The sequence below is a fragment of the Citrus clementina genome, unplaced genomic scaffold (genome assembly GCF_000493195.1).
Source record: "Citrus clementina cultivar Clemenules unplaced genomic scaffold, Citrus_clementina_v1.0 scaffold_5, whole genome shotgun sequence".
NCBI classification, from domain to species: Eukaryota; Viridiplantae; Streptophyta; class Magnoliopsida; order Sapindales; family Rutaceae; genus Citrus; species Citrus x clementina.
Window position 1 is genome coordinate 10,841,490 of NW_006262201.1, and position 72,089 is coordinate 10,913,578.

At 34.0% G+C, this 72,089-nt stretch overlaps 3 protein-coding genes, 1 long non-coding RNA gene and 1 pseudogene across 4 annotated transcripts; all 5 read left to right on the forward strand.

The window, feature by feature from the left end:
• The first annotated feature begins 1,135 nt into the window (after positions 1-1,135).
• LOC112097918 lies at positions 1,136-56,478 on the forward strand (annotated as a pseudogene).
• On the forward strand, positions 4,725-6,153 carry LOC18040630 (elongation of fatty acids protein 3-like). Its single transcript, XM_006431840.2, has one exon. The coding sequence runs from the start codon at positions 4,794-4,796 to the stop codon at positions 5,610-5,612; it is 819 nt and encodes a 272-aa protein (XP_006431903.2). The 5' UTR covers positions 4,725-4,793; the 3' UTR covers positions 5,613-6,153.
• LOC112098456 lies at positions 54,789-55,461 on the forward strand. The gene is made up of 3 exons (XR_002905560.1): positions 54,789-54,823; positions 55,156-55,254; positions 55,357-55,461. It is a non-coding gene; the product is annotated as an uncharacterized LOC112098456 (long non-coding RNA).
• An 852-nt stretch (positions 56,479-57,330) lies between the features above and the next one.
• Positions 57,331-58,569, forward strand: LOC112098453 (elongation of fatty acids protein 3-like). The gene has a single exon (XM_024184852.1). It carries the CDS (start codon positions 57,425-57,427, stop codon positions 58,241-58,243), a length of 819 nt encoding a protein of 272 aa, XP_024040620.1. The 5' UTR covers positions 57,331-57,424; the 3' UTR covers positions 58,244-58,569.
• A 6,481-nt stretch (positions 58,570-65,050) lies between these two features.
• On the forward strand, positions 65,051-67,952 carry LOC112097919 (putative disease resistance RPP13-like protein 1). Its single transcript, XM_024183508.1, has 4 exons — positions 65,051-65,575; positions 65,812-66,045; positions 66,199-67,598; positions 67,757-67,952. Exons 1-4 carry the CDS (start codon positions 65,051-65,053, stop codon positions 67,950-67,952), a joined length of 2,355 nt encoding a protein of 784 aa, XP_024039276.1.
• The last annotated feature ends 4,137 nt before the right edge of the window (positions 67,953-72,089 follow it).

Below are 72,089 nucleotides of genomic sequence, written 5' to 3' on the forward strand. Positions count from 1 at the left end.
AAAGAGCAGTAGAAGGAATGGTAATGGCCGGATCTGCTCTATTTTAATTGAAGATCTCAGTGATGTAGAGGAGCTTAAAGCAGTTGATGCTTTTTGAAAATTGTTATTACAGATGAATTGATTCCTGAAGACGAGTAATCTAATGATTGTTAAGGCTTATTTTCATAAAGTTCCTTTTTTAACAAATGTTTCAATGCTTGTTGTAGTAACGTTTTCATATCTTGCATCTCTCGGGTGCATCATGTTCGCGGGTTTGAAAAAGCATTTGTGGTAAAGCTTCAAAGTATAATGGCTGTGAAAAGGCACATTCAATTAGGTACGTTTTGGTGCGGTCTCCCAATGCTAATATCATATTTTGTATAGCAATTAAAATTTAGGTATACAATCTTAATATGCAATAAACCATTGTGTACAAAGCTTTCTATTAATTATATGGTGACTGAAATTTTAATTATCATAGCAATTTAAATTTTTTTGTAACTGTCTTTTACTCTGCTTGTACAGAGTACCTGTTTTGGCTGATATGTCTAATTCGGAGAAATTCATTTCCATCGGTTTCCATTGGCTTTAGCACAAACAGAAACAGAGATCGGGGAAAAGTTTTACTTCTTGTGGTATTATGCCTCTGTTTCTTCATTCATCATATTTTTCGAATTCATGCTCTCATTCAGAGGGTAAAGCCTTTTCCAGGCTGCTTTGTGGCCAAACTTTGACGCCATTGATGCATGAGTGTCATTTAGATTTTCCAAATAACTGTTAGATTGGAGAAGAATAAGAATATAGATGTATCACCTCAAAGTCTGATTTCAAATTTCCTTTACTTAATCAACTAGCATCCTTTCCAAGTCCAGATACTTACCAGTAGTGAGACTTTGCTACGGAAGTACAATTTCTCTTGTTTTACAGTTAAATATGTAAGAATAGTTTTAAATTTACAGAATTCTGATATAGTTCTAAGGAAATGCGAGTGGTGAATCTGGTTCCAACTTTTAATAGGCTTAAGAGGCCCATTTGTTCAGCCACAGTGATTGCCGTCTAAATTCTTCTTTACTGTCTATATGTGTTGGAGTTTGTCTATTGTCCAACTTCTCAAACGCCATGCAGGGTTTTGAATGTCTAATTAGGAGAAAGATCAATGGATGACCTTTTGAAGAAGGCTTACATAACAGGCCATCTCAGTATGTCACGGCTCAGCTCAAAAGTCCCCAGGTGGTTGATACTTGATACCAAAGAATGCCATTGTTTCTGGGCTTGGGCTCCTTGGCGTCAAGAAAAGTAGTGTTGACTCTATTGAAGGGGAAATAGGGGCAACTAAAGCTCGAAGAAAGAGGATAGTCCGGAGGAAGATGACGGCATAAATTTGTTGGAGTTAATGTAGTCAATTGCCCAATTTTGCTGCCTGTCGAAGAGACAGCGCATAGAAGTCCTCATGAAACTCTGAGACACAGATAGAGGGGTCTTTTCTTGATGTCTAAATACCGTATGTGATACAACATCGTGTATTCCAATTTTTCTCCTGTTAAATTTTAATAAGTTAGGAAAGTTAATTTTGTTTTAGCAATGAATTGTTTTCTTAATAATAATAATTGCCATGTTCCTCTGAAGTCTTATTAATGCCAGACCAACAACTACTAGGTTCATCTCTCGTTCACTTCCTCAGGGATTCTCGAGGGCATTCTTTGGCAGGTAGTCTTTCTTGTTGAGCTCCTGGAATTACTTTCAATTTATCATTTGTTGGGTTTTGCTTTTTGATTGCTTTGTGATTTGTGTATTTATGGCTTTGTCGCTAATTAATCTTGGCTGTTTTGAATCTGTGCTGGATTTAGAAGTTTGGAGTTGAAAACTGTTAAAGCTTAGACTAGTAGAAGAAATTTATACATTCATTTATCTTGGACAAAGTTTTTGGAAAAAAAAAAATTATAAGTATACACTTTCCAATGGTTTGGTGATGTTTGATTGGTTTTAAGATGTTGGATCTCTCATCAGATTTCTTTATGTTTTGACTGCTGTTGCCACAGGATGCTCGCAGATCCTGCTTTTTTGTATAAACTTATACTAGAGCAGGCTGCCACAATTGGTTGCACTGTTTTGTGGGAGTTGGAGAATCGTAAGGAGAGGTGTTTTTTTCTTTCATAACAAAGGGACTCTCCCCTTCCTTTTTATTTTCATTTTATATATTAAGCTAATAAATGTTTGTTTCTGTCATGATAGGATAAAGCAAGAATGGGAGCTTGCCCCAATAAATGTGCTCACAGTAACAGCATGTAATCCTTTTGTTGTTTGGTCACTTGCTCCTTGTCGTTCTTATGGAAACACCTTCCGGTTTGACTTGCAAAATACATTACAAAAGCTCCCAAACAATATATTTGAACGAAGTTACCCATTTCGAGAACTTGAATCCACTCCATTTTTTACAAGGCTGCAGAGTTGTGTGTGGTGGGATTAACTGCAGGAGCAGTGCAAGGTTCTTTGTCAAACTATCTGGCTGGTAAAAAGGACAGGTAAACATTGTTGCAAAACTTTCTTTTCATTCCTCTTTCACTTATTCGTTATAAATAAAGAAAACTTAGAAGATTGTTCTGTTTACTGTCTAAGCCAGTTTAACATTTGTTAAATTTGGGCCACCTTTAATGTCTGACAGGTTATCTGTGACAATCCCATCTTTGAGTACTAGTGCGCTTGGTTATGGTGCTTTCCTTGGACTATATGCAAACATGAGATATCAGCTATTGTGTGGATTTGATAGAGCGGTCATCAACCATTTTGATGTTATTGGAGTAGCACTGTTCTTAAGCACTGCTTTGAGGTATCTCCCTCTCTCTCTTTTACGTATTTGTTTATTGATCTACATCTCTATATACATTGATAGACTATTCTGGTCGTACCAAATTACCCTTGTTTTAATGTTTTGTTTGTTAAACTTTGACTGGGGAATCTGTTTATTTGTCTGATATGATGTTAGTGTGGTTTCTATTGGAGTGTGTAGATCTATCACCGAGTATTATTTCAATTTTTCTTTACTTAATCAACTTGCATCCTTTCCAAGTCCAGATCCTTAACAATAGTGAGACTTCGCTACGGAAGTACAATTTCTCTAGTTTTACAGTTAAATACGTAAGGATGATTTTAAATTAACTGAACTCTGAGGTAGTTTTCTAAGGAAATGCAAGTGGTGATTATGGTTCCAAGTTTTAAGTGCCTTAATTAACCCATTTGTTCAGCCCTGTGCGTAAACAATCAGTAATTGCTGTCCAAATTCTTCTTTACTGCCTATATGTGTTGGACTTTGTCTATTGTTCAACTTCTCAAATGGATTCCATGCAGGGTTTTGAATGTCCAATTAGGAGAAAGATCAAGGCTTGCTTGGCTAGGAGTGGAAGCGGATCCGCTACTTCAGTCAGATGACCTTTTGAAGAAGGCTTACAACAGGCCGTCTCAGGATGTCAATGGCTCAACTCAAAAGTCCCCAAGGTGGTTGATATCAAAGAATGCCATTGTCTCTGGGCTTGGGCTCCTTGGCATCAAACAAGGGAATGTCGACTCTGTTGAAGAGGAAGCAAGGGCTCCTAAAGTGCGAAGAAAGAGGATAGTCCGGAAGAAGGTGACCGCATAAATTTCTTGGGAGTTAATCCTAGTCAATAGCCCAATTTTGCTGCCTGCCGAAGAGATACAACTCGGAAGTCCTCATCAAACTCTTTGAGACATCTAAGAACTAGTAGGGAGGTGTTTCCTGACAAGTATAGTTCACTGCTGGAGGGATTCTTTTCTTGATGTCTAAATACTATATGTGATACAACGACGTATATTCCAATTTTTCTCTAGTTAAATTCTAGTAAGTTAGAAAAGTTAATTTTGTTCTAGGGATGAATTGTTTTCTTAATAATAATAATGGCCTGTTGCTTTGGAATCTTATTCACTCTCTGTAACCCAGTTAAATTGTGCAAATTGTACTGCAGATTTATCAAACAGAGTGTCTTTGTGATTGTTTTGATACACTTTTGATGGCAAGTTCAAGTTTGAATCATCTTGTAACGCCAAAAAACCATAGCTTTTAATTACGAGATCAGCTTTTAGTATTAGCGGTAATTATAGTATAAGCGTTGATATTATGTAATAAATATGATTGTCAAAACAATAATTTTGATAAAATTATTAAAGATATTTTAAATTTTTTATATTAGAGTATGAGGTTAGATCAATTCAAGTAATATTGTAAGTGTTTACTAAATACTCTTAACGTTGTATCTTAAAAATTATGCCGTACGAAACTCTTACCAAATTTTATGCCTAAATTTTTGTCAACAAATTGGTCCCAGTTCCATGCTTCTTCGGCTTGGGTGATCCCACCAAAACCATTACGTCCATTCAAAAGGGTTCCACGTTGAGTGCACGAAATCCACAAGTTCGATTGAGCAGAAATAGCCAAAAGGAAACTGATGAAACCCACGTCCAAAGATGCCGTTGTCGCGGAGGCCTAGACACTACACCCCGTCCCCTTTTGCCATATTTTATAATTGAAGAGGCCATGCTTGAATTGAAAAAAGAATATGATTCAAAATCCCAAAATAGAAAAAGAAAAGCAATTGTTGGAGACACACTCGGAGTTTTAAATTGACATGAGAAAAGAATTTACTATTATTATTATTATTATTATTATTTCTTTTTAACAAAAATTTAAGCTCAGACAACATTATATGCCCAAAATACCCCTCACATTATCCCGAACTTTCTAAACTCCCCCATTCCTCTCAACATCATCTCTTTCTAATCTTTCCTCCCCCTAAAAACCAGCCATGGCTTCAAATTCAATCACCTCAACACTCCAATATTGGCTTGTAAACCACCCCCAAATCCTCAACTTCACATGGACTCAAAGCCAAACCCCAGCTTCCTCCCCAGACTTCCTCATTCTCTCCATCCTCACTTACCTCTCCCTCACATTCATCCTCTACCACAAATTAACGCCAACATCACCATCATCATCACCTCTCATTGGACCCCACATCCTCAAGCCCATCACAGCCGTCCATAACCTTACCCTCCTCCTCCTCCCCCTCGTCATGGCCGTTGGTTGCACTCTCTCCATCGTCCTCCATTCACCCGACCTCCGTCACACCCTCTGTTTCCCCCCCTCCATTTCTCCCTCCGGTCCCCTCTTCTTCTACGCTTACATCTTCTACCTCTCCAAAATACTCGAATTCCTAGACACCCTTTTGATCATTTTGACAAACTCCGTTCAACGGCTCACGTTCCTCCACGTCTACCACCATGCAACCGTCGTCGTAATGTGCTACCTTTGGTTACAGACGAAGCAGTCTTTGTTTCCTATCGCACTTGTCACCAATGCAAGTGTGCACGTGATCATGTACGGGTACTATCTATTGTGTGTGATGGGGTTGCGGCCAAAGTGGAAGAGATTGGTCACTGACTGTCAGATTGTTCAGTTCGTGTTTAGTTTTTTTGTTTCAGTTTTGATGCTGTATTATCATTTTGCGGGATTTGGATGCTCTGGGATCTTGGGTTGGTGCTTCAATGCTGTGTTTAATGCTTCCCTTTTGACACTTTTTATTAATTTTCATTCCAAGAGCTATGCTAAGAAAAAGCAGGGATGATCAAAACAAATCGTCGTTGTGATTGTTCTCTGTGTGTGTTTTTTTTTTGTGGTTAATTATGAATGGTTGTGATCGGTTCATTGCATTTGACAGAGATGTTGAAGGGTTATGTACTGGAAAATAGAAATTAAACCAAAATTATCACTATAACTGGTACATTATTACCATCACAGATCAAGATCTGAATGGACGCATAGCAGCCATCCTCAAAACCAAAGGAGGAGAAAATTGAAATAGAACAACCACCTTAAGGTGAAGAAGGCCAGAACAAGACACACATCCTCAAATCATAAGGAAGAGGTGGGTGCAACCGAAAAAAAAAAAGAAAAAAAGAAATCAAGAATCCACTGGAGAAGGCAAGAAAGATTTTTGCCTCCGAAGATTTGGTGAGGAAGAGATGAGGAGTTAGAAGAGGAAAAGTTTTCGGAGAGATCTGCAGATTAGCTTTAAAAGTGTGTTTTAAAGAAAAAGTTGTTGAGAACTTGAGAGGATACATATGCAATCAATCCTTTACTCTTCATGTTTGTGGACTATGTGGAATGTTTATCCACTGAGTGTAATCGTGACGGTTGGATTGAGTGATTAAAATCACACGGCTGATATTAGTTGGTTCTATGTTGGAGTTGATCCAACATAGCCTGAGCCTTTAAATAAAAAACAATACAACCCATGCATCCAAGCACTTAAAGTTGGCTTGAGTGCATGGGTTATTGTCAATTTTCTTTCCAATTAAATTAGATAGGGATAAAATTATCTCTTTATTAATAAGAATAAAGTAGATATCTCTCTAACCACTCGGCTCAGCCCGAGTGGCCAGGGCTGCTGCCCTCCAATTTGGAGGGCAGCAGTTCGAACTCCCACAAAAGTATTGTAGGGGTATTTTCTTTTTCAATTAATTGAGTGAAGGTAGTCTTCTTCTTTACCCATGAGTGATGAGTAGACATCTCTCGAATATTTGTGAGGGTTAAAATCTGGGCAGAGCTTCATTAGCATTGATGTAAGTTGGTCCCAATAATAGTCTGATTTGTAAATATCAGTTATAGTCTCATGTAATATGAGTTGTAATCTGAGCAATAGTCTCATGTAATAAAAAAAAAAGTAGACATCTCTCTCGCTTTTCCTCTTAATTAAACTTAATAGGAGTAAAATTATCTTCTGATTAATAAGGATATAATATATACCTCTCTAATATTATGTGATGGTAGAAATTTGAGTTGTACCGTAATAAAATTATCAAGGTTAGTGTTGATAGAATTAATGCAAAGAATTAAGATAAAGCCTCAAAGATGGAACAAAGGTTAAAAAAAAAAAAAGAGTACAAGACAAAGAAATAAGGAAACAAAAGAAGACCAAAAATAAAAGAAAAAATAATTTGGAAAACAAAAAAATGGATTGCAATTTTAAACTTTAATGAAGGATAAATTGTAGTGGATGCCATTGTTGGTAATTTATTATATTTCAAAGCTCAAATAAGGAATAAAATTATTATTATTATTTTTTTGCAATAACTCGTTTCAAATTTTAAAAGATTATAACTTTTTGTTTTTTAACATTTTAATCATAAATTAAAAAGGAGTTACTATTCAAGATTCCTAAGAATACTGAAAAAAATGATAAATATTATTCTAAGAAAATGATATATATTGGATATACTGAAATATTATAAATTATTAATTATTTTACTATTTTACCCCTTAGTTTTATGTTTGGGGGAAAAAAATACTAAAATGGCTTTCAATAAAAAGAATTATTATTAAAAAAATAAGATTAAAATTATAACAAATGATATTAATAAGAAAGAAACTGATAAAAATTTGGGATTAGAAATAGGGGTTAAGGCTTTAGTCCTTGAATTTCTCTAAATTTTATATATTTTTTAATTTTTAACCCGTCAAATTACATTATTAATGGAATGTCAATAAATTTTGCGCGTTAATTTGTCTTTTAGATACTTTGAAAGGTAAAATGGTATTTTGAATGTAAAAGTCAACTAATTAATTAAATATTTATATTCCTAAGATATTTAAATTCAAGAGAAGGGTAAAAATTATTTTTTAAATTTTCATTGTGGTGATATCATAAAATAAATTTGTGATTATCATACTTGTTTTATAGATTAAGATATAAGTAAAAGTTAAATTAATCTTTTAATGGTTTTTTTACTTTTTTTTTCTATAGGGAGTTATTATTAATAATTTCTTTTGTCGTCTAACTTGAAATATAATAGACCTTAAGGGGCGAAATAAAATTATTTTTGTTAACTCCACAAAACTGTTAATTAGTTAGGGTTAGGGGCATTCTCATATTTTTTAAGTCAACATCAGTTAACTATTAAAAATAACAGTATTTGGCAGGTAAATTGAAGTTTTCGTATTTTTGGAGGGTAAATTGAAGTATTTCAATCTAATAAGGGTGTGGGATGAAATTTAACTATAAGTAAATTATTCGTGAGGCATGCTTTTTACAACTTTTGTTTTCTTCCTTTTTTTTTCTTTTGAGTTTTTGTTTTTGTTTTACATGGCACTGACCCGACCAGTACAAATTAATTTTAGAATATTTACAATTATGTACCATAGTTGTGGAGTAGAATCATAGAAATTAAAGATGGTAAAATTATTGATGTGTGGGGTGGGGGAGGATAACTATTAACTTTTTTCATGCAATGTAAGAAGAATGCAACTGCTCCTTTGATTTGGTATTTTCGTAACAAAAGCACACTTAACATCTTATCAAATTATATCTCCTTTTCCTTGTCAGAATGGCGGATGCGATCGCTTCCCCTCTTCTTGGGCAACTGAACTCCTTTGCTGCTTATGAAAAAGTGAAACAACAGGTGAGGTTTGTGACTATTCTCCAACAAGTGAAAAAGCTTACCACAAATCTTCAAGCCATTCAAGCTGCTCGAAGATACGTAGCAAAGGCAAGTTGATGTAGGATGGTTGCATAGAATGAGTAGGTATCTTCCGAAGGTCATAACTTGAGACACAGATATCCGTTCCATTTTGAATGTATAGTATATCGTTTCAAAGCTTGCAATAAGTTGAATCAAATGCAGAACAATCTACGCTATCCTGCCCTGTGGTTGAGCAAAAAAATTCACTTCTTTTTTGGTTGTTTTTTAGTTTTAAGATATTTTTCTAATTTGTCGTGATTCTTTTGGGATTTTTATCCTTTGTTTCTAGATATTGGATTTGAGTTCCATTTGTTTTCCTTTTCTTATTTAGATTAGAAGGATTTTATTATCATATAATATTTTGGATTTGCCTATTTTGGTAAATTCCTAATATTTGTGCTTCTATAAAAGTGGTTCAATACCCCAATTTTGTTTGTTCAAATTATTCGCAATAAAACTTTTTATTTAAAAACCTAGTTTCTATTATCTAATAGCCTTTTAATGTTTCCTCATTGTCAGCTGGTATTAGAGTAAGTTCGCTTGTTATCATGATGTGACCACACGAAGGGACAACCGTCCCGAAGACATTCAAGGGAAGTAGACAACGACTGTGGAGGCAGAGGCGAAGCTCAGGGAAGGCTAACACGGGCTGCAGCCTGGGTAAGCTTTTTGAAAAAAAAATTATTTATAATTTATAAATTTACTTTTATTAATATTTATAAAAAAATAAAAACAAAGCCAATATTTATAGGAATCTTTATTTTACCCAAATCACAATTCATAAAACTCACCAGTATCTAACTAAATCTGAATTTGAAATTCACCAAAATACAATTGCTCAAGTCTCTTACCGCTGCTGAATACCCAGTCTCCTGCGCTTGAATTGACGCCCAGCCACTGCCTCATGAGTGACGCCGAGCCACTGCCACAAGGCCCGCACCCGCAGGTTGAATCTCTCACCGCCGAGCCGACGCCGAATGCCTAGTCTCTTGATGCAGCCCCTGGTACAAAGCACTTTGCCTTTTAAACTTTAGTTTACAGAATATAATATGATTTTATGATAATGATGGTTGGCACACGAAGTGGAATTGTGGAAGACTGGAAGTTGTTGATTTTGTGAACTGTGATTCATCTTTTTAAAATTATAAAATAATAGAATGTGACAAACGGTGATGATAGCATATAAAGTGGAACTGTGAAAGGTGCTGATTCATCTTCTTGGAATTATAAAATAATGATGGCATGAAAGAATGAGTGAATAAAATAGTAAAACAATTAATTTAAATGCTGACTTTTTTAATTAGCTTTTAACTTGCGATTTTTTCAAATTTTTTATAAAATAAATACTAAATTTTAATGTATTTTATTACAGATTCAATGTTAAATAAACCAAGAAAAACTCTACTTTCTTTTTTTAAGAGAGTAGGTGAAAATCAATCATCCACTAAGTCTTTATCTCCATGTCAAGTTAATGCTCAAGATTCCAATGAGCAACATACTTCCAAGTTTCAAAGGGTTGAAGTTGAAGAAACTAGAAATACTTATCTAGAGCGTGATCCTGGATTACGTCATCAAATAGGGACATATTAAGTAAATCAACGTGATGATATTAGAAGGGAGTACATCAAAATGGGACCTTATTAGCCTAAACTACGAGATTATCCACTAACTAATGATGGCATGCAAGAACGTAGGTTTCACTATCACTGGTTTAAAAAATTTCCATGGCTTGAGTACTCTGAGGTAAAAGGTGCATTTTGTTTTCCATGCTTTCTTTTTTATGAAATTCCATCAAACAACCCAAAATTTGTTATTGAAGGATTTTCTAGTTGGAAGAGAGTCAACAATGGAAAAAAATGTCCCTTTTTACAGCATGAAGGGGGTCCATCTTCTCATCATAATAAGAATATGCAGAGTTAGGGTTGTTTGAGGAACCAAATTCAACACATTGATAGATTAATTAATGCCCAAACTTCACAACAACTTTTGGAGAATAGGCTACGATTGAAGACCGCAATTATTGCTGTTAAATGGTTAGCAAAGCAAGCATGTGCTTTTAGAGGTCATGATGAATCAGTTAATTCAAGAAATCGGGGAAATTTCATAGAGTTGATAAAGCATTCAATGGAGTGTAGTAAAGAAATTGCTCAAGTTGTCTTGGAAAATGCTCCATCATATGCTAAGTATACATCGTCTGACATTCAAAAAGAGCTTTTAAATATTCTTGCAAACAAAGTGCGAAACAAGATACGCAAGGAACTTGGAGATGGTAAGTTTTGTATTTTAGTAGACAAAGCACTTGATGAATCTGATAAAGAGCAAATGACTATTATTTTAAGGTATGTTGATTGTGATGGGTATATTCGAGAACGTTTTTTTGAAGTTGTCAATATCATGGAAACTACAGTAGTAACATTGAAAAAAGAAATATGTAATGTTCTTGCACGATATGATATTTTAGTTGAAAATATCTGAGGGCAAGGGTATGATGGTGCTAGTAACATGTGGGGTGCATGGAATGGATTACAAGCATTATTTTTGAAAGATTGCCCATATGCATAGTAGTTACACTGTTTTTCACATCAACTACAAATTGCTTTAGTTGCAACATCTAATGATGTGCTAGATGTATGGCTTTTCTTTTCAGCATTGGGTTCAATTGTAAATGTTCTGACTTCATATGCTAAACGGCTTTCTGAGTTAAAATCTATTTGGGAAGCAGAAATAATAGATTTGATAGCTTCAGGAGAAGTTCAAACTGGTACAGGGGCCAATCAAATTCATACTTTGCAACGGCCTGGAGCTACTTGGTGGAGCTCTCATTTCCGTTCTGTCAGTAGGTTGCTTGATTTGTTTAGTGTTGTTCGTAAAGTTCTTGGGAAGTTGGTAGAGTGTGGACCTAACAATAGCATATGTGGAGAGGCTAAAGGTGCATGTGAATCAATGACATCTTTAAAATTTGTGTTCATTTTGCATTTATTAAATAAATTTTTGGGGGTGAGTGATTTACTTTCTCAAGCATTACAAGTTAAATCTCTAAATATTCTAAATGCTATGCACTTAGTCTCAACTACGAAAAAACTTCTTCAAAGGCTGCGCGACAATGGTTGGGAAACTTTCATTGAGAACATAGTTCTATTTTGTGAAAAGAATGAGATAGATATGCCCGATATGAAAGCTCGCCATATGAAAGGCAGAGGACGTTCTTGTCATCAGAATGATTATATTACAGTTGAGCATTATTATCATTATGATATATTTAATGTTGTGATAGATTTTCAATTGATGGAGTTGAATAATAGATTTACTGAACAGACTGTGGAACTCCTCACTCTTAGTTCAGCTTTAAATCCTATTGATGCATTTAAATCATTTAAAATTGAAGATATTTGCAGCCTTGCTGAAAGATTTTATCTTGAATATTTCACTAAGATTGAGTCACAGGCTTTGAGAAGACAATTAGAGTGCTTTGAAATAGATATACACTCTCTTCAAGAGTTTCAGAATATTACTTTCCTTTCTGAATTGTGTCGAAGATTGGTTGAGACTAGAAAGTCACAGATTTATTTCTTGTTGGATAGATTAATTCGTTTAGTGTTAACGCTTCCTGTTTCAACAGCAACAACAGAGAGAGCATTTTCTGCCATGAAACTGATTAAGACAACACATCGAAACAAGATGGAGAATGAGTTTCTTTCAAATTGTATGGTTATTTACATCGAAAGAGAAATTGCAGACAATATTGACTCAGATGCGATAGTAGATGAATTTTCTTTTTTGAAGAACCACAGGACACAACTTCGTCAATAGTGTTTTTCTTATTTACATTGTATTTTTATAGTTTTATGGTTAAATTTTTGCTTATGTAGTGTGCTTAATTTCATTTATATAAAACAAATTTTTTGAGAAGTAAATTTAATTTTTTTAAAATCTAGCCCACCCAAACAAATGATGCTAGCTTCGCCATTGGAGGTTATCAGATAGATGGTCAAAGAAGCAATCTTTTAAGTCATGGAGTACGCATATAATGCAAGAATGGCAACAGACAAATATTAGGTTATCTCTTGTAAACCATATTGATAAATCTAATGAGGGAAAGATATTTTTTTTCTTGTCCTAGATGACGTGTGGGATGGAAGTTACAATCAATGGGAACCATTCTTCTATTGTTTAAAGAATGGTCTCAACAGTAGTCAATTTTTGATTACTACACATTATTAGATAGTAGCAAGCATGATGAGATTAACAAATATTGTTTTTATTAAGGAATTAACTGAAGAAGAATGTTGGTCATTGTTTAAGCAAGTAGCATTTTTTGGTCAATTTTTTTAAGGATAGTGACCAAATGATAAAAAAATTGCATGCAGGGCCTGCCTCTTATTGCAAAGGCAATAGGGAAATTCTTACAATATAAATGACCAACAGAAGAATGGAAAAGAATTTTAGATAGTGATATGTAGAAGGTAGAAGAGATTGGGAACAATATTAATAGGGAAATTCTTACAATATAAATGACCAATAAAAAAAATGAAAACTACACTATAGATGGCTCAAAGTTACCTTATTGTATAAGAAGGCCAAGAGATGAGGATCCAATCCAATCTAATAGTAGTAGTTCATTTCAATTTTTATTCATTTGATTTTGTAGTAGTAGTTTTCATTTTTTTTGGTTGAAAATTGGTAAAAACAAATTCAAATGAGTTAAGAATTTCATTTCATCTTCAAGAACTAAAATAATTTTAAAAAAACTCAAAATAAACAAAATAGGCTCAAAAACACCCCTAATCCCAACATTATCTTAATCCATCCTAGCTGACCGAATTTTATTTTAATCAAACCCCAACTTGATCCCCATATAATTATAACCTGATGCAATCCAAACTAAACTTGAATTTTTGATTTGATACAATCCAATCTGAATATTCTAACCCAATCAACCTAAAACCCGATTAAGTTAATCTGAACACAAATTTGCCCACTCCTAGCGAGGATCATGACCCTACAAGCTTGGAAAAATTTTGAGGTTTCGAAGTGAAATATTAAAAATTAGGTATAAAAAGATTGATTTGACCCCTAAGAACTTGATATATAAAATTTATACATATAATAGAAATTTGATTTATATATTATTAAAATAAAATCAAGTAACTCGATTTTTTATTGTATTAATTATTTTTCCATTATGACGATATGACAAATAGAATTTACCCCATATGGTACAAAGTCGCCAAATAAAATCGCTGCAGCCTGTAGCTAAAAGCAAAATTCTAAAATTTCGAAATTCCTAACAACTATATAATAACTATAAATAGAAAAACAGTCTAAAATTAAATCCTCAGCTAACATTTTAAGTTTGAAGTTGGGGCCTCCTGAAGATTTACCCCATATGTATGTACTTTCCCTCAACACTCTTGGCCGAATATCTTGCAAACATATGATACTAAAGTGTCATTTTTTTGTTTAAAACAAAAAATGACACTTTAAAGCAATAGGAGAGTTTTATGTATTAAAATGGTTAACGGGTGGATAAAACTCAAAATAATTTTTTAACGTTTTATCTGTTTTGACATTCGAATTTTAAACTTGAGAAGTCAAGCAATCAATAAACCTTTTTGAGAGGCTAATTAAATTCTTAGTAATTTCACATAATTTCATTTCATCAGAACAGTTTTATCAAAAGCAATTTTATAAATCGTTGTTGAAAGCTTTATTCCTTAATTATATTTATTAAATATCAAAAGATTACTCTTCTATATTAATTAGATATGTCTTTATAATGAGACATCATTTATTTTAAAATTGTTCCAACACTAAGATTATTCTATTTTATATAACTTCAGAAGGTTCATCAGTAGATTGCTCCAAGCTTTTTGTAGTAGTTAATTACTTATAATATAAGAAATTTTACAAGTGCGGATGCTGAGTAGACTGCATAATTATTATGAATCAGAGAAACAGGGCAGATGTTGCACAATTATTGGTGCGGTTGAGCGGAATGCAAAAATGTTTGAATGAGTACTCTGCCTACAATCACAACAACTACTTTTCTTTGAGCATTTTCGCAACAAAAGCAATCGGAACATTTAGCAATTTAATCCAACATCAATTGGCTGATGACATCGTTTCCCATCTCTTGGGGAAACTGATCGAATTCCTCTACCTGATATTTCAGTAAGATAGAAAACGTGACATAGACAAAACACGTGCTCATACGTTAAAGATGCGGCAAATTTGAGAATATTTATTATTACGTTAAAGATGCTACAAATGTGTTCATCGGAGGAGTGGAATCTGGGAAATTAAAGATGCTACTACAATTACGAACGTGTGGGTGGGGAAAAGCATAACTTTTTGCTTATAAGAGTGGGGACTTCTTTGCATAAATGTCGATAAAAGTTTGACTAAGATCTTATATATTGGAAATTAAGATATTCTCTCTCTGCATATTTCTGTAGGAAATAACATGCAGATATATAATTTTAGGTTATTGTTAATGGTTTTACAATAATAAAAATAATTTTGTTAGACCATAAAATGCCGTACTCACACTCTATTTTGTGCAGAAGTCTGCGAGAAAGGATTTCCATATATATATATATATATATAGAGTCGTGTACTACAGATTGTTAGGAAATTGGTGGGTGAAGCAGGACCGCAGCTAAAATAAAATTGGAAGAAAAATAAAGAACAAGCACAAAAGAGAATACCAGAAATTACGTGGTTCTGCTTTTAGCCTACGTCCACGAGCGAAGACAGAAGGAAATATTTTACTAGTAAAAAGGAGTTACAAGTATTGTAATATTTTAGCTCACTTCCCAAAACCCCAATACACCCAAACTCTCAAATTACTATAACAAGAGCTTATAATTTCAAGCTCTCTAAACTTTCTCTCAAAAATGCTAAATTGTTCTCTCTTAATGGAATACTACAGCTCTTCATTTGCACTTCTATTTATAGCAAAATGATGGCCAAGAAACTCAAAACCGTGTTCCTCTTTTTCAAAACTGTGTTCCTCCTTTTCTTCTTCAAACTGCTTCTTTCCATTTTCCTTTTCAAGCATTTCGGCCGGCCCATTTTTTTCTTCTTTCTTTCTTCTTTTTATTCTTTCTCTTTTGTTTCTTTCTTTGGGCGGCACCTCCCAACCAAGACAACCAAGACTTTAACATTCTCCCACTTGGAGATTTGATTGAGAATCAATCAATCTCCACACCATCCTTTCTGCTTCGCCATAATCATGTTGCCTACGTTTCTGCTAGGCCACAAGAGGATCTACTCCAGATAAACTTGTCAACATTTATCGGCTTGGTCAAAACATTTGCTAGGTTCTCCTTCGTATAGATTTTCTGTAAATCCACATTTCCGTCTTCTACTACTTCTCGAACGAAGTGATACTGAACTCCTATGTGCTTTGTCCTGGAATGAAAAGCTGGATTCCTTGCAATGTGCAAGGCACTCTGACTGTCACAAAACACAGAAATTTTCTCTTGTTTGTGCCTGAGCTCCTCCAATAACCTTTGTATCCAAATAGCTTCCTTGCAAGCTTGTGTAGCTGCCATGTACTCTGCTTCTGTTGTAGATAAAGCCATAAAGGTCTGCAGTTTTGAAACCCAGCTTACAGCTGCTCCTGCAAGTGCAAACACATAACCAGTAGTGGATTTCCTTTTATCAAGGTCTCCTGCAAAATCTGAATCCACATAGCCCTTGACAGTAAACTCTGATCCTTCATAACATAATGCAACATCTGAGGTTCATTTGATGTATCTCAGAATTCTCTTCACAGCTATCCAATGCTCTCCACCAGGATTCGCCATGTATCGACTGATTGCTCCCACTGCTTGTGCAATGTCTGGTCTAGTACATATCATAGCGAACATCAAACTTCCCACTTCTGATCCATACGGTACTCGAGACATCTCCTTCCTCTCTGCTTCATTGCTAGGACACATACTTGAGGATAGTTTGAAATTAACAGGAAGTGAGGTAGAAATTGACTTCCAATCTTGCATGTTGAAGTGCCGCAAGATTTTCTTCTGTGAAAGCCAAATCTTCCTGTTATTTCTGTCTCGATGAATTTGCATCCCTAGAATCTTGTTTGCTGGTCCCAAGTCCTTCATTTCAAACTCCCTAGCCAACTGTGCCTTCAATTCTTAGACTCGATCTTTGTTGGAGCCTGCTACCAACATGTCATCCACACACAACAGCAAAATAATGAAATCATTATCTTCAAACCTCTTGTAATATGCACAATGGTATGAATTGAGTCTGTTGTATCCAAGGCTCATGATGAAGGAATCAAATCTCTTATACCAACATCTCGGCGCCTATTTGAGACCGTATAGAGATTTGTTCAACCTGCAAGCCAAGTTCTCCTTTCCTCTTTTTGCAAAACCTTCTGGTTGGAGCATATATATTTCTTCTTCAAGTTCTCCATGAAGAAATGCAGTTTTCACATCTAACTGCTCAAGATGTAAGTCAAATGTAGCACACATCGCCAAGACTACTTTGACTGTTGTAAGTCGAACCACCGAAGAAAATATCGCGTTGAAGTCAATACCTTCTTTTTGAGCATATCCTTTCACTACCATTCTTGCACGATACCGCTCCACTTGGTCATTGCCATCATGTTTGATCTTGTAGACCCATTTGTTTCCAATGACTTTTCTTCCTTGTGGTAGTGGTACAAGTTCCCATGTCTTGTTCTTGTGTAAAGCTTCAATTTCTTCCTGCATTGCTGTCATCCACAAAGCAACATCTGAGCTTTCTAAAGCTTCATGGAAAGTTGATGGCTCTCCATCCTCTGTTAGAAGATAGTACGCAACATTGATCTCTGTGACATACTCCGAGTGCCACACTGGCGGTTGTCTCTCACGAGTTGACTGACGAACTTCTGGAGCCTCGGACTCGTCTGATTCTTGTTCCTCGTGCTCTGGTGCTGCTTCAGAAGAATCTGAATCTTCTGGATTATTTTCGACATATACCGGCACAGTCTCTGACTTTTCTTTTGCAGTGCCATCATCCTCATCTCTCCTTTGCAGTTGATCTTCTACAAAGATAACATCTCTACTGATGACGATCTTGTGGGCAGTGGGGTCCCACAGACGATACCCCTTTACTCCATCAGCATACCCCAAGAAGATACATTTTCTAGATTTTGCATCCAGCTTTGTTCTTTCTTGGGCATTGTACATCACGTACACAGGACATCCAAATGCATGTAGGTAGGAATAATCAGCTGGCTTTCCAGTCCACATCTCCATCGCTGTCTTCAGCCCAATAGCTGTAGATGGCGATCGATTTACTATATAAAAGGCAGTTTTGGCTGCTTCTGCCCAGAATGAATTGGGTAGACCAGCAGTCCTCAACATAACTCTTATTCTTTTTGTAAGAGTTCTGTTCATCCGATCTGCCACTCCATTTTGTTGAGGAGTGTATGCCACCGTGAACTGCCTCTGAATACTTTCTTACTTACAGAAAGCAAGAAACTCGCCGTCTGTATATTCTCCACCATTATCTGTCCTCAAGCACTTGATCTTTTTACCAGATTTAAGTTCCACCTGTGCTTTGTATTCTTTAAACACTAGAAATACATTTGACTTTTTCTTAATTGGATACACCCAACATCTTCTGGAATAATCATCAATGAAAGTCACCATGTACTTTGCACCTCCCATTGATATATCCGGTGATTCCCAAATATCAGAATGAATCAAGTCTAAAATGCATTTACTTCTAACAACAGATCTACTGAATTTTAATATATGCTGCTTACTTGTAACACAATGCTCGCAAAATGGTAAACTTACCGATTTGAGCCCCGGAAGCAATTTTCGCTCAGAGAGAATCTTCAAAGCTTGTTCTGACATGTGGCCAAGTTTGAGATGCCACATCATCGTTGATTCTTCTCCATTTGACGCGATACACGCATCAGCCTCCTGTAGTGTTTCTCCTTTAAGCATGAATAAATTAGCACCGATCTTTTCTGCCTTCATCAATACAAGCGCGCCTTTAACAATCTTCATAATTCTATTCTTCACATGAGTTTTGCACCCATGACTGTCTATTTGTCCCAAAGACAATAGATTTTTCTTCAGGCCGTTGACATGTCGTACCTCTCCAATTGTGCGAATTGTAATATCAAATATTTTTATTTTGATAGTACCAATACCAGAGATCTCCAAGGCATGATCATCTCCCATATATACAGATCCTCTTGAGATAGGTTCATATGTGTGGAACCATTCTCTCCGAGAGGTCATGTGCCAGGTAACTCCTGAGTCTATAAGCCAGACATCAGATAGTCATTTTCTGCCTTCTGAAATAGTTATTGCCTCGCTGTAGAGAATTTCGCCATCATCCGAGGTACTTGCTACACACCCTTGAGCATTTGATGACTCAAGTTCTTTGCCCTCTTTTCTCTTCTGGTTACTCTAACACTCTTTCTTGACGTGTCATTTCTTGCCACAGTTGTAGCATTTAACATTCTTCTTATTTCTGGATTTTGATCTACCATGATTTTGACTCCCACTGGGGTCACGTTCCGTTGATCTCCCTCTCGTCACCGATAGTGCCTCCACTTGCTGCTAACTTGCTTGTTTGTTTCCTTATTTTTCTGCTTGCTCTCCTCATTTAATACGGAGGCTGCAACATCGTCGAAAACTAGACTATCCGCTGGATTATTGTTCGTCAGGTTGATGATGAGTTGATCATACGAATCTGGTAGACTTTGAAGTAGAAGCTCTGCACGTTCATTTTCTTCTATATTATGACCCAACGTTGTGAGTTGTGAAAATAGAGCCTTCAAGGTGTTAATGTGGTTACTCACCATTGTAGATTTCGTCATTCGAAGAGTATAGAGTTTCTTCTTCAAGAAGATTTTGTTGTGTAGTGACTTGGCCTCGTACAATTTTGTGAAAGTGTCCCATATTTCTTTCGCTGTATTTTTCTCTGCCACACTGGATAATACTCTGTCTGCAAGTGCCAAGTGTAGATCAGAAATGGCGTTGCCATCTACCTCGTTCCACTTGTCATCAGTTATCTCTATGGGCGTTTCTCCAATTGCTGCCAAGCAATTATTTTTCCTTAATACAGCTTTCATCTTCATTTTCCACAACGAAAAATTATTTCCGTTAAATTTCTCAATTTCATACTTTGTCGCCATTTTGTTGATAAATACCGCACACAAGCTAGTGTACCACCTTGAATAATTGTGAGTATGTGTGCGAATGTACACCAGGAAAGACTGGAGGGGTCACAATGGTCCCACTTAAACCCAGACTCCTTAAGCTCTTATCGCCTTTGTGACAGAACTTTCCTAGACATGTACAAAACCACACAAGTGCTTTACTCACACCACTATTCCCTACTTTGCACCGCAAAATTCTTGGATTGCTCCCATCGTTTCTTGTGAATAGTTTCGTATACGTGAACAGTACCGTATACGTGAATAGTACCATATACGTGAACAGTACCGTATACGTAAATAGTACCCCTTACGTGAACAGTACTCGACTCAAAAAATACAACCAATAGCTATGATACCACTATTAGGAAATTGGTGGGTGAAGCAGGACCGCAGTTAAAATAAAATTGGAAGAAAAATAAAGAACAAGCACAAAAGAGAATACCAGAAATTGCGTGGTTCGGTTTTTAACCTACGTCTACGGGCGAAGACAGAAGGAAATATTTTACTAGTAAAAAAGAGTTACAAGTATTGTAGTATTTTATCTCACTTCCCAAAACCCCAATACACCCAAACTCTCAAATTACTATAACAAGAGCTTATAATTTCAAGCTCTCTAAACTCTCTCTCAAAAATGCTAAATTTCTCTCTCTTAATGGAATACTACAGCTCTTCATTTGCACTTCTATTTATAGCAAAATGATGGCCAAGAAAGTCAAAACCGTGTTCCTCTTTTTCAAAACCGTGTTCCTCCTTTTCTTCTTCAAACTGCTTCTTTCCATTTTCCTTTTCAAGCATTTCTGCCGGCCCATTTTTTTCTTCTTTCTTTCTTCTTTTTCTTCTTTCTCTTTTGTTTCTTTCTTTGGGCGGCACCTCCCAACCAAGACAACCAAGACTTTAACACAGATTTAACTAGTGGAGAAGTTGGGAACTTTTTTTTTTTTTTTCTAACACATGCTAAAAATATTTCAATAAATTATGATCATGCAGACTAATAAGATTTTTTTAGTTATATATATTAATTTTTTAGGGACTAATATGAATATTACTAATTTTTTTGAGATTATTAAAAAACAATGTTTTGACTTACCAATATGATTTTTCCAATCTTTTTTCTTTTCGTTATTTATTCCTTTGTGAATTAGAGTTAATGCTTGATATTATTTTTGTGCTCATTTTTAAAATTAGTAATTAAATTTGAATCTTATAGTAGAAGTTTATGAAAAAGTAAAAATTCAAAAATCATAAAGTCATTACTAGATCCAAATTTGTGCTATTTTCATACATAACTTGACAATATTTATAATGATGCATCACAACTAGTGGAGTAGAATCGGGGAAATTAAACATTCTACAATCATTGACGTGTGGGGTGGGGATAAGCATAAACTTTTTCTATGCTGCATAAAAGAATGCAATAACTCCTTTTCTTTCAGTATTTTCGCAACAAAAGCACATCTAATAACTCTTTAGAATTCTCGTTTTCTTTGCCACAATGGTTGAAGCGATCGTTTCCTCTCTCCTGGAGCAGCTGATCTCTGTTGCGGCTGATGAAGTGAAACAGCAGGTAAGGCTTATGACTGGTGTCCGAGAAGAAGTGAAAAAGCTTACCACCAATCTTCAGGCCATTCGAGCTGTGCTGGAGGATGCAGAGCAAAGGCAAATGCAGCAAGACAAAGCTGTTACTTTTTGGCTGGATCAGCTTAAAGACGCATCTTACGACATGGAAGATGTGCTGGAGGAGTGGACCACTGCAAGGCTCAAATTGCAACTTGAGGGCGTTGATGATGACAATGCTCTTGCTCTTGCTCCTCACAAGAAGAAGGTACGTTCCTTCTTTCGTGCTGTATCAAACTGCTTTGGTAGTTTCAAACAACTCAGTCTTCGTCATAACATTGCTGTCAAGATTAGGGAAATCAATGAAAGGCTAGATGATATTGCATCTCAAAAAGATAGGTTTAAATTTTTTGAGAAAGTGAGTAACCATGTTAAGAAACCAGAGCGAGTGCGAACCACCTCCTTGGTTGATGAGGGAGAGGTTTGCGATAGAGTTGATGAGAAAAATGAGCTCTTAAACAAGTTGTTGTGTGAAAGTAGTGAACAACAAAAAGGCCTCCATGTCATCTCACTAGTTGTCTTAGGGGGTATAGGTAAAACCACTCTTGCACAACTAGCCTATAATAATGATGAGGTGAAAAGAAATTTTGAAAAAGTTATATGGGTGTGTGTATCAGACACTTTTGAGGAGATTAGGGTTGCCAAAGCAATCATTGAAGGTTTAGGCGAGTCAGCTTCTAGTTTAAGCGAATTCCAATCTCTTATGAGCCATATCCATAGATCAATTGAAGGAAAAACGTTTTTTCTGGTTTTAGATGATGTATGGGATGGGAATTACAACAAATGGGAACCATTCTTCCTTTGTCTAAAGAATGGTCACCACAGAAGTAAAATTTTGGTTACCACACGTAATGAGTCAGTTGCACGTATGATGGGATTTTCTAGTGGTTCTTTTGATGATCGTGAAAAATTAAAACCAATCAGGCGAAAAATTACACACAAGTGCAAAGGTCTGCCTCTTGCTGCAAAGGTAATAGGGAATCTCTTGCGCTCTAAAAGTACAATAAAAGAGTGACAAAGAATTTTAGATAGTAAAATGTGGAAAGTAGAAGAGATTGGGCAAGGTCTTTTGACTCCTTTGTTGTTGAGTTATAACTATTTGCCCTCCAATTCTATGGTAAAACGATGTTTCTCATATTGTGTTGTCTTTCCAAAAGACTACAATATGGATAAAGAGGAGTTGATTAATCTATGGATGGCTCAAGGTTACCTTAATGCAGATGAAGACGAAGAAATGGAGATGATTGGAGAAGAGTATTTCAACATTTTAGTAGCACGCTCTTTCTTTCAAGAGTTTAAGAAAGATAATGATGATAATATTATGAGTTGCAAGGTGCATGACATAGTACATGATTTTGCGCAATTTGTAAGTAGAAAAGAATGTTTGTGGCTAGAAATTAGTGGTACCAAAGAATTAGTCATAAACGCTTTTGGCGATAAAGTCTGTCACTTAGGGTTAAATTTTGAAGGAGGAGCTTCATTTCCTATGTCCATTCGTGGACTTGATAGATTGCATACCCTCTTAATTTATGACAGAAGTCTTCCCAATCGGGGTCTTAATAGTAGCATCCTTCTGGAGTTATTTAGTAAATTGGCGTGTTTAAGAGCATTAGTTATAAGCCAATCGATCTTAACATTTTTTCATCCTGACGAAAATTGGATTAGAGAAATTCCAGAAAATGTTGGAAAATTGATACATTTAAAATATCTTAATTTGTCTTATCTAGTTATAGAGAGACTGCCTGAGACTTTGTGTGAATTATATAATTTACAAAAGCTAGATATTAGGTGGTGCCCAAATCTTACAGAATTGCCAGCGGGGATTGGGAAGTTAAAGAACATGAGGAGTTTACTAAATGCTGAAACTCCGTTAGACCACTTGCCAAGAGGGATTTCCAAATTAACCAGTCTGCGAACATGAGACAGGTTTGTGGTGGGTGGAGGTGTTGATGGTAGCAATACGTGTAGGCTTGAATCTCTGACAAATCTTCAACTCCTTCAAGAATGTGGAATAGAAGGGCTGAGTAATGTGTCACATTTAGATGAGACTGAGAGATTAGAACTCCACAATAAGAAAAACCTCCTTCGTTTGCGTCTTGAGTTTGGTGAAGTCGTAGATGGGGAAGGCGAAGAAGGGAGGAGGAAGAATGAGAAAGATAAACAACTTCTTGAAGTCTTACAACCGCCTTTGAATGTAGAGGAATTAGAGATTGAATCCTACCGAGGCAACATTTTTCCCAAATGGTTGACTTCACTAACCAATCTAAGGAATTTAAATCTTCTCCTTTGCGTTAAATGTGAGCATTTGCCTCCTTTGGGAAAATTGCTTCTGGAAAAACTCGAAATACGCAACTTGGAAAGTGTAAAAAGAGTGGGTAATGAGTTTTTGGGAATAGAAGAAAGCAGTGAGGACGACCCATCTTCATCTTCATCTTCATCATCAACATCAGTTATTGCCTTCCCCAAATTGAAATCACTCGAAATTTGGGACATGGAAGAATTGGAAGAGTGGAATTATAGGATTACGAGGAAGGAAAACATCTCCATCATGCCACGTCTTTCTTCCTTGACGATTTGGTATTGCACCAAATTAAAGGCGCTGCCGGATTACCTTTTTCAAACGACGGCACTGCAGAAATTGAGTATTTTTTCTTGTGATCTTCTAGAAGAACTGCCAATTCTAGAAGATCGCAGGACAACAGACATACCACGTCTTTCTTCCTTGCGAATTGGGTATTGCCCCAAATTAAAGAGAGGGGAAAGGAGAAAACTGGCATAAGATATCTCACATTCCCCACATCATGCTGTCGGCGTAAGATATCACTCGCCGGTAATAAAAATAATTATATTTTGAATTAAAATTCTATATATTGCCAATGTCTGACAGGAATATATAATATTTTTCTAATATTTTGATTTGCATATTGAATTTTGTTTACTTCAACCATTAATTTAATGGGTCACTCTGATGTTGTTATAAAAATTATAAAATCAATCATGGTATATATATATATACTGTTAGAGTTAATCAATAATTCATAAAGTCAAAAGTTAATTAAGATAATATTTTAATTTCAGTTATTTAAAATTTAAACTTCCTAGCTATCAAATCTGTTAAACTTATTTTATCAAGGTTAAATAAAATATATATATATATATATATATATATATAGTCTATTGAAATTTCTATATTTTCTTCTAAAAAATATGTAGTCTTTTATAAAATTTCATACAACATCATAGAAAATTCCAATGTAATTTATTTTTTAATGTACGAATATTTGTTATGTGTAACTTCTTGAGAGACAAAATCTTTGCGATACATTTGCAGTAATGTTGATAATCGTATTTTTTTATATATAATTTATGTGACATTAATTCTTTAAAGTAATTGTGTGATTGTTTTTAGTAGTACATTAGCCCACTTTGTTTTATTTCATACGAGTTTAATTATGTTCACCAGGGATTCTAGGAAATGTCAGAACTACACTAGCAATTCGCAGGTCCACGCTAATTTGGTTCTAATGATGCACGCAGGAGAGCAAGATTATGAAAATGAATAGTTTAGCCAAAGGATTGCTAAAATGTTTTGCTGGTAATTCACTTGCTTTTTTTTATAGAATTTCATTTCCATCTTCTTCTATTGATATCTTGTTGTGAATAAACAAGAACAGAAAAGTAACTATATATATAAAAATTCCCTATTATGATGATGTTAAAGCAAGCTCAAGCTCAAACATTGCATTTTTATTTTATTTAATTTATAGAATTTTCATTTCTACCTGGATTGCATTTTTATTTCATTTTCAGGTTGACTTTGAAAACTCTATGGAGCACATTGGGGTAACCAAGGATTATCACTGTGGTTATTGTGCAACGTTTGGTTGCTGGACTTTGAAGAAGGAAGTGATGGCCGGGTCCGCTCTGTTTCAATTGAGGATGGATAGCTGCCTGAAAGACATGATGATTATTATTGCATGATGTTAAGGTGCTAAGATCATCATTTCTATCTTGTTTCATTCTTTGATCAGTTTATCCTATATAAACATATGGAATTATGCAAATATTATCAATTTTTTCACCTAATTTTCACTGTTGTTGCGAAAACAATTTCAGGCTCTCAAAAGCTACAAAGCAAAGCATTTGTGGGCTGATCATATGTTTCAATTGAGGAAGGAGCTTGGTGTTGGCAATATTGTCCAGGTAACCACAGCTGATAATTTCCACAAATTTGCATTGTCAGAATACACTTTAATGTTCATTGGGTTCCTATGTGTTATCAGGTTATCGTGGTATGTAAAGTATCATCTTTAAGGATTCGTAAGAGACTTCGCAGTAAACTTAGTTGTCACTATCTCCTGCAATTGCTCATTCATTCAAGAGTACTTCAAAATTAGATTTTCAAGGTTTGTATGTTTAGTTGCGATCAAAATGTTTAGTCACTCATTCGTAATCTTTTCTGATTTTCAAGTTCTTTAGGGCCATAAACAGTTTTCCAACTCATTCTTAATTTTTAGGTTGATTTCGAGTACCCTGTTGAGGACATTCCTGACACCAAGGATTAGGCTGGCGAAGGAACTACTACCTCTGTTGTCATTGTGCAAGGTTTGATCATTCGACCTTGAATAAGAATGCCTTACACGCATTCTGTAATTCAAGCATTCTCTAAAGGAAAAGAGCAGTAGAAGGGATAGTGATGGCCGGATCTGCTCTATTTTAGTTGAAGATCTCTGTGATGTCGATGAACTTAAAGCAGTTGATACTTCTTCAAAATTGTTATTACGGATGAATTGATTCCTGGAGACGGGTATCCAAAGGCGTATTTTCATAAACTTCCTTCTTTAACAAATGTTCCAACGCTTGCTGTAGTAACAATTTCATAGCTTGCATCTCTCGGGTGCGTCATGTTCACGGGTTGGAAAAAGCATTTGTCGTAAAGCTTCAAAGCTTGTAAAATGGCTGTGAAAAGGCACATTCAATTCGGTATGCTTTGGTGCGGTCTCCTAATGCTAATATTATATTTTGTATAGCAATCTTAGTATGCAAAAAATCATTGTGTCCAAAGTTTTCTATTAATTATATGGTGACTGAAATTTTAATTATCATATAAATCTTAAAAATTTTTGTAACCCTATTTTACTTTGCTTGTACAGAATACCTGTTTTCGCTGATATGTCGAATTCCTAGAAATTCATTTCCATCGGTTTCCATTGGTTTTAGCACAAACAGAAACATAGAGCCCTGGGAAAAAGTTTTACTTTTGGTGGTATTATGCCTTATTTTCTTCATTCATCATATTTGTTTCGAATTCATGCTCTCATTCAGAGAGTAAAGCCTTTTCCAGGCTGCTTTGTAGCCAAATTTTGATGCCATCGATGCGTGATTGTCATTTAGATCTTCGAAATAATTGTTAGATTGGAGACGAATCAGAAGATATTGTTCAAAGGGTATTTAATTAGCACCCTCTGAATTTAGTTGGCAATAATGCATTGAAATGGTTGGGGAAAGTTATTGTCTTAATTAAATTACAGGTGATAAGATGCTGCTTCAATTTTGCAAGCATCTTATACTGCGAAGATTCTGCCCACATGAGATGCTGTGATTCTTGACGTCAGGATAACACAGGTCAAATTTTAGTATCAATATATATCATCTTCTTTACTGTTCTGCCTCTAAATATTAAACTTTAAGCAAGTTGTCTGTGAATGTTTTCCTTCAATATTAATACACTGGCATTTCTTAGTAAATTCTCTTCACGTCACTTCCTCCTTGTTGGTGGGATTAGTAAACAAATGTCATTTCTTAGTACATTTTGAGAATTTTGACTCCCAAATAAGCCTGCAGAGCGGTGTATGGTGGGATTAGCTGCGGGATTCTTTGCCAAACTTCCTTTTTATTCCTTTGTTCACTTATTCGTTATAAATAAAGTAAAATTAGAATATTGTTCCGTTTACTGTCTAAGCTGGTCTAACATTTGTTTAATTTGGGCAATTTTTAATGCCTAACAGGTTATCTGTGACAAACCCATCGGTGAGTGTATGCAACTATTGCGTGGATTTGATAGAGTGGTCACCAACAATTTTGAAGTTATTGGAGTAGCACGGCTTTGAGGTCTCCCCCTCCCTCTTTTACGTATTTGTCTATTGATCGACATGTCTATATATACATTGATAGACCAACTTACTCTTGTTTTAATGTTTTGTTTGTTAAACTTTGACTGGGGAAAGTTTATTTGTCTCATATGATGTCAATGTGGTTCCTATTGAAGTGTATAGATCTGTCACCTCAAAGTCTGATTTCAATTAATTTTCCTTTACTTCATCAACTAGCATCCTTTCCAAGTCCAGATACTTACCAATAGTGAGACTTTGCTACGGAAGTACAATTTCTCTTGTTTTACAGTTAATTATGTAAGAAAAGTTTTAAATTTACAGAATTCTGATATAGCTCTCTTAAGGAAATGCGAGTGGTGAATATGGTTCCAACTTTTAATAGGCTTAATAGGCCCATTTGTTGAGCCACAGTGATTGCGGTCTAAATTCTTCTTTACTGTCTATATGTGTTGGAGTTTGTCTATTGTCCAACTTCTCAAATCGATTCCATGCAGGGTTTTGAATGTCTAATTAGGAGAAAGATTAACGGATGACCTTTTGAAGAAGGCTTACACAACAGGCCATCTCAGGATGTCATGGCTCAGCTCAAAAGTCCCCAGGTGGTTGATATCAAAGAATGCCATTGTTTCTGGGCTTGGTCTCCTTGGCATCAAACAAGATAATGTTGACTCTATTAAAGGGGAAATAAGGGCAACTAAAGCGCGAAGAAAGAGGATAGTCCGGAGGAAGGTGACTGCATAAATTTGTTGGAGTTAATGTAGTCAATTGCCCAATTTTGCTGCCTGTCGAAGAGACACATCATGGAAGTCCTCATCAAACTCTGAGACACCTAAGAAATAGTAGGAGGTGGTGGTACTCGCCTGGGGTTAATTTCCTGGCAAGTATAGTTCACTGATAGAGGGAATCTTCTCTTGATGTGTAAATACCGTATGTGATACAATGTCGTGTATATTCTAATTTTCCTTGAGTTAAATTCTAGTCAGTTAGGAAAGTTAATTTTGTTTTCGCTATGGATTGTTTCCTAGATAAAAATAGTTTCCATGTTCCTTTGGGGTCTTATTAACTCTCTGTAACCCAGTTCAAGTTTGCAAATTCTATTTCAGATTTCTCATATAGTGTGCCTTTGTCACTTCTGTGATACACTTTTGATCACAAGTTTCCATTTGAAGTAGCCAATATTCTTTATAGACTAATTATCTAAGGATTATTTTATCCAAAAAATCAAAACTTTAATTAATTGATCATAACTTAACTTAGCTCTTGTTTGATATTACTAGCTGTTGTGAGAAAAAAAAAATAACAGAAAGTTGACAATGTGCAGTAAATGTATGACTTTTAAATAATAATTTAATAAAATTAATAAAGATATTATAAGTTTTTTAATAATAAAGTATGAGATCAAATCAAATTAAATTTTAAGTCAAAATAGCAAATATTTACTTAAATTGTTTAATTATGTAGCTTAAAAGGTATAGTTGTCCAACCTCAACACAATATCGAGATTTACCGAACTCTACCCGACTTTAGTTGTACTGACTCGATCATGCAAGTCCACACTCGACGCGTTGACCATACAAGATGTTACTCAACTTTAACAAATCTTACTCAAACTTTGCACGTTCGACATGCCGGATGGAAAATGACAGTATATGATAGTAATAGAATATTATAAGAATAGTTATAACATGATTATACTTAGTACTAGTTTATATTTTATGTGATGTATGTAGTATATGAATGGATTATATTACAAATTTTATTGTTATAATAATTAAAATTTTGAATTATTTTATTATTGAAAAAATGTAATATGTTAAATAATAATAACAGTTATTTTTATTAAGTATTTTTTTATGTAATGAATTATACTTTTAAAATAAAATAAAAAATTCTTATTACTGAACTGATAAAAAATTAATTATTTGAGTTATCTCCTAAACTACTTAACTCACGACATAAAGTCACTTAGTTTAAAACGAAGCGGTGAGTTTTACGTGGGAGCCACGTCCTTTCCACATCAACCTCAACATCCAAACATGAAATTGGACTAAAAATAGTTCTTTCCAATGTATTTGCGTAACCTCCTCCCACTAAACGCAAATATGTATTCTTGAGTGCATAATTACTAACATAATTTTCTCCCTTTGCCATATTGTCGACGTTGAGTGCATGTAATCTACAAGTTTGATTGAGCAGAAGATGACGTTGTCACAAAGGCCTGGACACCATACCTCGAACCCATCCCTTTTTTTGTTCGAAAGAAAAGAATGATATGTTGGTATGAAATTATGTTAAAATGAATATATCACCTTTTTTTTCTTTTTTTGCGTGAGTGATGGCTTTGTTTACTGACAGTTGACAGACAACGAGTTATCTTTTAATTTTGATTTTGATTTAGATTTAATACAAAATATTAATTTTTGTAGTTTCGGTAGATGAAATTTCGAATCAAATATTAATATTGTTAAAGTACGCAACCCAATATTTGCTTAAATTACAAAAAAGATTAATTGCTTTGCATAAAAAAAAAAAGTGATCACTTGATTTAACTTCCTTTACTAAATTTACGATTTAAAATTCAAAATAAAAAAAAAGGAAAACAAATTTTGGAGACACACTCGGAGTTTTAAATTGATATGAAAAAAGAGTTTATTATTGATTATCTTTTTCCCAAAATTTAAGCTAAGACAGCAATATGTCCAAAATACACTCCACATTATCCTAAAACTTTATGAACTCCCCCGTTCCTCTCAACATCATCTCTTCCAAATCTTTCTCCCCCCAAAAAACCAGCCATGGCTTCATATTTAGTTATCTCAACACTCCATTATTGGCTTGTAAACAGTAGCGGCTCGACCTCTAGGCAACTTAGGCGGTTGCATAGGACTCCACTTTATATGAAAGCCCTACGAGATGATTATTTTGTATATAAAAGAGGAAAATGAATTTAAAAGTCATTATTATTAATTTAATTTATTATTATTTTGTAATTATCTTTTTTAAAATAAACTATCAAATTCCTATAAAGTTTATTTAATATAGTACTTAATTGTTTAATTTCTACAAAACCAATAAATTAATAGTTTCAATCTTAAAAATTCTCTATTTCATTGTTAGAATTAATAAGTTATATTTCAAAAGTTTTATATTTATTTTAAACCTCTATAAAAGCCCCACATTTTATTACTTATCCATTAAATTTTTCCTCCAACAATCAAGACATCTTGGTGTTTGAGTGAAAGAGAGAGGGAAAAAAATCTTGCTTCGTGCCTGTTTGGTATGACATATTTAAGAGCCATAAGTGCTTATTTAATTATATAAGCACTTTTTAAAATTTTTTATGGTGTTTGGTTATTTTTTTAGTAGAGTTTTTTTAACTTAAATAAGCTAATTTACCTCTACTAGCAAAAGCTCAAAATTTGAGCTTTTGGAAGTAGAGGTTATAGAGCTTTTCTAAAAATATATAATATAAAAAATATTACACAGTTTAATGATTCAAAAGTACTTTTTTTATTGACAACCAAACACCGAATGACTTTTTGTCCAAAAGCTCTATTGGTATAAGCTCTACTGCTATAAGCTCTATTGTTATAAGCTCTATTTAATAAGATGTACCAAACAGAGCCTTCCTCTACTTTCTACTCTAGAAGAAAAAGAAAAAAATCTAATAGTTTTCTCTATTTTCTATGACTATTGGTCGTTACTCAAATTTTAAAACAATAGCCTTAATATAAACATAAGTTAATTTATGATTTCATCTCAAATTTCTGATTTTATATTTTTATTATTCTCTTAATTAGTTGTGTTGTTATTTGTTCTTATTTCTTTTTAATATATTCTTTTATTCATCTACTTTTTTTTGTGATTGTTTTATCTATTTTGAAATAAAACTATATCAAAAAACTTTAGACAATAGAAGAATAGAAAAATTAGTTTAATTTAGAAAAAAAAGTAAAAAAGATATAATTTAACTTAAAAAAATAAGTGGAAATGTTATAATTGAATTAAAATTTTATGAATTAACAACAATAAAATAAATTTTTATTTAATAATTTTACATTTTAAAGTCTTTAAAGAATTAATTTTAATAAATAATATATATATATATATATATATAAGTTACTTATCTCTCCATCCTCACTTACCTCTCCCTCACATTCATCCTCTACCACACATCAACACCAACATCAACATCAACACCAACATCAGCATCACTACCATCATCACCTCTCATTGGACCCCACATCCTCAAGCCCATCACAGCCGTCCATAACCTCACCCTCCTCCTCCTCTCCCTCATCATGGCCGTTGGTTGCCCTCTCTCCATCATCCTCCACTTACCCCACCTCCGTTACACCCTCCGTTTCCTCCTTACCATTTCTCCGTCTGGCATGGCCTAATTCCGACGGAATCAACGACGGTCGTGATGGGTTTTGGCTGCGATTATTCGCGCTTCAAACGGCGGCGTTTCGATTGGTTTTTGGCGACAGTGACGGTGGGAAAGTGATGGCTGGCTCAGGAGCTTTCGTTGCTACCATCCATGGACGGTGAGGTGGCGGAAAATCGGAGATATGTCTGGGTCGGGTTTTCCGGGTCAGTTTGACAGCTTCCTCTATCCCTCTCCCCCATAAAACATTACCCAGCTTCCTCTTATTATTATTATTATTTTTCACATACGTTACAGAACATTAATGAGAGATGTTTAGTAAGGACTATATTGATATTTCGATGAGTAGTAAAAATTAATGTTAAAATTTTATAGACGAGTGTATAGTAAGATGCTCAAAGTATTAGAACATACATAAATAATCCCAGCTCTAATAAATTTTATCCCTTCAGCAAAACATATCGATAAAGTATACAAAAGCACAAGGCATGAGTACATGTCAATAACAAATGAAAGTAATTAAGATAAAGAATATGCTTTATTTCCTTTTATTTTCGTTTTTTTTTTTGGTGTCTTTTGAAAGGAGACCAACTAGATCATGCAAGAAGTTAATTTTTTTTTTAAATAAAAAAGGGAGAAATGATGGTCTTACAAAGTTCCAATATAAAGTTTATAATATAAAATTAATGATGTGACAATTAAACTAATGGAGTAAGAAGTCCCAAATAGATTATATTTTGCTAAAGAAGTCAATTCTACCAAGAATACCTCTTTCTATTGAATTTAAATGATGATTATTTTTTTATATCATAAAAGCTAAAATAATTGTGTGAGTAATTTGATTCTTTTACACTATAAAAATAAATTCAGAAAATGTTAGGGCATGTTCTGTATTTTATTTTTAAATTCATATTATGAGAATGAAAATGGTGTTTTCAAGTTTATAAAATTTCAATTGAAATATGTGTTTGTTATTATTTTATTTATCATATATTTTCAAAATGATAAAATAATGGATGTATTAAGCAATTTTACTACATGCAAATTATTATCTGTGTTTAAAGTTCATATAAAGCTTGTTTATTTTTCAACATACCAACTTCCAATAATAATAATAAAATTTTTGTGATATCCAATATTAACTTTTTAAATTAATTATTTTTTGTTAATGTGTCCGCTGTTCAATCGATCTTCCTACTTTCTATGCTTGAGATTAGATCATTTGCTTCAAAGATTCGAACTGGACTTATAGTAGGAAAAAGAATTTTCTTCAATATGAACTCTAATTCTCTTTTTTTATATATATATATATATAAAATCTAATTCTCCTTTCAACATTTTAACATTTTGATGAAATAAAAAATTATTGGCGAAAGATTACATGCTTCCTTACATTAGAGAACCAAACACTCAGATAGGTAGTGTAAATCTCTACTGATCGTTGGTGATTTTATCAAAATAAAATTCAATAAAATGTATAAGCACACTTAAATCCGTCCAAAAAAACATAAATGACCCAGCAAATAAAGAAAAGTACTGTGAAGTAAAAATTGAAAAGTACAATCCGTCGATCATTTGATACGTATTTTTCTTCACAGAACCTCAATTCAATAGACAAAAGCTCCTCTTAATTTTTCTTTTCTATTTAAATAAAAGAACAAACGAAATTGATTACGGAGCCATTAATTTCCAAGAATTAATAAATGAAAAGGCCCATAATTTTTGTTAACCCACCCCACTCTCAAGAAATAATTACAATAAGTTCAAATTATTTTTTAAAAATTGAAATAAAGAAGATGTAATTACAATAAGTTTGGAGATTGAATCAAATAAAATAAAATACCTAAACTATTATAAACAAGAACTCTTGATTCTTGGGGTATTTTAGTCATTTTATATTATCATGGTAAATTAGTCAAATAAAACTTATCTTAAAGCAACCTAAATGGTCAAAGACACCTAAGTTAAAAAAAAAATTATATGAATGATTTAATTTATTGATTGTCTATACGTTTTATTGATATATATATTTTAAAAATAGTATGAACGTATTACAATTATTTTCTGACAGCAAAGTAGATTTGTAAAATAAGTGGGTAGAAAATATCCCCGTCCTCAAACAAATAAATGAATTATCGGTGATGCATGCTTTTTTCCAACTTTTGTTTTTTTTTTCTTTTGGTTTTTTGTTTTTGTTTTAAATGGCATTGGCCCGACCACTACAAATTAATTAGAGAATATTTACAATTATGTATCACAGCTGTGGAGTAGAATCAGGGAAATTAAAAATGCCAAAATTATTGACGCGTGGGTTAGGCGACAATAACCATAAACATTTTTCATGTAGTGTAAGAAGAATGCAACAACTCGTTTCTTTCGGTATTTTTGCAACAAAAGTACGTTGAACAACTTCCCGGAGCAGCTGAACTCCTTTGCTGCTTGTGACTTACCATAAATCTTCAAGCCATTCAAGCTGTGCTTGAAGATGCAGAGAAGGCAAGTTGATATAAGATGGTTGCATGGAATAAGCAGGGTATCTTCCGAGGCTAGAAATTGGGCTACGAGTATTCGTTTTGGACATATAATATAGTTTCCAAGCTTGCGATGAGTCGAACCAAATGCAGAACAACCTAGGCTGTTATGCCCTGCGATTGAGCTAAAAATTTCACTTCTTTTATAGTCGTTTTTCAGTTTTAAGATATTTTTTTATTTTTCTTGATTCTTCTAGAATTTTTATCATTTTTTCTAGATGTTGGATTTAAGTGCCATCTATTTTCTTTCTCTTATTTAGATTCGAAGAATTTTATTATCATATAATATTTTGAATTTGCTTAGTTTGTTAAATTTGCTATATTTAGGCTCCTATAAATGGGATTCAAAACCCTAATTTTGTTCATTCAAATTATTCTCAATAAAACTTATTATTCAAATACTAGTTTATATTATCTAATAGCTTTTTAGTGTTTCTGCATCATCAGCTGGTATCAGAGCAAGTTCACTTGTCATCATGGTGCGACCACACAATCAAAGGAGCAACCATCCTGGAGACGATGTTCAAATATTAGGTTATCTCTTGTAAGCCATATTCATAAATGTATTGAGGGAAAGATACTTTTTTCTTGTCTTAAATGATGTGTGGGATGGACGTTATAATTAATGGGAACCATTCTTCTGTTGTTTAAAGAATGGTCTCTACGATAGTCAAATTTTGATTACTGCACGTAATCAGTTAGTAGCAAGCATGATGAGATCAACAAATCTTACCTTTCTTAAGGAATTAATTGAAGAAGAATGTTGGTAATTGTTTAAGCAGGTAGCATTTTTTGGTCAATTCTTCAAGGATCATGATCAATCGATCAAAAAGTTGCATGCAAGTGCAAAGGTTTGCCTTTTGTTGCAAAGATAATAGGGAAATTCTTACACTATAAATGACCAATAGAAGAATAGAAAAGAATTTTAGATAGTGGAATGTGGAAGGTAGAAGAGTTTGGGAAAGGTCTTTTGACTCCTTTGTTGTTAAGTTATAATGATTTATCGTCCATAGTAAAACAATATTTCTCACATTGGGCTATCTTTTCAAAAGGTTACAATATGTGTAAAGAGGAACTAATTACACTATGGATGGCTCAAAGTTACTTTAAATGTAGAAGAAGGCATTGTCTAAAGCATGGTCTCCATGAAAGTAAAAATTTGGTTTCCACACGTAATGAGTCAGTTGCATGTATGATGGGATCAAAAAATATTATCTTCATTGAGCAATTGACTGAAGAGGAATGTTGGTTGTTGTTCAAGCAGTTAGCATTTTCCGGTCGCTCTTTGGAGGATGGTGAAAAATTAGAACCAATCGGACGAAAAATTGCACGCAAGTGCAAAGGCCTGCCTCTTGCTGCAAGGTAACAGGGAATTTATAGGGGATGATAAATGCATATATAGTGGCCAAGTCGCTCATTACATTTCATCTCTCATACGAATATGATTTTGAATTTGAATTTCCATGAATAATTGTCGGGCTGGTGCAGATATTCTTAAAAGGGCATTAAGCTACCTCATGAAATTGGAAAGTTATCATTGCTTGAATGAAAGCACCATCTTCTGTTGTCAAGGCTTTCCCCACACGATGAGATTCTGTGCTTGTTATCGGCCCCTTAATTATTTATTAAATCAGGTTTTTATTATCAAGTACATCATCTTATTCACCATTTTGGCTATATATAAAGATTAAAATTTCTAACAGTTGTTTTGGATTCTTGTGTAATCAGATAATTGGGGCAAATGTCAGAATGAGGATTGTTCAGTGCTACTGGTACGGCAATGATGGTGATGGTGAGGAAGATTGTTCGCAAGCCAAATTGAGCCCTCCATTTTGTGAAATAACATCCTCAAATTTGAATTGTTGAGCACATGAAGTGATGCTAAAGCCTTAATAATAGGACCTTCCAATGAAAGTTTCATTTGAGTGAATTATGGGAGAATGAAACTTCTTGGAGTGAGTGAGAAATTAAGCATATATCAGCGATTAGTGAATGTTTTTCTTTAACATTAGTACACTCTTATTTCTTAGTAAAATTCTCTTCACGTCGTTGACTGTGACGTAGACCAAAAGCTGAACAATGTAAAATTATATTGTTATTTCCTTATGCTTGTTTTGCTATATATCATTTCTGTGCAATCAAGAATGTAATTTTGTAATTATTCAACTCTGCTTCCGCAAACATGCGGTATCTTGCAGATTTTTTTCTCCCTTTTTCTTTCTGCGTTAAAACTGCAACAAATGGAAGTGACTGGCTTGATCTTAGCTCCTGTAAAAAAGTGCTTGGGACAATGTCTTTTGTATCAGCAAGTTATCGAACATCATAATTTAAATATAGAATCCTGAGTTGCTATCGAAAATTCCAGGTGTTTCACTTCTCAGTTTCTTAAAAGCTACAAATCTTGATATATATTGACAAAGCAAACCGTCCGTGGGCTGAAATGCTTCCACGGATCAGGAAGGAATTTGGTGTTGACACTGTATGTTATGCGGATAACTACAGTTGATGATTTTTACCCAAAATTTGTCACAGTTGACAATTCACTTACAGTGTTTCCTTGTGTTATCAGGCTCTCATCTGTGAATTGAAAGATTAAGAAAGATTGATTCTAACTGACTTATGCAATTGAAGATTATGAAAAAGCATTTGCACTAAAGTTCCCAGCTTGTTTAATTTCTGTGAAGAGGCACATTCATTCTGAGTACTTGAGTTTTAGATTTCCAAGATGTGTAATTTTAGTTGCCATTGAAATATTTAGTCGCTCATTCTTAAAAATCTGTTCTAATTTTCCTGTTATTTTGGGCCATAAACAGCTTAACAAGTCTGCATGTGGTTTCTAAAGATTGATGGTTATGATAAATTGGAAGATGCTCTAAATATAACAAAAGTATATTTCTACTTGTGGTCAATTTACATTTGTTTCTTGTGTCATTATGCAGATTAATTTATTCGAATTTATCCTATCTCATTCATTTATTTTAGACAAAGTTTGAAAAAAAAAAATTATAAGTATACAATTTCCAATGGATTTGATAGAGCGGTCATCAACCATATTGATGTTATTGGAGTAGCACTGTTCTTAAGCACTGCTTTGAGGTCTCTCCCTCTCTATATACATTGATAGTCTATTCTGGTCGTACCAAATTATCCTTGTTTTAATGTTTTGTTTGTTAAACTTTGACTGGGGAATCTGTTTATTTGTCTGATAAGAGGTTAGTGTGGTTTCTATTGAAGTGTGTAGATCTATCACCAAGTATTATTTCAATTTTTCTTTACTTAATCAACTTGCATCCTTTCCAAGTCCAGATCCTTAACAATAGTGAGACTTCGCTACAGAAGTACAATTTCTCTAGTTTGACAGTTAAATACGTAAGAATGGTTTTAAATTAACTGAACTCTGAGATAGTTCTCTAAGGAAATACAAGTAGTGAATACCGTTCCAACTTTTAACTGCCTTAATATATCCATTTGTTCAGCCCTGTGCATAAAAAATCAGTAATTGCCGTCCAAATTCTTCTTTACTGCCTATATGTGTTGGACTTTGTCTATTCTTCAACTTCTCAAATGGATTTTTTGAATGTCCAATTAGGAGAAAGATCAAGGCTTGCTTGGCTACGAGTGGAAGCGGATCCGCTACTTCAATCATATGACCTTTTGAAGAAGGCTTACAACGGGGCGGCTCAGGATGTCAATGGCTCAACTCAAAAGTCCCCAAAGTGGTTGATATCAAAGAATGCCATTGTCTCTGGGCTTGGGCTCCTTGGCATCAAACAAGGGAATGTCGACTCTGTTGAAGGGGAAGCAAGGGCTCCTAAAGTGCGAAGAAAGAGGATAGTCCGGAAGAAGGTGACCGCATAAATTTCTTGGGAGTTAATCCTAGTCAATAGCCCAATTTTGCTGCCTGTCGAAGAGATACAACACGGAAGTCGTCATCAAACTCTTTTGAGACATCTAAGAACTAGTAGGGAGGTGTTTCCAGGCAAGTATAGTTCACTGATAGAGGGATTCTTTTCTTGATGTCTAAATACTATATGTGATACAACGTCGTATATTCCAATTTTTCTCCAGTTAAATTCTAGTAAGTTAGAAAAGTTAATTTTGTTCTAGCGATGAATTGTTTTGTTAGGCAGTGTTTACTTTCTGGAGTGAGAGTGAGGAGTGTGGATTCCTCCCATTCCAATGTTTACTTCAACAAAATAGGTAGGGATTGGGAATCCCACTCCGTGGGCCCCACCCATTTTTGGAGTGGGGAGTGGGAGTGGGAGTCCACTCCCACCTCTCCCTTTTCTACCCTTTATTTTTAATTTAATTTAATAAAATAAAATAATTTATAATTATATTTATTTAGATAATATTATTATATTTAACTAAATAATAATTTACATTGATTATAAGTTAAAATTACTTAAAATAATAATATTATATTAATAGATAATTAATAAATATATGCTATCTTTATTTAATAATATAATATTATTATATTTATTTTAAAAATAATATTACTATATTTATTTAATATTAATAATAATAAATAGTTCATTCTAAGAAAATATTAATTTTTTACTAAATAATATTATATTAATAAATTTAATATAATTATATAAAATAAAATAATGTTTCATTTTATATTTACCCTTCTTTTTATTAAATTTACTATAACTATATTTAATAAATATTTAAATAATATTATTATATTTAACTAAATAATAATTGGGTTTGATTCTAAGTTTAATTTACTTAAAATAATATTATTATATTAATAGAGAATTAATAATATTACTATATACAATCTTTATTTGAAAATATAATATTGTTATATTTATTTAAAATAATAGTATTGTATTTATTTAATATTAATAATTAATACTAATAAATAGTTTATTCTAAGAAAATATTAATTTCATACTATGTTAATAGTAAAAATATTTCATTTATATTGCCCTTATCAACAATTTTTAATTTATATAATTAAAATTAAAAAACTTGTGATGTTCATAATTAAGAATATTAATAATTATTATAAATTTACAAATATAATAAAATAAATGTTTATTCATTAAATATATTTTATATTAACTTTGTAATTAAAAACTATAATTCTTTACATAAGGATAAAATTGTAATTTGAGACTATTTACTCCCAATCAAAGACAAAGTAAACACATAAATTGGATTATGATCTCCATTCCAGTGCAAGTAAACAACCTACTCCCACTCCCACTCCATACTCCCAATCCTAGGATTCACACTCCTCAGGATTCCCACTCCAATCCAAAAAATAAACGCTACCTTAATAACAATAATTGCATGTTGCTTTGGAATCTTATTCACTCTCTGCAACCCAGTTAAATTGTGCAAATTCTACTGTAGATTTGTCAGAGTGTCTTTGTGATTTCTTTGATACAATTTTGATCGCAAATTTCAGTTTGAAGAATCATGTAATACCAAAAAACCATAACATGTAATTACTTGATCATACTCGACTTCCTATTTAGTACTACCGTGTTGTTAGGGATGGCAATGGGCACCGCCCGCAGCGGGTTTGCCATTACCAAACCCAAACCCGCACAAAATTTAAATTACCAAACCCACCCGCAACCCGCAGCGGATTTTAATTTTTTTACAAAAACCCACCCGCAGCGGGTTTTAACAATTACCAAACCCGCAATGGTGTCTGGCGGATTTTTTGTGGGTTTCCGTATTTAAAATCACAAATGTTTAATATATAAATTTATAATAATAACCTCAAATTTCATATAACATACTCAATTTTATATTTAAACAATGTAAATGAAAAATTAAAATTTCCACATCAATTCAACACAAATTCTCAAATTTAAGTATAAATTACACAAATCCATTTTAAAAACTCAAACTAGTATCTAAAAATAATAATTACATTTCATATTATCATTTAAAACAAGCTCCAAGAGAAGATATTCATTTCATTCACCACCATAAGCACCCATCCAACACAATGCCTATAATAATAATTAAGATTAATATTTTCAAATACTAATTCGAAGGAAAATGCCTTTAGTTGTTTTTAGATTATGACTTTAGAATAGGAGATAGGCCACATATACACATACACAACGTTGAGCCTTTGGCTATTTGGTAATTTGATTAATGACATTATTTTCTTTATACATTTTTAGATTAAAATTAAATTAAAAATATTTGGAAAAAATATTGCGGGTTTTGTGGATATCCATGCGGGTATCCACCAGATATAAGGTTAATACCAAACCCACCTGCATCCATGTGTGGGTTTTAATTTATAATACTAAACCCGCCCGCAACGGGTAAAATTACCCGCAATGGGCGGGTTTTGGCGGGTGGGTTTGGGCGGGTTTGTGGGTTTGCGGGTACAATTGCCATCCCTACGTGTTGTAGTTATAGTTATTGTGAAAAAGGAACTGAAACTATAATATAAATGTTGATCTTGTTTGTATATATGATTTTTAAATAATAATTTTGGTAAAATTAATAAATGTATTATTGATTTTTTTATACTCCCAACTTAATTTTTAAGTCACAATAATAAATATTTATTAAATACTTTGATACTATAACTTTAAAACTATGCTCCGCGGCACTCTTATCTAATTTTAATTGTACTTTCTAGCTCGATTATAGAAATCCTTACTCGATGTACTTTACCATACAAGATGTTACTTTACTTAATCTTACTCGACTTTAATTGCATATTTTATAACGAATTTTTTTTAAAAAAATTGGTCCCGATTCCAGCAAAACAGTAACTTCCATTCAAAAGGGTTCCACGTTGAGTGCATGTAATCTGCACAAGTTTGAGAAGAAATAACCAAAAAAAAAAGAAACCCACGTCCAAAGATGCCGTTGAAACAAAGGCCTAGACACTGTATCCCATCCCCTTTTACCATATTTTATAATTAAAGAGGCCGTCATTGAATTCAAAAATTATGATCCAAAATCCAAAAATAGAAGAAGAATTGGAAACATACTCGGAGTTTTAAATTGATATGAGAAAAGAATTTATCATTTTTTTAACAAAAATTTAAGCTAAGACGAAAAAATATGCCTAAAACACCCCTCACATTATCCCAAAATTTCTAAACTCCGCCATTCCTCTGACCATCATCTCTCCCAAATCAATCTTCCCCCAAAACCAGCCATGGCTTCAAATTCAATCAGCTTAACACTCCAATATTGCTTGTAAGCCACCCACAAGTCCTCAACTTCACATGGACTCAAGACCAAACCCTAGCTTCCTTCCGACACATCCTCATTCACTCCATCATTACTTACCTCTCCCTCACATCCATCCTCTACCACACATCAACATCAACATCACCATCATCATCACCTCTCATTGGACCCCACATCCTCAGACCCATCACAGCCATCCATAACATTTTTCATTTTGATGCTGAATTATCATTTCACGGGATTTGGTTTCCCTGGGTTTTGGGGTTGGTGCTTCAATACTGTGTTTAATGCTTCCCTTTTGGCCCTTTTTGTTAATTTTCATTACAAGAGCTTTGCTAAGAAAAGAAGCAGAGATGATCAAAACAACTAGTAGTTATCCTTGTTTTGTGTTTTCTTTTTTAATTTATTTGATTTTGGTTAATTATGAATGGTGGTAATGGGTTCATTGCCATTGACAGAGATGTTTCCAGTTGCCTAAACTTTGTTTTTTTCAATTTTGGTAGTACGTGTAATTTGTCACCACATTTGTTTAGTCTCTCCCTTTCAAATTCCCTCTCACACAAAAAAATTCGGATTTGTATTTTGTAAACTAACATTTTTCATTTTGTTAATAAATTAATTATTATTATCTACATTTATGTGATAGGACACATGCCACATCAATTAATATTAGATCATGAATTTTTGCAACCCCAGCAAAAAAAATTTATGAAAGATGTTTAGGTAAGGATTATTTTGGTCTTCTAAAGAGTAGATTAAAAATCAATGTTCAAAGTATTAGAACATAAATAATCCCAGCTTTAATAAAATTTTGCCACATAATGATTCTTATCTCTCAAGAGAAACATATAAATAAAATGTACAAAGTTAGAAATATAGAATGCATTAGTACATGTCAATAACAAGACCAATTAGATCATGGCATTACTTAATTTTATTTTTATTTTTTGCTTCTTTTGAAACAAGATCAATTAGTTAGATCATTGAAAAAGAAGCAGTCATACAAAGTTTGAATATAAAATTTATAATCTAAAATTAATGATGTGACAATTAACATGTTATTAACCTAGCTAATAGAGTAGGAAGTCCCAAATACACCATCTTCTGCTACAGAAATCAATCCTACCTAGAATACTTCTTTTTATTGAAATTTATGATGATTTGTTTGTTTGCATCATGAAAGTTAAAAATAATTTTGTGAGTAATTTGATTCTTTACGGTACAAAAAATAAATTCGGAAAGTATTAATTTCTCTCATACTTTTAGGGCTAAAAAATAAAAGTAAGTCTAATATATTTATTAGTTAATGATTATATATCAATCATCTCTCATACTTTTCGATCTGATCCAATCCAATCTGAATATTCTAGCCTAATCAACCCGAAACCCAATCAAGTTGATCTGAACACAAATTTACCCACTCCTAGCGGGGATCATGACCCTACAAGCTTTGAAAAATTTTGAGGTTTCGAAGTGAAATATTAAAAATTAGGTATAAAAAGACTGATTTGGCCCCTAAGCAATTAATTTGAGAATGTTACATTTTCCATTTCTCTTTTTGTCGTGACATAATAGACTAAAACGGAATCACATACTTCTTCAAATGCCCAAATGGCTTTGGCCTAATAAAGTTATATATTGACTGTGGACTAAAACAGAGCCACAACTTTTTCGAATGACCAAATGAATTAATGAGACAATGGCGTTTGCCTACCTTGATAACAAAAGTCGTCGGCCATAATCCATATAGACAAAAAAATGGTCCATACGTTAAGGTTAAATTGAAAAATATAATAAATAAATTTCATTTGTGATGAAATTCGTAATGGATTTATTACTTAGTTATCTTTCACATATTTTCTCTATAATATCATATAAGTTATAGACCACAGCATGATATTTATTGCAATTAAAATCATTGTGAAACTGATTTTATTCTTTTTTTTCTTCTCAAACAAAGTATCTAGCTAATTGCAGATGTAATAAATTACTAATTAACATTATTTTATCTGAAAAATATAATAAATAAATTGTCAGGAGATGATTTTATCTGAAATTTCACTTGCACGGTCCAGGCCACATACAAATTTGTGCTGAAATTCATAATGGATTAATATGATTGGGCGAAATTACTCTATATATCATTTCATCAATATCTATTAAACGATAAAAAATTTATTGATATTTATAATAAAAAAAATCTATCCACTAAGTCTATTCTAGATCAACAATTAATATATTATATATAACTTCAAAAGGTTCATCGGTGGATTGATCTAAGCCTTTTGTTGTAGTTTATAAATATTTTGTTGCTTATAATGTAAGAAATTTTACAGGAGCTGATGCTGAGTAGTCTGAATAAGAAAATTAATTATATTGTAAGATACTGGGTATTCATGATAAAATAAATAAATAAAAAATGAATAAAAATTTAAATCCTTAATTAATTTTTATCAAATTCTTATCAAATATTTAAAAAAGTATATAAAATCAATTAATTGATGGTATTATTAATTTTCATGATTAATATTAAATATAAATAAACAATAATGACATAAATTAAAGTCTCATAAATGGATAACTTTTTTTTCCTTAATCTTATCCCAAGTCCCAACTAAAGGAATGTGTAAATTAGGATTATTAATCCCATAATTTTAAGATTAAACTTAAATTTAGTCCCTTAGTCCAATTCAATTAAGCTTACCAAATTTGATATAAATATATAATCACAAAATTAGTCCAATTCCATACTTAATCCTAGTATCCGACCATGGCCTGATAAAATAGTTTAGGTAATATACTTTTATGACTAGGGTTGGTAGAAAAGCCCGGGCCGGCCTAGGCCCGCAGGCTTTAAGCCCGACCCGTGGTTTGAAATTATGGATAAAGGCTCGTAATTAATGAAGCCCATAACATATGGGCTCAGTTAAGGGTCTAAATGAAAAGCCTGGGCTTAAGCCCAGGCTTTATAATAAATAATATATATATATATATATTTTAAAAAAAATTGTATAATATATTATGAAATTGAAATTAAAAAAAAAATTTAAACAAAACAATAAAAAAAATCGGGCAAAGGGCAAAGGTTTTGTCACAACTCACAAAATCCCTAAATCGGTAAATCAAAATATCAAATTATTCGTGTTTCGTGAGCACCATTTCGTGAGCAGTGAGCACCTGACAAAATCTCACTCACTGTCACGGCGTCACCGTGCCGGCGTCTCACTGTTCTCGCCACCGGCAGCCAACAGTAGAGCATCTCTAGATTCCAGCAGCGTCGTCCAGCCAGCATCAGCCATCAGCGACCCACCTTCCAGCAGCAGTAGCAGCGAGCATCTCCCGCGTAAGGCCAATCCCACCGCCCAGCCACCCACCGTCCAGCCACCCAGCAAGGCAGCAACAGCATCTCCCGCGTGTCGCAGGCTCGCAGCAGTGCCTCCCAGCAATTTCCATCAACATTGGTAAGCATTTTTTTGTGTCCTCACTCCTCAGTTTCTTGATCTTTTCTTTGTCCCTTTCAGTGATCTGGGTAATGCTGCATTTGATCTTTTCAAAGTGGACTCTTTTTGATCTGTTTGTTGTTCTAAATTTTGTAATTTTTTATATGGGTTTCGGCCAGTGGAGGATTTGATTTGATTTTTTATATGGGTTTCGGCTCATTTTCTTTAAAGCTTGTAAGTGTTTGTAGGTTGTTAAGAGGATTTCAATAGTTAAAGTAGAAAGATTTGATTTGTTAGTGATTGAGATGATACCGGTTTCAATAGTTAAAGGCTGTTAAGAGGATTCCAATGATATAGAATTTATTTCCTGTCTTCAATTGCAGAGTGTTTATATTTCTCAATACTGTTTAATTTCCATATTCATATTATTTTTCTCAGCCTGTACTAAGGTGATGTCTCCATTGTATAGATACTGACATACTGTATGGAGTTCTGGACATTGTAAATTTGTTGTCCTGTCACTCCTGTGCTTGTAAATGCAGTATGCGTTTAGTGCATTTACACTTAGCTTAATTAATTTATTAATTTAATATTTTATCTCCTTTAATTTTGTATAGGTTTATAATGGAAAATGTCTCTGAACCTTCTAATTTGCCTTCAAATCTATCTGTGGAGTCGGAAAATGTTCAAGAAGAAATGCGGAGTGATAAAAAAAGAAAACAGAGGGTTGTTTCAAATTGTTGGGACCATTTTACAAAACTAAATGTTGGTAGTGTAGCAAAGGCAAAATGCAATCATTGTGGAACGGTTCTTTCTTGTGGATCGGGAACCAGTCATTTGAATAGACATACTAGACAAATTCACGGTTTTAATCAACCGACAAATAGTTTTATTAAAAAAAATTTTGAAAATTCGTAAAAGCCCAGGCCCAGCCCTAGGCCCGGCTCGCCCAATTTGAATGGGCTTTGAGAGGGCCTGGACTTTTTAAACTTTATAAGGGCCTGGTCCTGGGCTTGGCAAAGCCCGGCCCAGACCCTTAAATTGCCAACCCTATCTATGACTCACAATTTAAATAAATTTGAGAATTTATATAAGGGATGGAAAATTCACAATAATCATAACATGTGCTATCTTTTCTTCCTTTTCTTAATTAAATAAAAGAAAAAAATTAATGACAGAACCACTGCTGTGTGATATCGATGAAGTCGCATTCGCCTACCTAATATTGCGCAATCAGATAGAAAAAAGGGTCGGCTGCATGATTTTTCCAACTTTTGTCTTATTTTTCTCTTTTCCACTACAAATTAATTTGAGAATGTTATATTTTCCAATTCTCTTTTTGTCGTGACATAATAGACTAAAGCGGAATCACATACTTTTTCAAATGACCAAATGGCTTTGGCCTACCTGATAATAAAAGGAATGGATCCATACGTTAAAGCTAAATTGAAAAATATAATAAATAAATTGTCAGGAGATGATTTTATCAAAAGTTTCACTCGCACGGTCCCGACCAAATACAAATTTGTGATGATATTCATAATGAATTTATACAATTAGGCGAAACTACTCTATATAGTTTCATCGATATATATTAGACCATTACAAATATACTAATATTTATAATAAAAAAAATTTATGACTATTTTAAATCGACTGTATTATATGTGAATTCACAAGATTCATAGATAGATTGCACTGAGCTTTTTGTTGCAGTTTACAAATATTTTGTTACTAATTATCTTAAGAGCAGCAAGTAACTAAGAAATTTCACAAGTGCTGATGCTGTGTACTCTGCAGAATTAACAATGAATTATTATGAATCAGAGAAACAGGGCAGACACTGTACAATTATTGACGTGGTGGAGCAGAAAGCTAGCCCCAGACAGTGACTCATGTGGGGACTCCTTCAATTTGCAGCACAAAAGAACGTTCACATTGACATTGACTTGAGGGTAAAAATTAAATAACTCCTATGGTATAAGAAGAATGCAAACATGCTTGAATGAACATTCTCACAGAATACATAAAACCTACTTTCCTCTGAGCATTTTAGCAAGAAAAGCAATTGCATCATTTATCATTTGATCTAATATCAGAATGGCTCATGCAATCGTTTCCTCTCTCCTGGACCAGCTGAATTCCATTGCTCAAGGTCAGGTGAAAGAAAAGTTGAGGCTTGTGACGGGTGTCGAACAAGAAGTGGGTAAGCTTACCACCAATCTTCAAGCCATTCAAGCTATGCTGGAAGATGCAGAGCAGAGGCAAATGAAGCAGGACAAAGCTGTTACGTTTTGGCTGGATCAGCTCAGAGACGCATCCTACGACATGGAAGATGTGTTGGAAGAGTGGATCACTGAAACACGGAAATTGCAGCTTGATGAGGGCGGCGATGATGATGATGATGATAACGACAATGCTTTTGTTACTCTTTTGACGAAGGTATGTTCCTTCTTTCCTGCTGCCTCAAACTGCTTTGGTTGTTTCAAACAACTCAGTCTTCGTCATCATATTGCTGTCAAGATTAGAGAAATCAGTAAAAGGCTAGATGAAATTGCCACTCGAAAAGATAGGTTTAATTTTGTTGAGAATGTGAGTAACAATGTTAGGAATCCAGAGCGAGTGCGAACCATCTCCTTGATTGATGAGAGAGAGGTTTACGGTAGAGTTGAGGAGAAAAATGAGCTCTTAAGCAAGTTGTTGTGTGAAAGTAGTGAACAACAAAAAGGCCTTCATGTCATTTCACTAGTTGGGTTGGGGGGTATAGGTAAAACCACTCTTGCACAATTGGCGTATAATAATGATGAGGTGAAAATAAATTTTGAAAAAGTTATATGGGTGTGTGTATCGGACACTTTTGATCAGATTAGGGTTGCCAAAGCAATCATTGAAGATCTAGGTGAGTCAGCTTCTGGTTTAAACGAATTCCAATCTCTTATGAGCCGTATCCAGAGTTCAATTAAAGGAAAAAAAAATTTTCTTGTCTTAGATGATGTATGGGATGGGGATTACAATGAATGGGAACCATTCTTCCTTTGTCTAAAAAATGGTCTCCACGGAAGTAAAATTTTGGTTACCACACGTAATGAGTCAGTTGCACGTATGATGGGATCAACAGATATTATCTCCATTAAGCAATTGGCTGAAGAGGAATGCTGGTCATTGTTCAAGCAGTTAACATTTTTCGGTCGTTCTTTTGAGGATCGTGAAAAATTAGAACCAATGGGGCGAAAAATTGCACACAAGTGCAAAGGCTTGCCTCTTGCTGCAAAGGTAATAGGGAATCTCTTGCGCTCTAAAAGTACAGTAAAAGAGTGGCAAAGAATTTTAGAGAGTGAAATGTGGAAAGTAGAAGAGATTGGGCAAGGTCTTTTAGCTCCTTTGTTGTTGAGTTATAATGATTTGCCCTCCAATTCTATGGTAAAACGGTGTTTCTCATATTGTGCTGTCTTTCCAAAAGACTACAATATGGATAAAGAGGAATTGATTAATCTGTGGATGGCTCAAGGTTACCTTAATGCAGAAGAAGACGAAGAGATGGAGATGATTGGGGAAGAGTGTTTCAACATTTTAGCAACACGCTCTTTCTTTCAAGAATTTAAGAAAAATGCTGATGATGATATTATGAGTTGTAAGATGCATGACATAGTACATGATTTTGCCCAATTTGTAAGTAGCAAAGAATGTTTGTGGGTAGAAATTAATGGTACCAAAGAATCAGTCATAAACTCTTTTGGTGACAAAGTCCGTCACTTAGGGTTAAATTTTCAAAGAGGCACTTCATTTCCTATGTCCATTCGTGGACTTGATAGATTGCGTACCCTCCTAATTGATGATGGAAGTCTGTCTCTTAGTAGTAGCATCCTTTCGGAGTTATTTAGTAAATTGGCGTGTTTAAGGGCATTAGTTATAATGCAAGGTTTTCATCCTGAGACAAGTAGGATTAGAGAAATTCCAAAAAATGTCGGAAAATTGATACATTTAAAATATCTTAATTTGAATAGACTATGTATAGAGATACTACCTGAGACTTTGTGTGAATTATATAATTTACAAAAGCTAGATATTAGTTGGTGCCGAAATCTTAGAGAATTGCCAGCGGGGATTGGAAAGTTAAAGAACATGAGGAGTTTACTGAATGATAACACTTATTCATTGAAGTACATGCCGATAGGGATTTCCAAATTAACCAATCTTCGAACATTAAAAAAGTTTGTGGTGGGTGGAGGTGTTGATGGTAGCAATACGCGTAGGCTTGAATCTCTGAAAAATCTTCAACTCCTTCGAGAATGTGGAATAGAAGGGCTGGGTAATGTGTCCCATTTAGATGAGGCTGAGAGGTTACAACTTTACAATAAGAAAAACCTCCTTCGTTTGCGTCTTGTGTTTGGTGGAGTCTTACATGGGGAAGGCGAGAAAGATAAACAACTTCTTGAAGCCTTACAACCGCCTTTGAATGTAGAGGAATTATGGATTATGTTCTACCGAGGCAACATTTTTCCCAAATGGTTGACTTTGCTAACCAATCTAAGGAATTTAACACTTTCCTTGTGCATTAACTGTGAGCATTTGCCTCCTTTGGGAAAATTGCCTCTGGAAAAACTCAAACTATGGAAATTAAAAAGTGTAAAAAGAGTGGGTAATGAGTTTTTGGGAATAGAAGAAAGCAGTGAGGACGACCCATCTTCATCTTCATCGTCATCATCAGTTATTGCCTTCCCCAAATTGAAATCACTCGAAATTGTAGCATTGGAAGAATTGGAAGAGTGGAATTACAGGATTACGAGGAAGGAAAACATCTCCATCATGCCCCGTCTTTCTTTCTTAAAAGTTGTTTTTTGCAACAAATTAAAGGCGCTGCCGGATTACCTTCTTCAAACGACGGCACTGCAGGAACTGCGTATTTTTTCTTGTGATCTTCTAGAAGAACTGCCCATTCTAGAAGATCGCAGGACAACAGACATACCACGTCTTTCTTCCTTGCGAATTTCGGATTGCCCCAAATTAAAGGTGCTGCCGGATTACCTTCTTCGGACGACGACGCTGCAGGAATTGACAATTTGGAGATGTCTCATTCTGGAAAACCGTTATAGAGAGGGGGAAGGAGAAGACTGGTATAAGATATCCCACATTCCCCACATCAAGTGGTCGCCGTAAGATATCACTCGCCGGTAATTTCTCCTCCTCCTCTGATTTACTTCGTTGTTGCTTGCAATGAAATTAATAAAAATAATTATATTTTGAATTAAAATTCTATATAGAATCAATCATGGTATAAATATGTAAAACTTCCTAGTTATCAAATCTGTTAAACTTGTTTTCTAAAGATTAAATAATTAAAAAAAAACCAAGTGTAGTATGTTGAAATTTCTATATTTTCTTTTAAAAAATTTGTGCTCTTTTATAAAATTTGATACAACATCGTAGAAAATCCCAATGTAATTTATTTTTTAATGTACGAAAAGTTGTTATGTGTAACTTCCTGAGAGAAAAAATCTCTGTGATACATTTGCAGTAATGTTGAAAACTAAATTATCAATTTTATCTTGTATAATGATAATCGTATTTTTTTATATATAATTTATGTGACATTAATTCTTTAAAGTAATTGTGTAATTGTTTTTAGTAGTACATTAGCCCACTTTGTTTTATTTCATACGAGTTTAATTATGTTCACCAGGGATTCGAGGAAATGTCAGAACCACACTAGCAATTCACAGGTCCAATCTAATTTGGTTTTAATGATGCAGGCAGGAGAGTATTCTAAGAAAATGAAAAGTTTAGCCAAAGGATTGCTAAAATGTTCTGCTGGTAATTCACTTGCTTTATTTTATAGAATTTCATTTCCATCTTCTTCTATTGATATCTTGTTGTGAATAAACAAGAACAGAGAAGTAAATGATTGAACCACAGAGAAGTAAAGATATATCCAAATTCGATTATTATGATGATTAAAGCAAGCTCAAGCTCACGCATTGCATTTTTTATTTTATTTAGTTTATAGAATTTTCATTTCCACCTGCATTGCATTTTTATTTCATTTTTAGGTTGACGTTGAAGACTCTATGGAAAACATTGGGGTAACCAAGGATTATCACTGTGGTTATTGTGCAACGTTTGGTTGCTGGACTTTGAAGAAGGAAGTGATGGCCGGGTCTGCTCTGTTTCAATTGAGGATGGATAGCTGCCTGAAAGACATGATGATTATTATTGCATGATGTTTAGGTGCTAAGATAATCATTTATATCTTGCTTCATTCTTGGAATCATTTATCCTATATAAACATATTGAATTGTGCTAATATTATCAATTTTTTCACCTAATTTTCACTGTTGTTGTGAAAAGAATTTCAGGCTCTCAAAAGCTACAAAGCAAAGCATTTGTGGGCTGATCATATGTTTCAATTGAGGAAGGAGCTTGGTGTTGGCAATATTGTCCAGGTAACCACAGCTGATAATTTCCACAAATTTGCATTGTCAGAATACACTTTAATGTTCATGGTGTTCCTCTGTGTTATCAGGTTATCGTGGTATGTAAAGTATCATCTTTAAGGATTTGTAATAGACTTTGCATTAAACTTAGTTGTCACCAGCTCCTGCAATTGCTCACTCATTCAAGAGTACTTCAAAATTAGATTTTCAAGGTTTGTATGTTTAGTTGTGATCAAAATGTTTAGTCACTCATTCTTAATCTTTTCTGATTTTCAAGTTCTTTAGGGTCATAAACAGTTTTCCAACTCATTCTTAATTTTTAGGTTGATTTCGAGTACCATGTTGAGGACATTCCTGAGACCAAGGATTAGGCTGGCGAAGGAACCACTACCTCTGTTGTTATTGTGCAAGGTTTGATCATTGGACCTTGAATAAGAATCCCTTACACGCATTCTGTAATTGAAGCGTTCTCTAAAGCAACAGAGCAGTTGAAGGAATAGTGATGGCCGGATCTGCTCTATCTTAATTGAAGATCTCTGTGATGTTGAGGAGCTTAAAGCAGTTGTTGCTTTTTGATTCCTGAAGACGAGTATCTAATGATTGTTAAGGCGTATTTCATGAACTTCCTTTCTTAACGAATGTTTCAATGCTGGCTGTAGTAACAATTTCATATCTTGCATCTCTCGGGTGCATCATGTTCACGGGTTTGAAAAAGCATTTGTGGTAATGCTTCAAAGCTTGTACAATGGCTGTGAAAAGGCACATTCAATTAGGTACGTTTTGGTGCGGTCTCCCAATGCTAATATTATATTTTGTATAGCAATTAAAATTTAGCTATACAATCTTAATATGCAATAAATCATTGTATACAAAGTTTTCTATTAATTATATGGTGACTGAAATTTTAATTATCATATATCAATTTAAATTTTTTTGTTACTCTCTTTTACTTTGCTTGTACAGAGTACCTGTTTTGGCTGATATGTCTAATTCGTAGAAATTCATTTCCATCGGTTTCCATTGGCTTTAGCACAAACCGAAACAGATCTCTGGGGAAAAGTTTTACTTCTTGTGATATTATGCCTTTGTTTCTTCATTCATCATATTTTTCGAATTCATGCTCTCATTCAGAGGGTAAAGCCTTTTTGATGCAGCGGAAGTTTAATGTTCAAAATATTCCGTTGATTCTAGAGAATACCGGAATAAAAGAACAACTAAATTCACGTTGATTCAAAAGAATACCGCGAACTTAGGGGTTAAGACTCGTTGATTCAGAATACCGAGAATTAACTATTCAAATACTCACAAAGAGATTTGAAAATTGAAATATTATTGAACTCAAAATTCTCTACTTGTAAAAGTTACAAAAGACACTTATTTATACTAAATAAGACTTATCCTAATATGATTAGAAAACCTATTTTAATAAGACTTATGCCTAAATTAGGAATATTATCCAAATAAGCAATACCTAAACAATAAGACTCTAAATAGGAAACCAAATTAAACTAGAATACAAATTAATTAAAATATTCCTAAATATTATACATTTAAATATAATTAGGATTTCTTCAATTTCTTGCTATGCATCATTCCCGCCAGGTTGGAGAAAATTCGTCCTCGAATTTTGTATATTGTAATCTTCAAGAATATCTTCATGTGCATAAGGATTAATTTTTAAAACAGAGCTTTGACATAGACGACGAACTTTAAATTTTCCAACTTTTGTAATAACGTCCATCCAATCACTCCAATGGCGTAAAATAAATTCTTCTATCAACAACTTCTCCAATAATGTCTTCTCATATTGTTCGTGTCGAACTTCAACATAGTTAAGGAAAAATGATTTTTTCTTATAATCCACTAACTGTTGAAAAATATCACAACTCTTTTTGTCTTCTTTCGGCAAATCAAGAGAACAATAAGAGATTGTATCAATAACTATCTCTCTCTCCTCCACAAGATCAAAAGATGGATAAACAATTACCTCTTCTCGTCCCACAATATCAAGATTCTCATCAAATTTCGGCGATTGATCCAAATCAATATTGTCTTTGTGTTGAGGATTTGTTGTAGACATGAATGGCCAATTAATATTCTCCTCGGAAGGAATAATATTGTCGAAAGGAACAAAGTTACAATTTTCCTCATTATCTTCATAACAAACATCACCGTGAACAACTTCATCAAATCCATATGCATGCTTTATGTGTAAAGATTTTCTATCTCGAATTTTCTCTAAATCTTGAGAAATTGAACGCAAAATCCTCAACATCTTAACTAAAACATCTCTCAAGATGAAATCTTCACGTCGATATTGTGATTTCATGATATAATTTTTTTCTTTTTTTTTTCCTATGCTTTTTTTTGGTGTTGTTTGGGTTTTTTTTTTTTAAACTAAACGGAAAAAAACAAAAAAGGAAAAAAGGAAAGGTTTGGTGGTAGATGGAGTTAGATTGGTGAGACCAGGTTTTGGCTCTGATACCAAGCTGATGCAGCGGAAGTTTAATGTTCAAAATATTCCGTTGATTCTAGAGAATACCGGAATAAAAGAACAACTAAATTCACGTTGATTCAAAAGAATACCGCGAACTTAGGGGTTAAGACTCGTTGATTCAGAATACCGAGAATTAACTATTCAAATACTCACAAAGAGATTTGAAAATTGAAATATTATTGAACTCAAAATTCTCTACTTGTAAAAGTTACAAAATACACTTATTTATACTAAATAAGACTTATCCTAATATGATTAGAAAACCTATTTTAATAAGACTTATGCCTAAATTAGGAATATTACCCAAATAAGCAATACCTAAACAATAAGACTCTAAATAGGAAACCAAATTAAACTAGAATACAAATTAATTAAAATATTCCTAAATATTATACATTTAAATATAATTAGGATTTCTTCAATTTCTTGCTCTGCATCACTTTTCCAGGCTGCTTTGTAGCCAAACTTTGACGCCTTTGATGCATGACTGTCATTTAGATTTTCCAAATAACTGTTAGATTGGAGAAGAATAAGAAGATACTGTTAAAAGGGTATTTAATTAGCGCCCTCTGAATTTCTTGGAGTTAATGTAGTCAATTGCCCAATTTTGCTTCAAACTCTGAGACACCTAATAAATAGTTGGAGGTGGTGGTATTCGCCTGGTGTTAATTTCCTGGCAAGTATAGTTCACAGATAGAGGGGTTCTTTTCTTGATGTCTAATTACCGTATGTGATACAACATCGTGTATTCCAATTTTTCTCCAGTTAAATTTTAATACGTTAGAAAAGTTAATTTTTTTTTAGCAATGAATTGTTTTCTTAATAATAATAATTGCCATGTTCCTCTGAAGTCTTATTAATACCAGACCACCAACTACTAGGTTCATCTCTCGTTCACTTCCTCAGGGAATCTCGAGGGCATTCATTGGCAGGTAGTCTTTCTTGTTGAGCTCCTGGAATTACTTTTAATTTATCATTTGTTGGGTTTTGCTTTTTGATTGCTTTGGGATTTGTGTTATTATCGCTTTGTCGCTCATTAATCTTGGCTGTTTTGAATCTGTGTTGGATTTAGAAGTTTGGAGTTGAAAACAGTTAAAGCTTAGACTAGTAGAAGAGATTTATACATTCATTTATCTTGGACAAAGTTTTTGGGGGAAAAAAAAATTATAAGTATACACTTTCCAATGGTTCGGTGATGTTTGATTGGTTTAAAGATGTTGGATCTCTCATCAGATTTCTTATGTATCGACTGCTGTTGCCACAGGATGCTTGCAGATCCTGCTTTTTTGTATAAACTTCTACTAGAGCAGGCTGCCACAATTGGTTGCACTGTTTTGTGGGAGTTGGAGAATCATAAGGAGAGGTGTGTTTTTTCTCTCATAACAAAGGAACTCTTCCCTTCCTTTTTATTTTCATCTTATATATTAAGCTAATAAATGTTTGCTTCTGTCGTGATGGGATAAAGCAAGAATGGGATCAGCTTAGTTTTGGTGCTTTCCTTGGACTATATGCAAACATGAGATATCAGCTATTGTGTGGATTTGATAGAGCGGTCATCAACCATTTTGATGTTACCAGGTTATCTCTCCCTCTCCCTCTTCTACGCATTTGTTTATTGATCTACATCTCTATATACATTGATAGACTATTCTGGACGTACCAAATTACCCTTGTTTTAATGTTTTGCCTGGGGAATCTGTTTATTTGTCTGATAAGAGGTTAGTGTGGTTTCTATTGAAGTGTGTAGATCTATCACCAAGTATTATTTCAATTTTTCTTTACTTAATCAACTTGCATCCTTTCCAAGTCCAGATCCTTAACAATAGTGCGACATCGCTACAGAAGTACAATTTCTCTAGTTTGACAGTTAAATACGTAAGAATGGTTTTAAATTAACTGAACTCTGTGATAGTTCTCTAAGGAAATACAAGTGGTGAATCCGGTTCCAACTTTTAAGTGCCTTAATTTACCCATTTGTTCAGCCCTGTGTGTAAACAATCAGTAATTGTTGTCCAAATTATACTTTACTGCCTATATGTGTTGGACTTTGTCTATTGTTCAACTTCTCAAATGGATTCCATGCAGGGTTCTTAATGTCCAATTAGGAGAAAGATCAAGGCTTGCTTGGCTAGGAGTGGAAGCGGATCCGCTACTTCAATCATATGACCTTTTGAAGAAGGCTTACAACGGGGCGGCTCAGGATGTCAATGGCTCAACTCAAAAGTCCCCAAGGTGGTTGATATCAAAGAATGCCAATGTCTCTGGGCTTGGGCTCCTTGGCATCAAACAAGGGAATGTCGACTCTGTTGAAGGGGAAGCAAGGGCTCCTAAAGTGCGAAGAAAGAGGATAGTCCGGAAGAAGGTGACCGCATAAATTTCTTGGGAGTTAATCCGAGTCAATAGCCCAATTTTGCTGCCTGTCGAAGAGATACAACTCGGAAGTCGTCATCAAACTCTTTGAGACATCTAAGAACTCGGAGGGAGGTGGTGGTATTCAGTGTGTTTCCTGGCAAGTATAGTGCAGTGATAGAGGGATTCTTTTCTTGATGTCTAAATACTATATGTGATACAACGTCGTATATTCCAATTTTTCTCCAGTTAAATTTTAGTAAGTTAGAAAAGTTAATTTTGTTATAGCGATGAATTGTTTTCTTAACAATAATAATGGCCTGTTGTTTTGGAATCTTATTCACTCTTGTAACCTAGTTAAATTGTGCAAAGTCTACTGCAGATTTGTCAAACTGAGTGTCTTTGTGATTGTTTTGATACACTTTTGATCGCAAGTTCAAGTTTGAATCATCTTGTAATGCCAAGAAAACCATAGCGCTATTAGTTACTAGATCGCACTCGAGTTTTTGTTTGACTTTTAACTACGAGATCAGCTTTTAGTATTAGCTGTAGTTATAATATAAACGTTAATTATGAAACTCTTACCAAATTTTAGTTGTACTTTCTAGCCCGATTGTAGAAATCCATACAAGATGCTACTCAATTTTACTTAATCTTACTCGTCTTTGATTTGTAAATTTTATGCCTAAATTTTTGTCAACAAATTGGTCCCAGTTCCAAGGTTCTTCAGCTTGGGTGATCCCAGCAAAACCATTACGTCCATTCAAAAGGGTTCCACGTTGAGTGCACGAGATCCACAAGTTTGATTGGGCAGAAATACCTGATGAAAAACCTGATGAAACCCACGTCCAAAGATGCCTTTTGTTGCGGAGGCCTAGACGCGACACCCCATCCCCTTTTACCATATTTTATAATTGAAGAGGCCATTATTGAATTTAAAAATTATGATTCAAAATCCAAAAATAGAAAAAGAAAAACAACCGTTGGAAACCACTCGAAATTTTAAGTTGATATGAGAAAAGATTTTTTCATCATCATCATTACTATTATTTCTTTTTAACAAAAATTAAGCTAAGACAACATTATATACCCAAAATACCCCTCACATTATCCCAAACTTTCTAAACTCCCCCACTCCTCTCAACATCATCTCTTCCAAATCTTTCTTCCTCCAAAAAGCAGCCATGGCTTCAAATTCAATCACCTCAACACTCCAATATTGGCTTGTAAACCACCCCAAAATCCTCAACTTCACATGGACTCAAAACCAAACCCCAGCTTCCTCCCCACACTTCCTCATTCTCTCCATCCTCACTTACCTCTCCCTCACATTCATCCTCTACCACAAATTAACGCCAACATCACCATCATCATCACCTCTCATTGGACCCCACATCCTCAAGCCCATCACAGCCGTCCATAACCTCACCCTCCTCCTCCTCTCCCTCGTCATGGCCGTTGGTTGCACTCTCTCCATCGTCCTCCATTCACCCAACCTCCGTCACACCCTCTGTTTCCCCCCCACCATTTCTGCCTCCGGTCCCCTCTTCTTCTACGCTTACATCTTCTACCTCTCCAAAATACTCGAATTCCTAGACACCCTTTTGATCATTTTGTCAAACTCCATCCAACGGCTCACGTTCCTCCACGTCTACCACCATGCAACCGTCGTCGTAATGTGCTACCTTTGGTTACAGACGAAGCAGTCTTTGTTTCCTATCGCACTTGTCACCAATGCAAGTGTGCACGTGATCATGTACGGGTACTATCTATTGTGTGTGATGGGGTTGCGGCCAAAGTGGAAGAGATTGGTCACTGACTGTCAGATTGTTCAGTTCGTGTTTAGTTTTGTTGTTTCAGTTTTGATGCTGTATTATCATTTTGCGGGATTTGGATGCTCTGGGATCTTGGGTTGGTGCTTCAATGCTGTGTTTAATGCTTCCCTCTTGACACTTTTTATTAATTTTCATTCCAAGAGCTATGCTAAGAAAAAGCAGGGATGATCAAAACAAATCGTCGTTGTGATTGTTCTCTGTGTGTGTTTTTTTTTTGTGGTTAATTATGAATGGTTGTGATCGGTTCATTGCATTTGACAGAGATGTTGAAGGGTTATGTACTGGAAAATAGAAATTAAACCAACATTATCACTATAACTGGTACATTATTACCATCACAGATCAAGATCTGAATGGACGCATAGCAGCCATCCTCAAAACCAAAGGAGGAGAAAATTGAACTAGAACAACCACCTTAAGGTGAAGAAGGCCAGAACAAGACACACATCCTCAAATCATAAGGAAGAGGTGGGTGCAACCAAAAAAAAAAAAAAGAAGAAATCAAGAATCCACTGGAGAAGGCAAGAAAGATTTTTGCCTCCGAAGATTCGGTGAGGAAGAGATGAGGAGTTTGGAGCGGAAAAGTTTTCGGAGAGATCTGCAGATTAGCTTTAAAAGTGTGTTTTAAAGAAAAAGTTGTTGAGAACTTGAGAGGATACATATGCAATCAAAACTTTACTCTTCATGTTTGTGGACTATGTGGAATGTTTATCCACTGAGTGTAATCGTGACGGTTGGATTGAGTGATTAAAATCACACGGCTGATATTAGTTGGTTCTATGTTGGAGTTGATCCAACATAGCCGGAGCCTTTAAATAAAAAACATTACAACTCATGCATCCAAGCACTTAAAGTTGGCTTGAGTGCATGGGTTGTTGTCAGTTTTCTTCCTAATTAAATTAGGTAGGGATAAAATTATCTCTTTATTAATAAGAATAAAGTAGATATCTCTCTCGATTTTCCTCTTAATTAAACTGAATAGGAGTAAAATTATCTTCTAATTAATAAGGATATACTATATATCTCTCTAATATTATGTGATGGTAGAAATTTAGGTTGTACGGTAATAGAATTATCAAGGATAGTCTTGATAGAATTAATGCAAAGAATTAAGATAAAGCCTCAAAGATGGAACAAAGGTTAAAAAAAAAAAAAAGAGTACAAGACAAAGAAATAAGGAAACAAAAGAAGACCAAGAATAAAAGAAAACATAATTTGGAAAACAAAAAAATGGATTGCAATTTTAAATTTTGATTAAGGATAAATTGTAGTGGATGCAATTGTTGGTAATTTATTATATTTCAAAGCTCAAATAAGGAATAAAATTATTATTATGATTATTATTATTTTGCAATAACTCGTTTCAAATTTTAAAAGATTATAACTTTTTGTTTTTCAACATTTTAATCATAAATTAAAAAGGAGTTACTATTCAAGATTCCTAAGAATACTGAAAAAAATGATAAATATTATTCTAAGAAAATGATATATATTGGATATACTGAAATATTATAAATTATTAAATATTTTACTATTTTACCCCTTAGTTTGATGTTTGGGGAAAAAATACTAAAATGGCTTTCAATAAAAAGAATTATTATTAAAAAAATAAGATTAAAATTATAACAAATGATATTAATAAGAAAGAAACTGATAAAAATTTGGGTTTCGAAATAGGGGTTAAGGCTTCAGTCCTTGAATTTCTCGACATTTTATATACTTTTAATTTTTAACCTGTCAAATTACATTATTAATGGAATGTCAATAAATTTTGTGCGTTAATTTTTGTTTTAGATACTTTAAAAGGTAAAATGGTATTTTGGATGGTAAAAGTCAACTAATTAATTAAATATTTATATTCCTAGGAAATTATTTTTTAAATTTTCATTGTGGTGATATCATAAAATAAATTTGTGATTATCATACTTGTTTTATAGATTAAGATATAAGTAAAAGTTAAATTAATCTTTCAATGGTTTTTTTACTTTTTTTTTTCTATAGGGAGTTATTATTAATAATTTTTTTTGTCGTCTAACTTGAAATATAATAGACCTTAAGGGGCAAAATAAAATTATTCTTGTTAACTCCACGAAACTATTAATTAGTTAGGGTTAGGGGCATTCTCGTATTTTTCAAGTCAACATCAATTAACTATTAAAAATAATGGCATTTGGCAGGTAAATTGAAGTTTTCATACTTTTGGAGGGTAAATTGAAGTATTTCAATCTAATAAGGGTGTGGGACGAAATTTAACTATAAGTAAATTATCCGTGAGGCATGCTTTTTACAACTTTTGTTTTCTTCTTTTTTTTTCTTTTGAGTTTTTGTTTTTGTTTTACATGGCATTGGCCCGACCAGTACAAATTAATTTTAGAATATTTACAATTATGTACCATAGTTGTGGAGTAGAATCATAGAAATTAAAGATGGTAAAATTATTGACGTGTGGGGTGGGGGAGGATAACTATTAACTTTTTTCATGCAATCTAAGAAGAATGCAACTGCTCCTTTGATTTGGTATTTTCGTAACAAAAGCACACTGAACATCTTATCAAATTATTTCTCCTTTTCCTTGTCAGAATGGCGGATGCGATCGCTTCCCCTCTTCTTGGGCAACTGAACTCCTTTGCTGCTTATGAATAAGGATTTGAGTTCCATTTGTCTTCCTTTTCTTATTTAGATTAGAAGGATTTTATTATCATATAATATTTTGGATTTGCCTATTTTGGTAAATTCCTAATATTTATGTTTCTATAAAAGTGGTTCAATACCCAATTTTGTTTGTTCAAATTATTCGCAATAAAACTTATTATTTAAAAACCTGGTTTCTATTATCTAATAGCCTTTTAATGTTTCCTCATCGTCAGCTGATATTAGAGTAAGTTCGCTTGTTATCATGATGTGACCACACAAAGGAACAACCGTCCCGAAGACATTCAAGGGAAGTAGACAACGACTGTGGAGGCAGAGCAAAGCTCAGGGAAGGCTAACCCGGGCTGCAGCCCGGGTAAGCTTTTTGAAAAAAAAAATTATTTATAATTTATAAATTTACTTTTATTAGTATTTATAAAAAAATAAAAACAAACCCAATAATTATAGGAATCTTTATTTTCCCCAAATTACAATTCATAAAACTCACCAGTATCTAACTAAATCTGAATTTAAAATTCACCAAAATTCAATTGCTCAAGTCTCTTACCGTTGCTGAATACCCAGTCTCCTGCGCTCGAATTGACGCCTAGCCACTGCCTCATGAGTGACGCCGAACCACTGCCGCAAGGCCCGCACCCACAGGTTGAATCTCTTACCGCTGAGCCGACGCCGAATGCCCAGTCTCTTGATGCGGCCCCTGGTACAAAGCACTTTGCCTTTTAAACTTTAGTTTATAGAATATAATATGATTTTATGATAATGATGGTTGGCACACGAAGTGGAATTGTGGAAGACTGGAAGTTGTTGATTTTGTGAACTGTGATTCATCTTTTTAAAATTATAAAATAATAGAATGTGAAAAACGGTGATGATAGCATATAAAGTGGAACTGTGAAAGGTGTTGATTCATCTTCTTGTAATTATAAAATAATGATGGCATGAAAGAATGAGTGAATAAAATAGTAAAACAATTAATTTGAATGCTGACTTTTTTAATTAGCTTTTAACTTGCGATTTTGTCAAATTTTTTATAAAACAAATACTAAATTTTTAATGTATTTTATTATAGATTCAATGTTAAATAAACCAAGGAAAACTCTACTTTCTTTTTTTAAGAGAGTAGGTGAAAATCAATCATCCACCAAGTCTTTATCTCCATGTCAAGTTAATGCTCAAGATTCCAGTGAGCAACATACTTCCAAGTTTCAAAGGGTTGAAGTTGAAGAAACTAGAAATACTTATCTGGAGTGTGATCTTGGATTACGTCATCAAATAGGGACGTATTCAGTAAATCAACGTGATGATATTAGAAGGGAGTACATCAAAATGGGACCTTATCATCCTAAACTACGAGATTATCCACTAACTAATGATGGCATGCAAGAACGTAGGTTTCACTGTCACTGGTTTAAAAAATTTCCATGGCTTGAGTACTCTGAGGTAAAAGATAGTGCATTTTGTTTTCCATGCTTTCTTTTTGATGAAATTCCATCAAACAACCCAAAATTTTTTATTGAAGGATTTTCTAGTTGGAAGAGAGTCAACAATGGAAAAACATGTCCTTTTTTATAGCATGAAGGGGGTCCATCTTCTCATCATAATGAGAATATGCAGAGTTGGGGTTGTTTGAGGAACCCAATTCAACACATTGATAGATTAATTAATGCCCAAACTTCACAACAACTTTTGGAGAATAGCCTACGATTGAAGACCTCAATTATTGCAGTTAAATGGTTAGCAAAGCAAGCATGTGCTTTTAGAGGTCATGATGAACTAGTTAATTCAAGAAATCGGGGAACTTTCATAGAGTTGATAAAGCATTTAGCGGAGTGTAGTAAAGAAATTACTCAAGTTGTCTTGGAAAATGCTCCATCGTATGCTAAGTATACATCGTCTGACATTCAAAAAGAGCTTTTAAATATTCTTGCAAACAAAGTGAGAAACAAGATACGCAAGGAACTTGGAGATGGTAAGTTTTGTATTTTAGTAGACGAAGCACTTGAGGAATCAGATAAAGAGCAAATGGCTATTATTTTAAGGTATGTGTGATTGTGATGGATATATTCGAGAACGTTTTTTTGAAGTTGTCAATGTCATGGAAACTACAGCAGTAACATTGAAAAAAGAAATATGTAATGTTCTTGCACGATATGATCTTTTAGTTGAAAATATCCGAGGGCAAGGGTATGATGGTGCTAGTAACATGCGGGATGCATGGAATGGATTACAAGCATTATTTTTGAAAGATTGCCCATATGCATATAATATACATTGTTTTGCACATCAACTACTTGCTTTAGTTGCAGCATCTAATGATGTGCCAGATGTATGGCTTTTCTTTTCAGCATTGGGTTCAATTGTAAATGTTCTGACTTCATCTGCTAAATGACTTTCTGAGTTAAAATCTGTTTGGGAAGCAGAAATAATAGATTTGATAGCTTCAGGAGAAGTTCAAACTGGTACAGGGGCCAATCAAATTTATACTTTGCAACGGCCTGGGGCTACTTGGTGGAGCTCTCATTTCCGTTCTATCAGTAGGTTGCTTGATTTGTTTAGTGTTGTTCGTAACGTTCTTAGGAAGTTGGTAGAGTGTGGACCTAACAATAGTATACGTGGAGAGGCTAAAGGTGCATGTGAATCAATGACATCTTTTAAATTTGTGTTCATTTTGCATTTATTAAATAAAGTTTTGGGGGTGAGTGATTTACTTTGTCAAGCATTACAAGTTAAATCTCAAGATATTCTAAATGCTGTGCACTTAGTCTCAACTACGAAAAAACTTCTTCAAAGGCTGCGAGACAATGGTTGGAAAACTTTTATTGAGAACGTAGTTTTATTTTATGAAAAGAATGAGATAGATATGCTTGATATGAAAGCTCGCCATATGAAAGGCAGAGGACGTTCTTGTCAGCAGAATAATTATATTATAGTTGAGCATTATTATCATTATGATATATTTAATACTGTGATAGATTTTCAATTGATGGAGTTGAATAATAGATTTATTAAACAGACTTTGGAACTCCTCACTCTTAGTTCAGCTTTAAATCCTATTGATGCATTTAAATCATTTAAAATTGAAGATATTTGCAGCCTTGCTGAAAGATTTTATCCTGAAGATTCACTAAGATTGAGTTACAGGCTTTGAGAAGACAATTAGAGTGCTTTGAGATAGATATACACTCTCTTCTAGAGTTTCAGAATATTACTTCCCTTTCTAAACTGTGTCGAAGATTGGTTGAGACTAGAAAGTCACGGATTTATTTCTTGTTGGATAGATTAATTCATTTAGTGTTAACCCTTCCTGTTTCAACAGCAACAACAGTTGAGAGCATTTTCTGCCATAAAACTGATTAAGACAATACATTGAAACAAGATGGAGAATGTGTTTCTTTCAGATTGTATGGTTATTTACATGGAAAGAGAAATTACAAACAATATTGACTCAGATGCGATAGTAGATGAATTTTTTTTTTGAAGAACCGCAGGACACATCTTCATCAATAGTGTTTTTCTTATTTACATTGTATTTTTATAGTTTTATGGTTAAATTTTTGCGCTTATGTAGTGTGCTTAATTTCATTTATATAAAACAATTTTTTTGGGAAGTAAATTTCATTTTTTTTTAAATCTAGCCCACCCAAACAAATGATGCTAGCTTCGCCATTGGAGGTTATCAGATAGATGGTCAAAGAAGCAATCTTGTAAGTCATGGAGTATGCATATAATGTAAGAATGGCAACAGACAAATATCAGGTTATCTCTTGTAAACCATATTGATAAATCTAATGAGGGAAAGATATTTTTTTTTTGTCCTAGATGACGTGTGGGATGGAAGTTACAATCAATGGGAACCATTCATCTATTGTTTAAAGAATGGTCTCTACAGTAGTCAATTTTTTGATTACTACACATCATTAGATAGTAGCAAGCATTATGAGATTAACAAATATTATTTTTATTAAGGAATTAACTGAAGAAGAATGTTGGTCATTGTTTAAGCAAGTAGTATTTTTTGGTCAATTTTTTAAGGATAGTGACCAAATGATAAAAAAAATTGCATGCAAGGCCTGCCTCTTATTGCAATCCAAACTAAACTTGAATTTTTGATTTGATACAATCCAATCTGAATATTCTAACCCAATCAACCTAAAATCCGATTAAGTTAATCTGAACACAAATTTGCCCACTCCTGGCGAGGATCATGACCCTACAAGCTTTGAAAAAATTTGAGGTTTCGAAGTGAAATATTAAAAATTAGGTATAAAAAAACTGATTTGACCCCTAAGAACTTGATATATAAAAGATGCAGAGCAGAGGCAAATGAAGCTCGACGAAGTTGTTACTGATTGGCTGGATGAGCTCAGAGACGCATCCTACGACATGGAGGATGTGTTGGATAAGTGGATCACTGAAACACGGAAATTGCAGCTTGATGAGGGCGGCGATGATGACGATGCTCTTGCTCTTGCTCCTCCTAAGAAGAAGGTATGTTCCTTATTTCGTGCTGCCTCAAACTACTTAGCTGGTTTCAAACAACTCATTCTTCGTGATGATGTTGCTGTCAAGATTAGCGAAATCAGTGAAAAGCTAGATGGTATTGCCACTCGAAAAGATATGTTTAACTTTGTTGAGAATGTGAGTAACAATGTTAAGAAAACAGAGCAAGTGCCAACCACCTCCTTGATTGATGAGGGAGAGGTTTTTGGTAGAGATGACGAGAAAAATGAGCTGTTTGGTAAGTTGTTGGGTGAGAGTGGCGAACAACATCCTCATATCATCTCACTGGTTGGGTTAGGGGGTATAGGTAAAACCACTCTTGCACAACTAGCCTATAATAATGATGAGGTGAAAAGAAATTTCGAAAAAGTTATATGGGTGTGTGTATCAGACACTTTTGATGAGATGAGGGTCGCCAAAGCAATCATTGAAGGTCTAGGCGAGTCAGCTTCTGGTTTAAGCCAATTCCAATCTCTTATGAGCCATATCCATAGATCAATTAAAGGAAAAAAAAATTTATTGTCTTAGATGATGTATGGGATGGGAATTATAATATATGGGATCAATTTTTCTTTTGTCTAAAGAATGGTCTTCCCGGAAGTAAAATTTTGGTTACCACACGTAATGAGTCAGTTGCAAATATGATGCGAACAATAGAGTTAGATATTATCTCCATTGAACAACTAGCTGAAGAGGAATGCTGGTTGTTGTTCAAGCGGTTGGCATTTTTCGGTCGCTCTTTCGAGGATTGTGAAAAATTAGAACCAATCGGGCGAAAAATTGCACGCAAGTGCAAAGGCCTGCCTCTTGCTGTAAAGGTAATAGGGAATCTCTTGCGCTCTAAACGTACAGTAAAAGAGGCAAAGAATTTTAGAGAGTGAAATGTGGAAGGTAGAAGAGATTAGGGAAGGTCTTTTGGCTCCTTTGTTGTTGAGTTATAACGATTGCCCTGTAATTCTATGGTAAAACAGTGTTTCTCATATTGTGCTGTCTTTCCAAAAGACTATAATATGGATAAACATGAATTGATTGATATGTGGATGGCTCAAGGTTACCTTAATGCAGAAGAAGACGAAGACATAGAGATGATTGGAGAAGAGTATTTCAACATTTTAGCAGCACGCTCTTTCTTTCAAGAGCTTGTGAAAGATGATGATAATAATATTATGAGTTGCAAGATGCATGACATAGTACATGATTTTGCCCAATTTGTAGGTAGAAAAGAATGTTTGTGGCTAGAAATTAATGGTACCAAGGAATCAGTCATAAACTTTTTTGGTGAGGAAGTCCATCACTTAAGGTTAAAGTTTGATGGAGATACTTCATTTCCTATGTCTATTCATGGGCTTAATAGATTGCGTACCCTATTAATTTATGATGAAAGTCCTTACAATCCGTCTCTTAATAATAGCATCCTTCCAGAGTTATTTAGTAAATTGGCGTGTTTGAGGGCATTAGTTATAAGGCAGTCCCCATTTTTTTGTCCAAAGTCGTTCCTATATTTTCATTCTGACAAAAATTGGATTAGAGAAATTCCAGAAAATATTGGAAAATTGATGCATTTAAAATATCTTAATTTGTCTGGACTGTGTATAAAGAGACTACCTGAGACTTTGTGCGAATTATATAATTTACAAAAGCTAGATATTAGGCGGTGCCGAAATCTTAGAGAATTGCCAGCGGGGATTGGGAAGTTAAAGAACACGAGGAGTTTACTGAATGGTGAAACTTATTCGTTGAAATACATGCCAGTAGGGATTTCCAAATTAACCAGCCTTCGAACATTAGAAAAGTTTGTTGTGGGTGGAGGTGTTGATGGTGGCGGCACGTGTAGGCTTGAATCTCTGAAAAATCTTCAACTCCGTGGTAAATGTAGTATAGAAGGGCTGAGTAATGTGTCACATTTAGACGAGGCTGAGAGGTCGCAACTTTACAATAAGAAAAACCTCCTTCGTTTGGGTCTTCAGTTTGGTGGAGACGTAGAAGGGAGGAGGAAGAACGAGAAAGATAAACAACTTCTTGAAGCCTTACAACCGCCTTTGAATGTAGAGGAATTAGTGATTGTATTCTACGGAGGCAACATTTTTCCCAAATGGTTGACTTCGCTAACCAATCTAAGGGAACTAAAACTTTCCTCGTGCGTTAACTGTGAGCATTTGCCTCCTCTGGGAAAATTGCCTCTGGAAAAACTCCAACTAAAGAACTTGAAAAGTGTAAAAAGAGTGGGTAATGAGTTTTTGGGAATAGAAGAAAGTAGTGAGGATGACCCATCTTCATCTTCATCTTCATCTTCATCTTCATCGTCATCATCAGTTATTGCCTTCCCCAAATTGAAATCACTCAAAATTGATGGAATGAAAGAACTGGAAGAGTGGAATTACAGGATTACGAGGAAGGAAAAAATCTCTATCATGCCACGTCTTTCTTCCTTGAAAATTGGTTCTTGCAACAAATTAAAGGCGCTGCCGGATTACCTTCTTCAAACGACGGCACTGCAGGAACTGAGTATTTATTTTTGTGATCTTCTAGAAGAACTGCCCATTCTAGAAGATCGCAGGACAACAGACATACCGCGTCTTTCTTCCTTGACGATTTGGTATTGCCCCAAATTAACGGTGCTGCCGGATTACCTCCTTCGAATGACGACGCTGCAGGAATTGACGATTTGGTATTGTCCTCTTCTGGAAGAACATTATGGAGAGGGGAAAGGAGAAGACTGGCATAAGATATCTCACATTCCCCACATCAAGTGGTCGCCGTAAGATATCACTCGCTGGTAATTTCTCCTCCTCTGATTTACTTTGTTGTTGCTTGCAATGAAATTAATAAAAATAATTATATTTTGAATTAAAATTCTGTATATTGCCAATGCCTGACAGGAATATATAATATTTTCTAATATTTTGATTTGCGTATTGAATTTAACTATTTACTTGAACCATTAATTTAATGGATCACTCTATGATACTGTTACAAAAATTATAGAATCAATTATAGTATAAATATGTACTGTTAGATTTAATCAATAGTTCATAAAGTTAAAAGTTAGTTAAGATAATATTTTAATTTTAGTTATTTAAAATTTAAACTTCCTAGTTATCAAATAAGTTAAACTTGTTTTCTAAAGATTAAATAATTAAAAATACAAGTTTAGTCTGTTGAAATTTCTGTATTTTCTTTTAAAATATATGCAGTCTTTTGTAAAATTTCATATAACATCATAGAAAATCCTAACGTATTTTATTTTTTAATGCACGGAAATTTGTTATGTGTAACTTCCTGAGAGACAAAATCTCTGTGATACATTTGCAGTAATGTTGAAAACTAAATTATCAATTTTATCTTGTATAATGATAATCGTATTTTTTTATATATAATTTATGTGACATTAATTCTTTAAAGTAATTGTGTAATTGTTTTTACTACATTAGCCCTCTTTGTTTTATTAAATACGAGTTTAATTATGTTCATCAGGGATTCGAGGAAATGTCAGAACCACACTAGCAATTCGCAGGTCCAAGCTAATTTGGTTTTAATAATGCAGGCAGGAGAGCAAGACTATGAAAATGAAAAATTTAGCCAAAGGATTGCTAAAATGTTTTGCTGGTAATTCACTTGCTTTATTTTATAGAATTTCATTTCCATCTTCTTCTATTGATATCTTGTTGTGAATAAACAAGAACAGAGAAGTAAAGATATATATGAAAATTCCCTATTAGGATGATGCTAAAGCAAGCTCAAGCTCAAGCATTGCATTTTTATTTTATTTAATTTATAGAATTTTCATTTCTACCTGCATTGCATTTTTGTTTCATTTTTTGGTTGACTTTGAAAACTCTATGGAGAACATTGGGGTAACCAAGGATTAGGCTGGCAGTGGAACGACTACCACTGTGGTTATTGTGCAACGTTTTGTCTGCTCTGTTTCAATTGAGGATGGATAGCTGCCTGAAAGACATGATGATTATTATTGCATGATGTTAAGGTGCTAAGATTATCATTTCTATCTTTTTTCATTCTTTGATCGGTTTATCCTATATAAACATATGGAATTATGCTAATATTATCAAAATTTCCACCCAATTTTCACTGTTGGTTGTGATAACATTTTCAGGCTCTCAAAAGCTACAAAACAAAGCATTTGTGGGCTGATAATTTCCACAAATTTGCATTGTCAGAATGCACTGTAATGTTCATTGTGTTCCTATGTGTTATCAGGTTATCGTGGTATGTAAAGTATCATCTTTAAGGATTTGTAAGAGACTTTGCAGTGAACTTAGTTGTCACCAGCTCCTGCAATTGCTCATTCATTCAAGAGTACTTCAAAATTAGATTTTCAAGGTTTGTATGTTTAGTTGCGATCAAAACATTTAGTCACTCATTCTTAATCTTTTCTGATTTTCAAGTTCTTTAAGGCCATAAACAGTTTTCCAACTCATTCTTAATTTTTAGGTTGATTTCGAGTACCCTGTTGAGGACATTCCTGAGACCAAGGATTAAGCTGGCGAGGGAACTGCTACCTCTGTTGTTATTGTGCAAGGTTTGATCATTGGACCTTGAAGAAGAATGCCTTACACGCATTCTGTAATTCAAGCATTTTCTAAAGGAAAAGAGCAGTAGAAGGGATAGTGATGGCCGGATCTGCTCTATTTCAGTTGAAGATCTCTGTGATGTCGATGAGCTTAAAGCAGTTGATACTTCTTGAAAATTATTATTACGGATGAACTAATTCCTGAAGACAGGTATCCAAATGCGTATTTTCTTAAACTTCCATTTTTAACAAATGTTCCAACACTTGCTGGAGTAACAATTTCATAGCTTGCATCTCTCGGGTGCATCATGTTCAGGGGTTGGAAAAAGCATTTGTGGTAAAGCTTCAAAGCTTGTAAAATGGCTGTGAAAAGGCACATTCAATTCGGTATGCTTTGGTGCAGTCTTCTAATGCTAATATTATATTTTGTATAGCAATCTTAATATGCAATAAATCATTGTGTCCAAAGTTATCTATTAATTATATGGTGACTGAAATTTTAATTATCATATCAATCTTAAAATTTTTTGTAACCCTATTTTACTTTGCTTGTACAGAATACCTGTTTTGGCTGATATGTCTAATTCCTAGAAATTCATTTCCATTGGTTTTAGCTCAAACAGAAACCGAGAGCCCTGGGAAAAAGTTTTACTTTTTGTGGTATTATGCTTTGTTTCTTCATTCATCATATTTGTTTTGAATTCATGCTCTTATTCAGAGAGTAAAGCCTTTTCCAGGCTGCTTTGTAGCCAAATTTTGATGCCATCGATGCATGATTGTCATTTAGATTTTCCAATTAATTGTTAGATTGGAGAAGATAAAAAGATATTGTTCAAAGGGTATTTAATTAGCACCCTCTGAATTTAGTTGCCAATAATGCATTGAAATGGTTGGGCAAAGTTATTGTCTTAATTAAATTACAGGCGATAAGATGCTGCTTCAATTTTGCAAGCATCTTGTACTGCGAAGATTCTGCCCACATGAGATGCTGCGATTCTTGACATCGGGATAGCAGAGGTCAAATTTTAGTATCAATATATATCATCTTCTTTACTGTTCTGCCTCTAAATATTAAACTTTAAGCAAGTTTTTTTTTGTTTAAGTTATCAGGTTAAGGATACTAAGCCGCTTATTAAGGCAAATGTCAGAATAAAGATTGTTCACCACACCTGGTATGTTTGATGGCCAGGAAGATTAATTGTTCGCAAGCCAATTTGATCAGTGTTAGATCCCTAATAATAATGCATTGGATTTTCATTTTATTTTTAGGTTGACTTTGAAGACCCTATGGAGAACATTAGGGTAATCAAGGATTAGGCTGGTGATGGAACTACTTCCACTGTGGTGTTGTGTGCAACGTTCAGTTGCTGGACTTTGAAGAAGAAAGTGATGGCCAGGTCTGCTCTGTTTCAATTGAGGATGGATAGCTGCCTGGAAGGCATGATGATTATTATTGCATGATATTAAGGTACTAAGGTCATCATTTCTATCTTGTTTTTTTCTTTGATCGGTTTATCCTCTATAAGCAAATTCAATTATGCTAATATTACCATTTTTTCACCCAATTTTCACCGTTGGTTGTATTAACAATTTCAGGTACTCAAAAGCTACAGAGCACAGCACATGTGGGCTGATCATATGCTTCCATGGAGGAAGGAATTCGGTGTTAACACTATTATGCAGGTAACCGCAGTTGTTAATTTGCACAAATTTGCATTGTCAGAATGCCCTTTAATATTCACTGTGTTTCTTTTTGTTATTCAGGTTACCATGGTATGTAGAGTATCATCTTTGAGGGTTTGTAAGAGCCTTTGCAGTAAAGTTACCTGCTCGAGCAATTGCACATTCATCGAGTACAATTTTGGATTTTCAAGGTTTGTATTTTTAGTTGTGATTAGCAGGCTTAGTCACTCATTCCTAATCTTTTCTGATTTTCAAGTTATTTAGGTCCATTAACAGTTTTCACACATGTTTCAATGCTGGTTGTAATGACAATTTCTCATCTTGCATCTCTAAGATGCATCACGTTTGAAACAGCTATTGCGGTAAACTTTCAATGCATGTACAATGGCCGTTAAGAGGTACATTCAATTCGGTACGTTTTGGTGCAGTCTTCTAATGCTAATATCATGTTGTGTATATTTAGTTTGCAATTAAAACTTAGGTATACAATCTTAATCTCATATAAATCATGGTGTACAAAGTTTTCTATTAATTATATGGTGACTAAAAGTTTAATTATCTTAAAATTTTTTGTAACTCTCTTTTACTTTGCTTGTACAGAGTACCTGTTTTGGCTGACATGTCTAATTCGTAGAAATTCATTTTCAT

Bases quoted from the DNA above. Each gene is read 5' to 3' on its own strand.
- LOC18040630 (XM_006431840.2), top strand. From the start codon at position 4,794: ATGGCTTCAAATTCAATCACCTCAACACTCCAATATTGGCTTGTAAAC.
- LOC112098453 (XM_024184852.1), top strand. From the start codon at position 57,425: ATGGCTTCAAATTCAATCACCTCAACACTCCAATATTGGCTTGTAAAC.
- LOC112097919 (XM_024183508.1), top strand. From the start codon at position 65,051: ATGAAGCTCGACGAAGTTGTTACTGATTGGCTGGATGAGCTCAGAGAC. The intron at 65,576-65,811 runs GTGAAAAGAAAT...TTTTGTCTAAAG, and splicing joins TAGCCTATAATAATGATGAG to AATGGTCTTCCCGGAAGTAA. The intron at 67,599-67,756 runs GTGGAATTACAG...GTGATCTTCTAG, and splicing joins GGAATGAAAGAACTGGAAGA to AAGAACTGCCCATTCTAGAA.